The sequence below is a fragment of the Gordionus sp. m RMFG-2023 genome, chromosome 4 (assembly GCF_954871325.1).
Source record: "Gordionus sp. m RMFG-2023 chromosome 4, tfGorSpeb1-WG-v2, whole genome shotgun sequence".
NCBI lineage: Eukaryota > Metazoa > Nematomorpha > Gordioida > Chordodea > Parachordodidae > Gordionus > Gordionus sp. m RMFG-2023.
The window spans coordinates 9,909,772-9,981,860 of record NC_088778.1 but is presented as its reverse complement, the minus strand read 5'-3'; the positions used below and the strand labels follow the sequence as shown (position 1 = coordinate 9,981,860).

Genomic DNA, 72,089 nt, shown 5'->3' with positions numbered 1-72,089 from the left:
TAGGAGAGTTTTGCCTATAAATTTAATTTTTTTTATGGTAAAATATTTGTTATTTTTAGGAGAATTTTGCCTACAAATTTAATTTTTTTTGTGGTAAAATATTTGTTATTTTTAGGAATTTTTTTTGTGGTAAAATATCGGAATTATTAATTCCGCATATTTAAGTTATTTTAAAGAGAATTTTGCCTACAAATTTAATTTTTTATTTAAGATATTTAAAAAAGTTTATTCTACAAATTTTTATTTAAGATATTTGATACCAGACTGCGTGTGGTTAAAGATAATGTAATGCAAGATTGGACGATAATGACTGATCGTGGTTAGGGTATGCAAATATATTTTTCCTGTAAATCAAAAGTGGTAATAAATTTAAATCTATTTATCTTAGATATAATAGTTTAGAACAAGCCAATTATTTTCATTATCGGGTAAATCATTCGCGAAATTTTGTTGATCCTAATGACAGATCCATCCACACCCAAAATGTCGAAAGGCTGTGGTGGGACTTAAAAGCAAACTACAAAAGACATAGATCACGATAATATTCATGTTGAATATAGATATTTTAGAAAATATAAATTGTTAAATCGTTATGACATTTTTATTCATTTTATAAATCACTGTATTAATTTCAATAATATATTTCAATTTAATGAATAAAATTGGGTATTTAATACTATATTTGGTGTATAAATTTTAATACTATATTTAATTGCGTACTATATTCCGATTTAACCCTTCACTAGAAAGGTTAAAAATCATTTAAACTTCAAAGGTGGGGTATTTTATCCCTAATACAAGATTAATAAAAATTTGTAGACTTAAATAAAAAATTAAATTTGTAAGCAAAATTCTCCTAAAAATATCTTAAATTTGCGGAATTAATAATTCCTATATTTTACCACAAAAAAAATTAAATTTATAAGCAAAATTCTCCTAAAAATATCTTAAATATGCGGAATTAATAATTCCTATATTTTACCACAAAAAAATTAAATTTGCGGAATTTTACCACAAAAAAAATAAAATTTGTAGACAAAATTCTCCTAAAAATATCTTTACAAATAATATTAAATTTGTAGGCAAAAATAAAAAATTGATAAAAAAAATATCATAAAATAATATCATAAAAAAATTACATAAAAAAAATTGCATAAAAAAAATTACATAAAAAAAATTACATAAAAAAAATTACAAGAAAAAATAATATACCCCCGAGAGTGGCAATAACCGGAAGATAATATTTGGACAAATATTTTTTAAATAATGATACCAAAATTACTATTTTGAGAAATTCCCATAATTAAAAAATATCTTTATAAACCTCGCTTCCCTCTGGTGCTCCTGAGGAGCTCCTATTTAGTATTGCAAAAGAGGTCTTAGGGGAGAGGCATGGATGTTTGTTAGATTCTAATTTAGAAAATTTATTACTTTTAAATGCTAATAAAAGGTTATAAATATTTTGATTGATCTTAATATAATTAAAACTTTTTGATAAAAAAATATGATTTTGTTTCGTATACCTTCTAAAAAAATGAAAATCAAAGGAGCGGTTATGGAGTGGCACTCCATTACTTGAAGCGGGAGCTAGCTCCTTTTAAAAATGTAGTAGCGGGAGCTAGCTCCTCTTGAGAAGGTAGAAGCGGAAACGGGAGCTAGCTACTTTTAAAAAGGAGCGTTAACATCTCTGCTTATCAGTAATATGATATTTCTGTGCATTTTGAAATAAAAAATATTTAAAAAATTAACACCCTATTTGAAATAAATGTTAATTATGACACAATAAAATACTAAAATTTTTTGAAATTGCAAAAAAACGAAAATCTTAGTTAGTGTTGTTAAAAAGTGAGTTTTTACTGCTCAGACCTTGAGTCGGAGTCGTAAAAATTGGCTCAGGCTCAAGCTCACTCAGGAGTTGGATCAAGCCGACACTGGAACTTCTCGAGTCTAATTTTGAGCCAAAGTTTATATATTTATTTACTATTTAGAAAGAATAAAAATAATAATCTAGAATTTGTGGTACCATGCCAAGCTGCCTCATATATATATTTTTTTTGCTTTTAAATTTTTTTTTACATAATAATTTATTTTTTAATATAGAAATTAAAATATAAACCATTTTTTTCTCCAAGCTAATGATATTTTGATAAATAATCCTTCATTAACTCAATGTTCCCCGTTTTCATGAAATATTGTTTTAGGTGCCACTACAATCTTTCAATTGTTTAAAAAAAATTTGAGAAGATTGCTCAAAGATTTTTTTTATTTTTTATTTTCTATTTTCTATTTTCTATTTTATATTTTATATTTTTTATGATTTTATTTCTTTATTTTTTCATAGAATTTGATGTAAATATTAAATTATTTTTTTAATGAATTTTATATAAACATTTTAAAGGTGGTTTTATGAATTTTATATGAACATTTTAAAGGTGGTTTTATTAATATTAAATATTCTTTGATTTCTTTAGCATTTAAAAGATGGTTTTATTGATTATTTTTCATATCCTTTTAAGTTGACTATTGATATTTCTATCATATCAACAAAGTTAAGTTATTTTACCTTATAATTATTTCCATTTTGCCTCATGTTGGAAAATCCTCTCGCTGAGCCACTTGAGTGGACTCTAGAATCTTAGGTAGCTCACATTCTTATTTTTAACAAGTATAAATATATTTAAAAATTCTTCCACTCTAAATACTTTGTTTTGGATAATTTTATGAATAATACTTTAGTTTCTAAAGTAACTTTATATTAAGAAAATAATAAAAACACAAAAACATCTATGATTAATTTTTCTTTTAGTGCTGCTTCATCTATTTTACTTTAATATTTTTTATATACAAATTGATTAGGTAAAGAATGCATTTATATATAATAAATATCATAATATGACACTAGTGGCTGAGGCGTGGGGGGGGGGGGGGTTGATATTTTTCAGTGTTTTTTCTGATTAGGCATGGGAGAAGGGGGGGGGAGTAGTTGACATTTTTTAGTGTTTTTGCTGATGAGACTTCTGACGTGGCCAATATAGAGCAACTATCTATAGCCATTAGTTTAATTGATCTGGTGTCAGGAGATTTTAAAATGGAGGAACTGTTTGTTTAATTTATTTCATTGAATTATACTAAATCGGAGACGATAGGGAAGAAATTATATCATCACTTCAAGGCTTAGGGTTAAGTTTGAACTTGATTAGAGGCCAAGGATATGATGGACTACTTGGTTGAGTGGTCATGTTACAGGTGTGCGGTCAAAGATAATAGAGCTTTACAGCACAGCCCTCTATGTTCAATGTTGTTCACATTGTCTAAATTCAATTATATCTAAGGCGTGTGAAATAAGGGACATTAGAAACAGTTTATGTGAACATATTTTAATTTAATTAGAATTTATTAGTTTTTAATATTTTTATGTATGTTTAATATATATTATCTTTAATAATGCTAATTAATATATTTTACAAAATTTAGAAACAATATCTTTGGTTTGGAACTATTTCACACCACCCAAGGAATTGTTTATTCCAGTGGCGTAGCCAGGATTGATCCATGGGGGGAGGGGGGGAGGGGGGGGGGTTTGAAAAAAGTTTTGGGGCTTCGCCCCCAAACCCCCTTATCAAAATTTGCCAATATTTTGTGTATTATACCCAGGCCAGCATAAATATTAAAAAATATTAGAATTAAAATTTTTGCCAAATTTATAATTAATAAGCGACTGCAAGCATTATTTTGAAAATGTTATCAATGTTTAGTAAATTGTATATTAATTCAATCTATTCGATGTAAAAAAAATTTGCCTCCCCCCAAACCTTCCAATTTTATGATCAACTCAATATATCTTATTCTATGTTAAAAATAATTATTTTAATTAAATTTTGGCATATAACAATATTTTGCAGAGATTTTATTTATTATTAACTTTATTTATTTAACTATGTATTTATTTTAATAATATATAAAAAAATAAATTTCAAAATATATAAATTTTATACAGATTATTATATTAAAAATTGAATGTAAATAACTATATTTTAAATAAATAAAATTGCAATAAAATATGTAATTCTTGCTAAAAAAATACAATTTAACAATTTTATTTAGTATAAACCCTTTATTTAACTATGTGTTTATTTTATATACAAAAAATAAATTTCAAAATTAGAAATTTTATACAGATTACTATTTTAAAAATTGATTGTAAATATCTATATTTTAAAAAAATAAAATTACAAAAAAATATAAGTAATTCTTGTATGCAATTTAAAAAAATATAATTTAACAGTTATATTTAATACAAATGAGTATATTATATAAATAATTCTTATTGTAGGTGCAATACTATTAATAAATATAGTATAAAAATATCATGACTAAAAATTCATTATAATTAAGTTTTACATATAAAAATTTTATGACTAAGAAAATATTACAATTATATGATTTGAATTTATAAAGAGAGGTCTACTTTTCTCTGAGATTTGGCTAATTCATTTAGAATCAAATTTTTATCTAGAATAATCTCCTTATAAATATTTAATAGGGCTAATCCATTTAAACGGTTTTCACCGGTGCTATTTCTTAAATAGGTTTTTAACCTTTTCAAAGTTGAAAAAGACCTTTCATTAGTGCAGGTACTAATCGGTAAAGTAGCTAAAATAAAAAACAATGTTTTGATATTGGGCAGGGAATCTAAAGTGCAATTACACATGGAAAGGGCCTGCAAAGCATTTTTTGGTCTCAAAGAGTACTCTATTCTGCCAAGATTTTTATACCAAAATTCGACATCACAAAGTAACTTATCATACGACCCTAATAAATCATCAGAATAAAACTCTGAGATGTTCTTAATATCCTCTCGCGTTTCAAGTGTAATCAACAATTCAGACTCAACCGGCAAAAGAAAATAAAAGCTTTTTAAAATAAAATTGTGACTTATAAATCTTTCCTTTAATTGAAATAAAAATGTATCAATAAGTGGAATAAAAATGTTAATTTTATAAAAATCCTTAATCGTAGATGCATCAATATTTGAGCGATTGGATTGTCTAGAAACTACTCTAGGTTTAAAAATTTCAATCCCAAACATATTAGCGATCTCCTTTACTTTCTCATATATTTCGTGAAATTTTTCATCCACATTATCTCTGATATTTGTTAATATTTCAACAATATCCTTTGCCCTATTCATAACCTCCCTTAAATCCAAATCAATTTTTTGTAACATTTTGCTAAAATCATATGTATAATTAAATAAAAAATAAACACATTGAATTGAAATTAAAAATTGAGGCTTCGTAATAGCCTGTAAAAGATTTTCCGCATCTGCGGAATCTTTTTCTTTGCGTAATATGTATGATTCCAGTGCCGCAAAAATATCCTCATATAACTCGATGAAAACCTTCACCGATTGTTGTCTTTCAATGAATCTTGTGGGACAAAATCTTTTGAATTTATTTTTTGAATTTTTTGAATCAATTTCATCGAACGTTTGGATAAAAATCTCCCTCTTCTTGGGTGGGGTAAAGAAGTCACAAACCGACGATATTGTTTCTAAATTTTGAAAAATATATAAAAATTATATAAAGATATCTATAATACATAATAAAATCTAATAAATTTCAATTAAATCAAAATCTTTTTACGTAAACTGTTCCGGATATCTCTAATTTCACATGCCTCAGTTATCATCAAATTCAGGCAATGTGAACTGCAGTGAACATAAAGAGCTGTGCTATAAAGCTCTCTAATTCTTGACTGGACCCCTTTAACATGGCCACTCATCGAGGGAGCTTTATCGTACCCTTGGCCTCTCAGTAGATTTAAATTTAAATCCAGGTTTTGAAGTGATTTAATAATTTGATTAGCAATCGTTTCTGACTTAGTGTCAGGTAATTCAATAAATTGAACAAATAGTTCCTTCATTTTATAATTACCTGAGATTCCATATCAATAAACCTTATTGCTATGGATAGTTGTTCAATATTACCAATATCGGAAGTTTCATCCGCCAAAACACTAAAAAATGGTGATGCTTTGACTTTTGAAGAAACTTCCTTTAATATAAACTGATTGCATATTGATATTATTTCATTTTGAATAGTGGGACTTAGGTAAGTAGCATTTTTAGAGGAGCTTTCAAAAAGCTTTAGATAGTTGTCATTATTATTACATAAAAATTTCAATAATTCCTTGAAATTTCCTTCATTGTGAGAAGGGGATGTAAGTGTTAGGGGGCCAGGAGATATCCTATGAGCTCTTAACGCCAAGCCCTGCCTCCCTAACCAAATGATAGCATCAATAATTATAATTATTCTTGATCGATTTTTTGTAACAATATCAAAATTTTTTTTATTCAATACATTGGATATTGATATCTTTTGATTCATTGAGATTTCTTTTAAAGAATCCATTATCTCACAGGAATTAAGATGATATTTATTTTTTTGATGATAATTAAAATTTTCGAGCGCATCTTTCCATCTTGTGTACACTTGACTTACCAATGTTTTGAGTTTTTGTAACCCATTTCCAGCATATCTTGGGGAAAATATGACGCAAACTTTACAAAATGCGCCCTTTTCATCGGCTGAGTAAGCAAGCCACTTATATTTGTTAAGCCAGGATGCTTGAAAGGTTAAATTTCTTTTGCCCAAGGGCAATGGAAATTTATAACATTTGTCAGGTATCCAAATATTTTCAACAGCTAACAATTTTTCATTATCATTTTTAAAATGAAAATTTAAGTAAAGTGAAACATCTTTTTGAGAACGGTGTGGTGTTTCTATATTTTTTTTAGATTTTAAATGATATATTTCAATATGAATTTCAATGTTAAGAGCTGAGCAGCACAAGAAAAAAATCTGGATTATAAAAAATGTATCTCAGATAGATATCAAAGTTTCTTAATAAAAATTTAAAGACAGATACAAGTAGAAGGAAATTACTATAGAATATCATTACCAGTTTTAATTAATATTTTTATATTTGTAGGATGATTTACACTCATGGAAGTGAAGAAGGTAGTAATATTTAAATTATGAAAATAAGTTCCTAAATATTATAAGCTGCCCAAGATTGTATATACAAAAGATTTTAAGAAAATAATTATGTTCTTCACAAATAAATAATAAAAACTGTATTTTATAAACTATTCTAGTTTAATTGGTAATGATAAATCATCTGTATCTAAGATTCATTTTTTCATAACAAATCTGTATCTAGATTATTTTTCTGGAGGGCCTGCCCAACTCTGTTTGTATTGTAGATACAAGTTTTCAATACTGCTTAACTCTGTTTGACTTATAATGTACTACCTTTTGCAAAATAACACAAAAAAATGACTAACTTTAAAATTATAACTAAATATCGTGCATTGCAAAATTTTAATAACTCAAAATGAAAATAGTATAATTTACAAATAAAAAAAATGGAATTAAAATAAATACTATACCATCATTTGATGATTTTCCAGATGATTTTGTAGCTAACTCATCATTGGTTTTCCCATGGAGTGGTAATGGTATGTCTGGTCTTTCTAATTGCAAGATTTAAATAAAAGATATTATAAATAATACCATTACCTTCGTCATCTGAGGATACAACGAAAACCAACTCAACTGATGGCTGATTTTTACTAGCAAGAGCAACATCTATCTATATATATTTCTAATTCAAATTACACAACTTAAATTTTTATATACCTTTTTCTTTTTGTTGTTGACGAAAAAACTTACAGATATCCATATTTAAAAATTATAAAAAATTAAAATTTACAAACTATCTATATAGTTTAAAAATATATATTTAATAATTAAATTTATAAATATCTAATTTAACTATGCCAAGCCAGAAAATATTTACAAAATATCTTTATTGTTATTTAATAAATTTAACTATGCCAGAAATTATTTACATACAATATATCTTATTCTTTTATTGTTATTTAATATTTTAGTTCATATAATTTATATATATTTTTAAACGATGTGATCATTTAAAATTAAAACTCCTTTTTTTATAAATATATTTCATTGTGATATTCATATTCATATTGTATTATATATAATATATTATCTTATTTCTCTAAATTGAAACCGTTTTTTAAATATAATTATTCGCAATAAAAAAATAATAATTTTTTATTTTATAAAAAAAAAAAAAAAAAATTTAAAAAAAAACATTTTTTTTTCATGGGGGGGGTTTTGACCCCAAACCCCCCCCCCCTGTCTACGCCACTGGTTTATTCAAACGTATCATGACATTGACTGAAAATCAAAAATAGAAACTAAAAAGATTTTGTCAAACTAGATTCTATTTATTTAATTTAACCTGAACGTGATGATTAAGCGCCAAGCCCTATAATATTTTACATAAACACACTGAAAATGATAAAATATGAATGAAATGAATGATGTTGATTTATTATTGGATGAAAATAAAACAGGATAGAAAGAAATTTTAAATAATCAATTACTGTCTCAAATATTTATATTAAAAACGTTAAAATGCTAAACAAAATTGTGCGAGAGAAATTAAAAAATTGCGTTAGATTTTTGCAGGAGATTTCCAATTGCGGTAGTTTTGCGGGAGTGAGATGTCTGCGTGTAAACTAATAAATTGCGGGAGTCTCCCGCTTATAGGGGGAGACATGGCCCTGTTCATGAGTCGGTGAAACTTTTTATAGACTATATTATGTTGTATTTACAGCATGCAGCACTGGAATTTTATATATCAAACAAGGAAAGAGATCGGCATATGCTGTGAATCTTTTGCATGCTATTATTAAGCCACAATTTTTAATATCAATTCAATGTTAAAACAAACCAAATTTCACAACAAGACGACCCAAATTTATTCATTAAATAAAACAACAATCTAATATCTATCCATTAAGAAAAATATATTATAATAAATCATAATTATCCAATTCTTCATTTCCCAAAGGTCCACAGCTGACATCCAAAGGTCCACAGCTGACATCTTCTACCATTAATCCAACATCTCCAAATCTCCAACTAAGGGCTTTTTCCTAACAATGAAATCCCACGTGATCATCTCCTCCTCTACTTCCCCCAAGGAAAACTTAATTCCCCTGTCAGAAAATAACTGACATTTGATGTATTATATTAAATTTATTTCTTCTTTTTTTCAACAGTTACAACTCGCCCCCCCCCTTCACAAGCCCAGTGTCCCACTCTCTGTGGTGGTGTTGTATCGAATCACCTCTTTGAATTGTATCGAATCACCTTTTTGAATTGTATCGAGACGCCTTGAAGACGTTCAGGGAATTTGTCGAATCGTCTTCCCTTATGATGATTTATAATATAATATCGCCGATACCTTTCAATATATAATCGCGAAAACACATATTATCGATAATGACATGTACATTGGGGTATCTGCATTTATAATCTATGGAACATTAATATGGACAATGTAATATCAGCAAAACATAATAATTCATTCATTTTAAGACATTTAGGAAATATGAGCTATAATACACATTATTTGGGTATGATTCATGGTAATTAAATAATGATTTTACATATAATAATGTAATGTGAAAACATGGTCTATGTGTGAAATGCAATTTCAACACATGTAATTTTCCTTCGGTCATGTGAAAAAAAACAAAGCTACATTTCTGTTAATATTTCCTAAAATAATTAGAAAAATCCATCTTTAGGTATTAAAAATAATAGCGAAACTTTGCCGAACAAAGTTTTTAAAAAAAATTACAATACATACGTATATAAATACATTTAATATTTTATATGAAGGAACAAATATATAATATGTAGAAAATACAATATTTTCCATCTAGGAATTACTCAGTATCCTAAGAAAAATATACCATTTCTACCTAACTCTGTCATCACAATTAGCACAAATTCACAAAAATGTAGAATGTAAAGTAACAAAAATTGAGAATATAATGGGCTATATGGTATATACGTAAAGAATTTTTAATATACCTTCACAATATAAAATAATTTGAGTCTTTTCTTTAAAAAAAAATGTTCATAAATAAATAGTAAATAGTGATGTGCTATAAAATTATTACAAAGATAAAAATGTAATACGCAGCATAAATTTACAAAAAAAAATTTACACCAAAAAAACTTTCCCCAGTATGCAAACTATTCATCTCAAGGCATACCCCTCAACATGGGCTGACCTTATCTGTAAAAATATTTTCCCTTCACATCATTGCATACCATAAAAATAATATAATAATTGCAAATAAAACTCTTTATAAAAATCTATAATTTAAAAAAAATATATATATATTAAATATAAAGACTTCATAATTTAAAAAAAATATTTCCCATCATCTAATATATCATATAAATTCCTACCCAATTTATATATATATCAAATGCAGACACTAAATCAAAATAACTATCCACATCTAACATTATAGATATTATTCTGACTTCATCATACTTCAATTCCTTTAAATTATCATTCATAATTAAATATATCATATGTATAATATTACATCCTATTTCATTAAAATGGTTAATTACTTCAAAATAAACAACAATAACTTCCCCTCAATAGATCACTTAATAATATATCAACCTTGATTGAAACTAAATTACACATACAATATATTACCATTAATTAATAATAAATATCCCACACATATTCATCCCTTTAAAAACCCAAAATGCATAATTATAAAACACCTACTCTATTACAAAAGTCCATTTCTATATATATTTTTATAAATTTCAAATATTTAAATATTTAGCAATCCTTTCTGTCCTGCTGATCATGAGGTCTTTTATCTTCCTATGACGGAATACCTATAACACCATTCAATGAGTCTTAAGGCATATCAAATAATAATCAAAATTGGATGTACCATATACCATAAGATAATATACCAAATATTAGTGTCTTAAATTCCTGATCTTATTTCCATATTCTTGCCTAATACCCATTACATACTTTCTATCTTTACCTTTGTAAGCTAAATATATAAGTATAGAAACTCTTAACTCATCCCTTAATCTCACCTACTCTTGTATAGTGGTTAGTACTTATGCATTGTCAAAATTTATTATACAATATATATACAAAAATTTTGTTTTACCTTTAAAACCGAATCACTCCAAATCTTCCGATCCTGGTCAGCTGGTAACGCAACAATAAAACAAACCATATTTCATAATAAGACGACCCAAATTTATTCATTAAATAAAACAACAATCTAATATCTATCCATTAAGAAAAATAAATAAATCATAATTATCCAATTCTTCATTTCCCAAAGGTCCACAGCTGACATCTTCTACCATTAATCCAACATCTCCAAATCTCCAACTAAGGGCTTTTTACTAACAATGAAATCCCACGTGATTATCTCCTCCTCTTCTTCCCCCAAGGAAAACTTAATTCCCCTGTCAGAAAATAACTGACATTTGATGTATTATATTAAATTTATTTCTTCTTTTTTTCAACAGTTACAACAAATGTGTTTATTTTTTATTTAATTATACATGTGATTAATGCTACAAAAAATAGATTTGGATTTAGAGGTTATGAATGGAGCGTTGAAATATTAACAAATTCAGAGAATATGGATGAAAAATTTCATGAAATATATGAGAAAGTAAAGGAGATTGCCAATATGTTTGGGTTTTAAATTTTTAAACCAAAGTAGTTTCTAGACAATCCAATCGCTCAAATATTGATGCATCTGCGATTGAGGATTTTTATAAAATAAATTTTTCCCTTATTGATAAATTTTTATTTCAATTAAAGAAAAGAATATTATTCATAATTTTATTTTAAAAAGCTTTTATTTTCTTTTGCCGGTCGAGTCTAACTGTTGATTACATTTGAAACACGAGAGGATAGTAAGAAAATCTTTTACGCTGATGCAGTAATCTCACATATGATAGTTACTTTGTGATATCGAATTTTGGTAAAAAAATCTTGACAGAATAGAGTATTCTTTAAAACCAAAAAATGTTATGCAAGCTATTTCCATGTGTAATTGTTTAGATTCCCTGCCTAAAATATCAAAACATTATTAATTATTTTAGCTTCCTTACCAATTCGTATCTGCACTAATGAAAGATCTTTTTCAACTTTAAAAAGGTTAAAAACTTATTTTAGAGATACCACCGGTAAAAAACATTTAAATGTAACCCTATTAAATATTTATAAGGAGATTATTGTAGATAAAAATTTGATTCTAAATGAATTATCCAAATCTCAAAGAAAAGTAACCTCATAATCAAATATTTCCATAAAATGAATTCTTAATTATAACATTTATATAATTTTTGTATTAACTCTTAAAATTTATGCAATTAATCAGGGTTGGCAAGTCGGTCACAAGTCAAATTCAGTCATGGTCAAACACTCTAAAAAAAATCTGAAGAAAAAAATAGTAAAAATATAAGGTCCCCGAAGGTGGTGGCGACTAAAATATTTTAAGTGATATAATTAATTTCAGAAGTATAAACGACATGTTTAATAGTTATATGGTAATCAGTAATTTCCGTAAGAAATAATCAATTCCGTTTGCCAACCATGCCCAATTAAGAGACTAACAATTCCTAGTTTTACTTTTTCTTTAGAAAGAAATAGGTTGATTTGGGATATTCTTACAAAAACAGAAATCGATTGAAGATCCTGACATCAGGAAAATTGATTAAAAAAATTAAAGAAAATGATAATATTGAATATGAATCAGAACACTACTGAGAGCTAAACATTAGTTATTGAATTACAATGAATTTAAAAAATTGATAATATCGATTCATTCTACTATTATATTCAGTTATTGACTTAAAAAACATTTATTTCTTATACTAATAAAAACATATGCCCGAGCCCGACTCTCTGATATTTGTTATTAGGCTTAGAAAATATTTTGAATGAATGTATCCTACCTATTCTTGATTATTTATAAGAAACGTGATTTAACCATTTTAAAAATAATCTTTAAAAATATTTAAAAATTTAGGAATTTTGGGAACATACCCTCCATTTCAATAAATTTCTAGGAAATACTTCCTGCGTTAACAATCCTAATAATAGTGTTTTATATTCGTATATAAATTAAAATTAGGTATAATTATATGCTCATTAAGTCCTAGTTGCTTTATGTATGGATTTCATAAAATTGTAAAAAATGCTCTTCATTATAAGTTTGTGTGCGAAAAAATGAAATGGTTTTTCGAACCGATAATATAATATGCAAATTGAACCTAAATCGTTACTATTATTTAAACCGATATCTTACGATTAGTATCCCTGTCCTAAATCACTTAACCTGCGATATATCTATTACAATATATTTGATTAAATTGCTATTTTTTATCATTATATAATCATTACAATTTGTAAAAAAAATTCACAGAGTGTATTATTTATCAAATTTTAAATTTATTTTTATTTATTAACTGGCCCGGGTTTTATGACTTTTGCTGATTCTACAGACTAAGAAGAAAATTAACTCAATTTTTTGTTTTGTTTTGTAATCTAATGATGCCAGTATAATTGTTTTTAGCTTATATATAAATATAAAATATTGTCGCGAAAGAGCAAAATGCTTGTCCAACCCGGTCTCCACCGTAAAAGTGGTTTCTACAGCATTGGCTTAACAAAGGGTAATTATATATTGAATGGACAAATTTTCTTAGAATAATACAAAATTATCGATTTAATAAAATAATTATCATTTTCACGGCCACTTTGATATTTTTAGTTTTATTTTACTCCTTTAGAATAAGGATTAAGATCTTATTCTATTTTAAAAAAATTACAGAATATAAACCTTAAAAATCATTGTTATAATTAAAAATATTTAAATTTTTTTATTATTATAATCTCTAAATATAAATAATTATTAAGTAAGCTATTAAATTAGAAATAAAATTAATCGATAAGTGATTTTTTTAAGAAAAGCAAATATAATATAACCTTGATCATATTCATAAATAAATTTCACCCATAATGTCTTTAAATTTTGGAGTGAAATAATTTTCAATTAACATTTAGTAGTAGTTAGTTACTATATTATATTGTTATAAAAAAATTGAAAGGATATAATAATCGGTTAAGTAAATTTTCCAAAATATTTAAACGAAATTTTATTATTACATAATCTCTACGTTAGAATTCAAAATATAAAAATCATAATTTTTTTATTAAATAAAATTTTAAAAATTTAAGAAAAATATAAAAAACCGCGCAATATCTAGCCTTTCGCGGTGCATAGCACTTCATTATTTTTAAATTTTTAAAATTTTTTTAAATAAAAATATTAATCATAAGTAAATAAATGAAAATCTAAACGTACTAGGTTCATCCATATCATATATATCACCCGGAAAAACTTGTTGCCATTTAAAACTGTCATATATTTACAAAAATTAAGTCACCCATCTGCATATTAAAATTGATATTTAGTCGGAGTAAATTTTATAAAAAAAATTTATTGGGAAAAATGTAAGAAATTAAAAGTTACTTTTGACGTGTTAAAAGTTAAAGTTGAATTTGAAATTTTTCATGATCATATTTCTATGAAAAGTTTATAACCATTAAAGTATCTTAAAATACATTTATGGTTATAAACTCGCGATGGTTTAAATTCAAGTAACGAGTAACGCATTACTTTCTAAATAGCCAGTAACGGCGGTTCATTTGGGAAGAAATTACCTGCCCTGGTATAACACTCTCTCCCTATTAATATATATTATATTATTGATTGTAAAATTCAAATATAATATGTATAGCAAATATTCTTCCGAAGAATCATATCCAAAATCATTTGTTGGCGATTAAAGGCAAAACTTTCAAATATTTTACTTCCTCGCCAATCAGGTTTTAGTGCAAGGTGTAAGCTGCTTCTCACATCACACGCCATCTACTCCACAAATCAAACAATATTTTTTAAAAAATTAGATTTTAACAATGCATTTAACTCCCTTAAGAGAGAATATTTCATTCCTTCTTTTTGTAACACATTCCCAGAATATTCAACGTATATATCAGCTTGCTATGGTCATGTGTCTTTTTAAATTTCATGAAACGACTATAGAATTTGACAGACTTCAAAAAATTTTAGGATTTTTACCATCTCATTATGCATTCTTCCTGTATATCCCAAAAATATTGCACGCCTTCCGTTTCGCTCCTCTTTTCCAATTCTAGAATATGCTACTAGATTTTGAATTTAAAGTTAAAATCTCTCTTGAATCAATACCCAACCTCAAATTCTCGCCCATTCCTGGATGTAAGCCCCTCTTCCATGTAAATTTGGGGGTATAGGCTTTCGATCCCCGGCCTTATTGAGTATTGCAGCTTTTCTCTCATCATTCACCAAAAGTCAAACAATTACTAAATTTTTACCACAACTACAGATCCCCATCTGGAATTGGCACTAGAACTATGGAAGTCTAATGCTCCTAATGCTTTCTTTCCTTTATCCTCCAGGCAACAAGATTGGGTACCTTTAATCCAGCAAGCATTCCGTTGAATACCTTTACTCGAACGCTGCTTTTAAGGACATTTCCTTGATCTTTAACCCAGATATCCCCTCTCCAACAAATCATAGTATTGGTTCTCCTCCCCCCACCTTTAAATCAAAGTATTGATTCCCCCCCCCTTAAATTAGAGTAGTAATTCTCCATCATCATTTCAACACGGGATATGCATGGCTTGAGGCTATCCCTAGCTCCAACCTTGGTCTGCTTCTTTCCAACGAAGTACTTCGGATAGGAATAGGTCTTCGTTTAGGCTGTGATGTCGTCACACCCTCCTCTTGCAAAAAGTGTCAGCTCCCTATAGACAGTCTAGGTCATCACCCTCTTTACTATCACTGTCTTTTCTCTAAAGGCCGCCATCCATGGTCACCAAGCAATAAATTCGATTAATGCTAGAACTCTCCGTTCAGCTAATATTCCATCAACTTTGGAACCTGCAGGTCTTAATCTCGAGAACAATATCAGGCCAGAAGGAATGACTCTTATCCCATGGAGCAGAGGAATCCCGCTAGCCTGTGATTATACATGCGTTGATCGCTTTGCACCTTCCTTTTGCTCTAATTCCTTAGTTAGGGCTGGAAATTAGATAGATCAATAAATACATTACCATTCCCAAATTCTAACTCCGATTGTTTCTGACACAATCGGTACTTTTGGACCTAGAGCATTGGAATTTTTCAAGACACTCGGCCAAAAGATGGGTTTAATTTCGGGGGACCCTCGAGAAGGTTTTTACCTACGCCAATCTCAATGGAAATTTGTAGGTCGCATAGCATATCAATCCATGGTGCTATAACCTAGATGCACCTCCTCATGTTCTTTCTCTTTTTTTTATTACATTACATTATTTTATTACCTTTTTTTTAAAAAAAAAAAATAATATAGATTTTTATGTTTTTATATAGCTTTATCCTTTTATTGTAAATAGTATATTTAAATCGGAATTTTATTCAAATTATAAATATGTATATTTTAAACTTTTTAATAAAAATATATATTTAAAAAAAAAAAAATTTTAATTACATGAATGCAAACGATTATCAATGTTAATACTTTCCCTTGGGGGATTATAATTCCCAACTCTAACTCGACTTTAATAAGTGAGTATCCATATTTCAATGGTACCCCTATGTCTTTCATGAAAAATATTCCTTTTATTTAACTGAAACATTTGTATGGAAATATATGATAAAGTCTAGTCTCTTGTAAAATATCTTTTATACAATTTGGCTAATCGAAAAGATTCGCGTTCAATTTTATTTCTATATCCTGAACCAAAGTTGGATGAATTACATATCTCACTTCGAGATGATAATGATGAAATCATCTTCTAAAGCAACGATTTTTTTTCTGCTTGATATTGCCTATGGATCGTTACTTATCTTGGTGGTATCCTTTTTACCATTTTACCATAAACTTGAATTTTATATTCAATTTACCACTTCCCTTTTGGATATTATCCATAATCCTGATATTATTGGTATGAAATGACTAAGCATGTAATTAAAATTTATGCTGAACATCTCATTTGAAGAATTTATTTATCGTAGCGCCAGATAATTCCCGGGCATTTACAAATCGCTTAATATTCTCATTTTTTGTGTTTTATAAAAGAAGAATGTATGAACCTTTCTGGTAATTTATTTAGGAAACTAATATTTCATTATACCTGAAAGTTCTATCTTTGATTCTACCGAACTATATCGTTGTTGAACAAATATTTGAAGAGAAGAATTATCATTCAACCTGCCAAATATTTAATCTCTTTGCCACTGAAGCTTAGAACCCTTAGGCATTATCAATAAGGGATATCTGGAATTTTATGATAAATAAATCAAATTTGATGTATTTCGTTTAAGAGAGCTCATTTCCTGGAAAAAATAATTTCCGATATATCATTTAAGATAAGTACTTTTAATAAGGAAAAGAAAAATAAATATTGTATCATTATGTAAAATATGAAATTGCATGTTGAATATTTATTTTGTAATGATAAGTTTAATTTATTAAATTAGGTATGTTGGTATTATTCTAATTATAAGTCTTTTTTCTCTTTTCCTCATGAGCAAATATAGAGTGAAAATTTATGCCTTAGTCTTATTCTTATTCCTCAAAACCAGTGATCCTTACAGCAATGGGGGTTCAGAAGTGAATATCTTATTAAAAAGGAGGAATTAGGGTAATCTCAGTCTACTCAAATTTTTGATGCATTGAAGGGAGAGTACTAAGAAAGTTGTATATTACAAACTTTAAGCTTTTATTAAAATATTTTTAGTTTCTAATATTATTATGAAATCTTCAGAGACTTACAGAGGTATCATTTGTACAGCACGACCCGGCTAGAGTTTTTCTTAAAATTTCCAACTTTAAAAAAAAAAATTTTGGTCAGGGCATGTAAATTTTTTCTACAGCCCTGGTTTTTTAAAAAAAATTAAAATAAATTTATTCGAACGGATCATTTTTCAGCGAATATGAAATCCATATATAATAACTTTTCAAAATATATAATCTCCCAATAATTTTATTATTTCCTCTACCTCTTGTAATTAAATATAGTCTTTTATATAAGAGACAGTCATATGCGCTCTCTCCCTGTCAACAAACAAAATTGTCTGAATTTAGGAGAGAGAAAAAGAGAAAAGATACTGATCTAAAATAAATTTTCCCTTAATAAGTGTATTACATTTTAAATTTTGAGTGAATCTTTGTTGCTTCTAATTTGATTGAATATTACCTAAATAATGATTAGTTGAATAAAAAATTTGAATTATATTTTACTATAACTATTTTGTAAAATAAAAAAATGGAAGTAGGAAATATGATAAGTGAATGAATGTGATGTATTGTTCCATGATATACAATTTTGAAATATATTATATTTATTTATAATTATTATATGATAAAAGCTATCTAAATATTCGGCTTTAAAAATTCGGCCTGGGTATTTTTAAAAATTTTTTTTAAAACAGGGTCGGGCTGGGCCGGACTTCCAGGTCTCTGAAAATTTTAAAATAAAATAAAATAATTTTAAATATTTTTTTTTATTAAATTCTTGAATTCATTTGTAGAGAATTTTTTTAAATATTAAATTAGTTTTTTTTATCATGATTCATTTTTATCCACAAATATTGTAAAGGTAGGGGAGTCGGAGGTTAGGTAAACCCCGAATCTTGGCAAACCACTTAATCTCATTTTAAAATTAAATACATCAGAAGGTTAAAATTTTATCCTAACATAGTTTTTATACATCTATTGACAAAAAATCTTTTGAAATATTTAATTATTAAAAATTAGAAATAAAATTTTGATGAAATTTTCAAAAGATTTTTACATTATAGAATTTTAATTTTAATTTTCATTAAAATATATAATAATTTATATGTAAATTAAATTTTATAGAAAAGACCCTTCTATAATTTGGGAAAGTTTTATGAGTGTTTATTATATTTAGATATTATTTCAATCATAATTTGTCAATTTAGAGCTAGCGGAGCTTGCTAAACCATGCATGTCAATTATGCCTATTAATAATGAAAAAAATTTCAAAACCTTGAAAAGGCAATTTTATGGCTGTTTTATGAGTGGTATTTAGGATTTATGCTAAGAAATCATAATCACTCCTTAAGATCCTTATTTTTTTGTATCTAAAATGTTTATTAAATTAACCAAAATTAACTTTTAATTTTTATATATAATTAGCTTCAATTTATAAGTATTATGATATTTTGAACAATAAAACAATAAAATTATTTTATACGTATCATTGATAAATACGAATGCATTTCAACTTATTATGGCCTAAAAAAACCAATAGGTTAGGGAGCCCCTTGAAGTAGTTTGCCTCACCTCGCTATTGGGGCTTGTTGGACAAAATTTAAACTTTTACAAAAAATAAAATTAAAAAAATTGATAATATTCTTAAAATTATTTATAAGGCACCTTTATAGAGTATAGTTTTAGGTATCTAATCATATATTATTTTTTATATTATCTATAAAAACAAGAAGATATAGCCAATTTTGTAAAAATTGGTTCTACTAAACCCAGTCTCCCCTATTTTATTAATTTCTTGTGCTAATAAAGTTTGACAGTTCGGTTTTTTCAGTATGGCCCTAAATAATATGCCTGTCTTTACAATATAGTCTTGACCGATTTTTTCACTTTATGCTTAATTATGTCAATTCTTTTATAATTCAGAAATTAAATATAAACAATTGAATGAACTCCAGTTCCTGAACAATTTTTTCGAGCAAATATTAGTATAAAATAGTGCTGCAAACGTTACTTCAAAAAAGAAACACGTTACTCATTACATCAAAAAAAGAAACTCTTACCGTTATTTGTTACCTTTTCAAAAAAAGGAAATCCCTTTATTGGCTATTTAGAAAGAATGCATTATTGTTACTTAAAAAATTCAATATTATATACAAAATTTCCTATATATAATAAAAATAAAATATACAATAATAATAAATTATAAGATTAGATCTTTTTTAGAAATTTATTTTCCTATACATAATATACAATATATCTATGAACGAACTGTCATTATATAAAAATCTCTGTAATTCGGATTTATCAAAAGATTCATCGAATTGGTCATTCTTATAAATAAGACTATTTATTTTACAGAGTTATAAAAAGAGTTCTATCTTGTTGCATAAAATTATAAATAGGATATCTTGCTTGATTCAACATATTAATAATCTTGACTGAAACTTTAACAACGAAAATTTAAAATGAAAGAATATATTGGTTGATCTGACATAAAAACTCGTAAATTATTTATAAAATTAAAAAAATAAATAAAAATTTCAATATGTTTTTTCCATATTCTTTTGCATTATCGTTACTCAAAAAGAAGAAACGCGTCAGGATAACGAATGACGTTCCTTTTCTTCGAAAAGGTTTTGAAGTTACTTTATAGCAGTAGTATAAAAAGAAAATAAATAGATAATCAGGCAAGATAATACAATCTGTTCATGAGTATTGAGTCATGGCTTATATAATATATTATAAATTGTTAAATATAAAGTTAATTTTTGCCCTTACGGCTATTTTTTGTATTATAAATTAGTTTTTTTAAGTCCCTCGTTTGTTAATGTTTAATTACATTAAAATTAAAACATATGGCTTTTGTGTTTTCTTTTAATCTGGGGTTTTTCATACTTTTGGATTTTTCAGTAAGGTTCATTATAAATTAGATAATTAGGAATACAACTCCTCTTCAATATCGTTCTTTTTTTTCCTTTGCACCAATTTTATTTTAATTTATAATTGCTCTTTTATTCCCTATAAAAGGGACTAATTATTATGTTTATCTGGATCTTATATTTTTAGTTTGAATAAGTTTTTATTTGAAATTTATTAGTTAATAAAAGTTTTTTTAAAAAAATAATTGTCCGTTCTATTAATAAATATTTATGTTTTAATTTGGAGTTTAAGTAAGTTTTAAGTTATCCAATGACACACATTCGCTCACAAGGACTGATTGGCAGCAAATTGCGATCCGATGTATTTTTTATAACTGTCCCAATTATTCCTTTCCGAACTTATGCTCTTCCACACCTCACATTTTTATAAATAGTAAAGAGGTATTTTGGTTCTTATAAAAGCTTCCCATTTCGCTTAATAGGATTTACTATGTTTCATTATTTTTGTATGATTTAGAATCCTAAAATTTAAAATAAAGAGACAAAAGTAAGTTTATATACAATAATATAAGGATTCAGACCAATATATTAATAAAAACATTATAACAACCCTTGCTTAAGAGTTTAGATATACGTTTGCCTCGTTTTTTTGTTGTTAATTCAAATAATAATTTGTTGAAGTTCTAAATGATTAAATGTCATCCTTTCAAATCACTTAAAAAATGAATATGAGAAATATAGCATCTAAAATAATTATAAATAATAAAAGTGCCATTTAATCGTATAATGTAAAAGTTAAAGCGAAAATAAGATCAATTAATTTTAAATATATAACTTTAGATAAAACTCGCTAGTTACTAGATCAAGTTACAAAATTGAAATTTTAAAAGAAAATTAAAATTGATTTAAATGATATCTTCCAAGGTTTCTGTCATTTAAATTATAAATTTTTACCTTATATTATTTAATAAAAATCGTGTAATGTAAACAAAACTTTCTATCTAATATTTGATCATGATGTTGTAACATAAAAAAAATTTTTTTAAATTATATTTTAATTACACATTATTTCGAAGATATTGGAACAAATATAATATGAACATTTCTAATACTGGAATGAAACTATACGTCGCCACATTTTTATTGCTCTTGGCTTGCAAGGGTATTCAAAAAATAATGGGTAAAATTAGATTATACAGTAAATTTAAAAAAAATTAGATAATTTACCCATTAAATTATTATGTTAAGATGGCTAATAATACATTTAGTTAACAATCTATGAGTAATTTCTGAATTTGTTCTTTATTTTCTAGTTATAGTGAACTAATAAGGAGATATGCGAATGGGGGAATCAAGCAGGCAGCCCCGGCTTAGCCTTTATCAAAAACAATTATATTTTCGCTTTATAACTAACTATTAATTTTACTAATTTACGATGTATACATGTGAATTTCATATCATTATATACTCAAATATTAAAATGGCTTTTGCTATAAGCACAAAAATCTCGGTTAACCTAAATCCGAAATACGTTTTTTAATAGATGAAGCAAATTTTCCGTAATGTTTAAAAGTAGTTTTATTCTTATATTCTACAGCAGAAATTAATATTTAAGAAAGAATCTTTAATTATTTTAATATAAAATTTTAAAAAATGGAATTTTAAGAATTAGGAAAACCAAATCCATAGTCATTCAGGACCCCAGACTGTGGCCTCTATTCTTATAAATATAGTTCAATTTTTTAATAATAAATTTCTGCTTAAAAATAGCTAATACGCATCCCGCAAAACCTACCCCAGGTCTTCACGTTAAATTAAAATTTAATTTCAAGATATTAAATTACAATAAATATTGTCACTTTATCCTTTGGAAGAGATATTTAGTCTGAGTAACTTTTACAAAAATTTTTTTTAGCAAAAATGTAAAAAAATTAAGGGTGTGTTATTTGCATTTAAAATTTTTCCTTAGAATATTTCTGCGAAACAATTTTAGAACCATTGAAGCATCTTATTAAAATATATTTGTGGTTTAAATTTTAAATATCAAAGTTTATTTGTTTAAAATTATCTGAGAGTAAATTATTTGCCCCTGGATATGGCTATCCCCAATCTCCTCAAGTCTCCCTAAGAATTTGTTAATTGAATTAAATTATAAAATTATATCCTTTTTTCAATGCTATTAACAGCTCAAGATTGTGCAGTGACATATAATGGTCTAACATTTGACAAGTCCTATAACTTTGGCAAGGAATTTTCCATCGCCTTTTCCAGTAATTTTTAAAAATTTTGTTTATTATTTAAATATAATGTTTATTTCATATTAAATCATAATTGGATTCACTCAATACATATTTCAAAATATTTATCGATAAATCATAACTATATTAAATTAATAAAGTTAAGAATAAATTAGAGAGAACATATATTATTTTATAATTTACAAATGGATTCGTGTTACAATATTTTAAAATAATATTTAAGAGGAAGGCCAGTACCAGCGGCGACACTAGTTCTTCCTATCTCATAGAGCCAATTAAACCATTTATATGGGGGCCATTTTGCACTGTGTTAAGCTGGCCTTAGGTCTGGGTTATTTTTAATATCTAATATTTTATACATTGAGATATGCGAATTCTGAAATAGTATTCAAATCTCATTTCTACTTATGCATTATATGTTAGCGCGAATGCATTTTTTCAGTCAATATGTTATTTTTATTAAACTTTTAATCATATTTTTGAGGTACTTTTTAAATAAAAATAAAACTTCAATGGAATTATATTCTAGCATGTGTAAAACCTACTCGATGTTTTTTAGAAAATTTATCCAAGAATTTTTGAACTTAATTTATATTAGTTTTTCCATATATTTTTCCGTAAATCATAAATTCCACAAAAGTTAACGGCAAAATAGTCTGAAATTTATAGAGCTCAAAAAATGATTTAGATTTGAAAAAATAACACATTGACGGAGAAAATATTTTAATGTTAATATATTTTTTGGTGTAAAGTAAAAGTAAATAAAATACGAGACGTCTTGTAAGCTATGCCAAAACAATATTATTATATGCAGTGTAGAAGGAAACGTTCCGAAAAGAAAGAAACTTTAAGTAAATTTATGGAACGAAACCGGATGGGTTATTCCTCAATGTCTCCGAAGCATTCCCAAAAATCTATTATTATATAGAAATGGATAAATGTTTTATTTCACTTTTATACTTATTTTCTTAATAATTATTTATAATTTTTTTGATATTATATCATAAAATAGCAATATAATAAATACACAAAGTAACAAATTAGAAAATGAGAAGGGAAACAAAAGAAACAAAAAAAAGCGAATATGGACCATGTTGAATATATGCACAATTTTGGAATAAAATTATTAAAAAATAAGTTATTTAATTTTGTCTTATGAATTATCTTTTTAGGAATTATATTTAATCCTTTTTTTCTATAAAATTTATTTTTATAAAAAATTTTATTTTTGATATAAAAAATCGTTCAAATGTCACTTTATGAAACCAAAATTACCTGAAAACAAAAGTTTATTTATTTTATTCATAATGGTTAAAATAAATATTAACGATTAGAATGCGTAGATTCAAATATATTAAATTAGATGTTTTCTTGGAACGTTCCATTTTTTGCCGGACCAGGAACTCAAAAATACTGTTGTCTTGGGTTCCTGATTAAGTTATAACAAAATAATTATTAGATAACAAATTTATACTTTGTAAATATTAGGGAAGACCTGGGATGCCCGAGGTTTTTGCGAGCCTTAAGATTTTCTTCTAAATTACTCTACTCTAATGTTTCATTTTTTAACCAAATATGTGTAATTATATTATGCATATACGGTTGATATTTTTTTAATATCGGATCACATATAAAATATTTATAATACAATGTTTGCTTTATATCCTCAAAAGTAACTTTTTTAAATGCTGCAATTTAAAATAAAAAATAATAATAAAGTTTTTAATTATTTAATAACTATTTAAAATAAAAAGATTAAACCCTATTCCATATAAAATTATTCTTTATTTGAACAAAAAATATGTTTAAACTACTATAAAATTAAATTTTAAAGATATTAAGGGTCTGAGGCTACTCTTCAGAGGTTCATATGAGCTTTTGAGGGTTAATTTTAAAATATATTTGCTTATTGAAATTTGAATATGATAAGAAATCATATTAGAAAGAAGAAACAATAAATGATAAAATCAATTAATATATTTAATAAAAATCTGTCCTTGCTAGCTGTTATTGAGAAACAAACTTAAGTTATGCAACAGTAAAAATATATAAATCAATATGAATGAAACAACAAGATTTTAATTTATCTACATCAGACAAATATTCAAGAGAGAGCAAGAAAATATATTATACAATTGTCTAATAAATGAATCAAAAATGTTCATGGGTTTTTTGTCCCAATTAAATACTCTTTTTGGCACATTGATCCTTGCAATATTAATCCATTCTTTATTGTCAATAAAATAATTTTTCATTATATTTAAAAGAAACTATTTAAATTAATTCTTTTTTAAATCAAATTTATTATTATTATATTTTATATCTAAAAACATAGTATATATATATAAAAAGTTAATTGAACATATTAAACAATCAACTTAAATAGTTAATATATATTTTAAAAATAAATAATATTCAAATAAGACTAATCAACATTCCCCCTCTTCTTCAAAGAACAAAGCTTCTTCTTAGCAGTCATCGAGAGCTTGTTGTCCTAGAAGTTTTTCCTGTTTCGATTGTACTCGGTTTCATCTTGGTTAGCGCATAAGTCTCAAATGTTCTCGTAGGCTTGATTCTATCACGTAGGTTTGATAAAATCGTTTATTAGAGTTGCGTGAGTTTGTACGTTTATTGTAGGCTTGAATCAATCGCGTAGGTTTGATAAAATCGTTGAACGTTATCGTTGGCTTGATATCCTTATCGTATGTTGTTCACATTTCTCAAAATTGTTATTATCATGTTTCATAATTAATCCAGTCGAATATTGGAATTTGGAATAAATCGGAATATGTAATTTGGAATAGTTGATCAAATCAAATATATGAATAATATGCACGAATAAAATTTTGAATTTCGGAACAATAAAATATGTAATAAGGAATGATAATTTATGGAATAAGGAATAAAATAAGGAATGATAAATCATAATGATTATTACATTGTGTTAAGTTAATCATAGCGTTTTATACTTTTAGCGTTTTATGCGTTTTATATTTTTAGCGTTTTACATTTTTTAGCGTTTCAATATTTAATTAGTAGCGTTTTAATATTTAATTTATTTTTATTTATTTTCAATCTCCGAGGTTAAAATATGCAAATATTATGCACATTTCCCTCTCTTAAAAAAAATTTAAATTTCACACAATATTTTTCTAAAATAATGATGTTTAATTTTTACATAACCTTTTGTCTTCAAAAGCTTTATTTCAAAAACATTTTTATCATATTAAGTATTACTTATAAGAATCAATCCCTTTTAATTCATATGTTTTAATTACATTTTAATATATTTAAAATTAAAGTTTTATCTTCTTGTTTAGGATTTTTAATGGTTTATATTTAATTATATCTAAGAATTCATCTTTAGGATTAGTTAATTTACAACAATTGGTCATCATTCAAGAAATCAAAAAATAATATTTCACTAAGAATTTAAGTAAATAATTTTTTAAAGGCTTTTAGTGTGTTCAAATATATCCATTATGATTTTACATTTTAGTGATTTTAAAAATTTATAACATGCCTTTATCCTGGCATAAAATTTTAATTTTTAATAACTTTTCTTCTTACGTGGATTAAAATAATAAGTAATCATCATTGGTCTCACAAAATAGAATTCATAACCTATCGTTCAACTTCCATATCAGTTCTTCCTAGGTTGTCACATTAGGTTAGGTGCTGGTTATCATATTCCAGTCCAACATCCAGAGCCGGGACACCATGAAGAAAGAAGCTTTTTGCATGAAAGAACGTGCTAACATCTCCATAGATTAGGCATTGGTCATATCAATAGATTAGGCAGTCACAATAAATAAGGTAGTCATAATAGGTAGTCATCTCCATAGGTTAAGCAGTCTCCATAGGTTAGATAGTCATCACAATAGATTAGGTAGTCACAATAGATAAGGTAGTCATAATAGGTAGTCATCTCCATAGGTTAAGCAGTCTCCCTAGGTTAAGCAGTCTCCATAGGTTAGATAGTCATCACAATAGATTAGGTAGTCACAATAGATAAGGTAGTCATAATAGGTAGTCATCTCCATAGGTTAAGCAGTCTCCATAGGTTAGATAGTCATCACAATAGATTAGGTAGTCACAATAGATAAGGTAGTCATAATAGGTAGTCATCTCCATAGGTTAAGCAGTCTCCATAGGTTAGATAGTCATCACAATAGGTAGTAAATAGGTAGTCATATAAATAGAGTCATCTCAATGGATTAAACAATCGTCACAATAGGTAGTCACCACAAAGGTAGTCATATAAATATAGTCATCTCAATGGATAAAGCAATCGTCACAATAGGTAGTCATATAAATATAGTCATCTCAATGGATAAAGCAATCGTCACAATAGGTAGTCAAATCAATAAATAAGGTAGTCATCAATTTCAAATTTAATTTAATTTATACTTTTTTATTTTAATTTTAGGCAAATTTTATATATTTTCTTCTTTTTTTTATTAACAAAAACGTAACGGGGCGCCATAAAAGAAACAAGAAGTTAACAAGTTATATTTATTCTAAATAAATTTTTTTTTTCTACTTTTTTTTTACCTTTTATAATTTTGTAAATTTGGATAAAATTTTGACTATCGAAAAGAAAAGTCAAAAAAAATTTTATATGTCCTTTTATCATCTCGACGAATTTTATAAGTAATTCCATTACCTTTTATTTTTACAAAAGAATTTAAGGTAAGGATATTTTAAACTTTTATTATTTTACTTTGTTTTATTTTTTTTTTTAAAGAGAAAGAAAAACGAAAAAACGTACCACCGTAACCGGGGCACCATAAAATAAACTATTTAATTTAATTCTTTTTTAAATCAAATTTATTATTATTATATTTTATATCTAAAAACATAGTATATATATATATAAAAAGTTAATTGAACATATTAAACAATCAACTTAAATAGTTAATATATATTTTAAAAATAAATAATATTCAAATAAGACTAATCAACAATATTCATGTCTTATTTTTATCAATAAAGTAGTTGAAATTAGAGATCTGCAAAGTTAGGCCCGGTCCGTACACGGCCCGAACGGGCATCGGGCCGGGCTCGGGCCTAATTCTATTTAAAATAATCGGGTAGGGCCGGGCCGCGCCTAATATTTTTAAAGAAATTTCGGGCCGGGTCGGGTCGGACCTTGGAAATTTTATTAAATATATCTAAATTTATCAATTTTATATTGAATTTTTTATGTAAAATAAAAATATTTGATTTTATTTATTGAAACTAAACGACATATAACATATGTCTTTTATTTTGAGTAATTATAAAAATTAATTTCTATATTTAAATAAATTCGAGTCGGTATATTTTTTTAAAGTAAATTTCGGGTTCAAGCCGGGCCGGCAAAACTTTTTAAAATCGGGCCGGGTACGGGCCGGGCCTAACTTTGCAGATCTCTAATATATATATATCATTTTAATATTTAAAAATAATAAATAATAGCTGACATGGGGAAGCTCATCCTTCCCCGGGTCTCCCAAATTTCTTTTCTGGAAAAATTAATAGTTAAAAAAGTATAATTTTTTAAAATATTATTTATGTATAATTAGAAAATGAGATATTATTTATTCAATATTATCAAATAGTTTTAAGACGTTTGCCTGTTAGGGCTCACATGCTCCCCGGTCTCCCTTACTTATTTATTAAAATATCAGAGGCTCCACGTCAATTCAGCGCGGAAAATTCAGCGCGGCGTCAATTCGGCGCAACGACAATTCGGTGTATTAGTATAAAAAAAGGATGCTCAAATAGAATGAATGTTAGTCCCGTTAATTATTTCTTTATATTTTTTTTGCAAAAATCTCAATTTTATTTACTAAATGTGTAATATCAATAAAAAATATAATAAAATCAAAAAAAATTAACAATCAATATTTATACCGATTTCTTTGATGGACCAAATTACCATAAGGTATTTTGATTAGTAGCCAATATGTAGGAGAATTTGCGCATAGAGGAATGAAAGAAATAAAGAAAAAGAAAGGTTTGTACCTCTATCTCTAATCTTACATATTATTTTGGTTAAAATCTTAATCGACCGTTTTTAAAAATATGCCCAAATTGGCCCGACGAATTAATGCACAATTTTTTTATTTATTTATATTATAGTTATTGAAAATATAAATATACTAATTGAAAATAAAATTAAAAATTTCCAATGTCATTAAATATGAGAAATTTGACATTCCAATTGTCATGGATAAAAAAATATTGGTGGCTTATCATAAATTAATCAAAAAAAGAAACTAAAAAGATTTTGTCCAACTAGATTCATCAAAGACAAGAGTCGGTAAAACTCTATTGAACTATATGATGTTGTATTTGCAGCACTGGAATTTTATTTATCAACAAGAAAAAAGATTAAGCAGATGCTGTGAATCTTTTGCAGCCTATTATTAAGCCACAATTTTTAATATCTATTCATTGTGTTTATTTTTTATTTAATTATACATATGATTAAAAAAAATCTACAAAAAATTGATATGGATTTAAGGGAGGTTATGAATAGAGCAAAGGATATTGTTGAAATATTAACAAATATTAGAGAGAATGTGGATAAAAATTTCATGAAATATGAGAAAGTAAAGAAGATTGCTAATATGTTTGGGATTGAATTTTAAACCTAGAATAGTTTCTAGACAATCCAATTGCTAAAATATTGATGCATCTACGATTGAGGATTTTTACAAAATAAACATTTTTATTCATCTTTTATTTAAATTAAAGGAAAGATTTATTAGTCATATTTTATTTTAAAAAGTTTTTTTTTCTTTTGCCGGTTGAGTCTAAACTGTTGATTACTCTTGAAACACGAGAGGATATTAGGAAAATCATAATACAGTAGGCTCATATGATAAGTTACTTTGTGATGTCTGATTTTCGTAAATCTTTACAGAATAGAGTATTCTTTGAGACCAAAAAATGCTCTGCAGACTCTTTCCATGTGTAATTGCACTTTAGGTACCCAATATTAAAACATTATTAATTATTTTAGCTACAGTACCAATTAGTGCCTGAAATAATGAAAGGTCTTTTTCAACTTTAAAAAGGTTAAAAACCTATTTAAGAAATACTACCGGTGTAAAATCTTTGGATTAGCCCTATTAAATATTTATAAAGAGATTATTCTATATAAAAATTTGATTCTGATGAATTAGCAAAATCTCAGAGAAAAGTCTTTTTATAAATACAAATCAAAATGTTAAACGACCGATTTGGGTCTATTTTTAAAAACTTAGCCAAAATAATATGTGTTAAATTGTCCACCAAAGAAATCGGTATAAATATTGGTTGTTAATTTTTTTTGATATTATTAAATTTCTTAGTAAATATGAGATTTTTGTAAAAAAATATAAAGAAATAATAAATAGGACTAACATTTAAAATGATTTCTATTAATCCCTTTTTTTAATACTAATAAATTTATAATAAATTGCAGCTGTATTCGATACGCGCTAAATAGACGCTTCGCCGAATTGTCGCCGCCTCGAATTTTCTGCTCCGAATTTTCAGCGCCGAATTGACATGATACCATGTTAAATATTTGCTATTGCAGATTTAAAAATAATTTTGAGTAAATTATTACAAAAGTAATAAAAAAATGTCGATTTTATAATATGAAAAATATTTAAAAATGGTAAAAAAAAATATATATGAATTATTTGACAGACAAAATAATCTCTATGCCTATTGGTCAATAAATTATTTGACAGACAAATTAAGTTTTGTGCTCCTATTGGTCATTTTCGCATATTAAATATATTTTATATAAAAAATAACAGACAATATATATAATACTAAAAAACTAATTAATTTATATATATTTTAAATAAATTTTGGGCTGAAACAATTTTTATAAAATTTTTTTACTTTTTTCAACGTTCAATAGAGCCAGTGAATTTAATCAGTCATGTTTCCATTTTTAATTCAATATATATTTTAACATGCTTTAATGCCAAAAACGATCCTTTTCATGAGCACGAATTAAATCATATAGTTGGCTCAATTTAAAGTATATGCGATAAAATATATTGTTGGATATCAATTTTAGCATGATTTAAATCCGGTTGGTGTGTTTGATTCTAAGTTAAATTATTAACTTTTAAGATTGTATATTCTTTTAAAATATTAATTTTTAATATTTAAATAATATTTAATTTAATTTTTAATATTTAAATAATATTTAATTTAATTTTTCTCTATAAAATTTTTTAGAATTTCTTAAAATCTCTATATTCAATTTTTTCTTAAATTGCTTATTATGATATTATCAATATACTTTAAAGCTTCTAGTATTACAACAATATCAAAAATATTTAATTTTATACTTAGATCCCTATTTTATGTGTAGACAAACTATAAACCAGAATATGGCATGGCTGAGTCAAAAAAAATTTCCCAGATTCAAATTTCTTAAAAATTATAGTATAAAATATATTAACTATTTTAAATAGCTACACTTTTAAGATTCAGAGGATGTTTAATTTATTCAGATTAGTAATATTATTGAATTTTTTGGAAGTTGACTCAACTATCTCTGGTCTCCTCTAGTCTAAAAACATGAATGTTCTTTTCCCGTTTCAAAATATTTTTGAATCTCTGATTCCAGGTAGGAGGGGTTTCAACCTATATCCCACCTTTTGTCTATGCCACTAACAAATGGCATTTATAAAATTGTTATTTAGAGTGTTTATTTGTATTTTATCAATCACTTTCCCCAAATCATAATTTAAAAAGATGTAAAAAATTCTCTTTGGTGTTTTTAATGATCTAACACATAAAATACAATAAATTGCTCATATCAGTAAACATCGTGAGTGTCATCAGCCATGACAGCAAAACTAATTTCTTTCATTATTTGTGAAATTATGTAATTCAAAATTATTTTTCCAGCTGCTGAGAAGATATGATTTTGAGAGAGTAATGTTGATTTTTGCATTCAAATCTCTTCTCTCATTCTAGGTGTCAATATTTAATTGCTTAAATCCAAATAAATATAATTTTAAAAACTTACTATATTTTAAATGTGCTTTATAGATCAGCATTTTGTGGTTTATGGTTATTATTAAGTAGTTGAAATAAAAATTCCCCATTTTGGATTAGGCTTTTAAATTTCGTAAAATTTGTTGATGAATTCTGATATTTCATGGGAATGATAATCCATAAAAGCATCGTCTTTTTAATTTAACCACGCCCTAAGATTATATTTAAAAAAATTTGCAAACTAGGCCGGGCCTGACAATCTTAAAATTGATGTACCTAGTCTGAATAAAAATTTCGGGTCGGGCCAGACAAGAACTAAATTCCCACAGGGCTGGGTCATGCCTAATGAGAATTTTGCCATTTGCAGACCGTAATATATATAAAATTTCAACAATTGAAAAAAGTCTTTTTTCTTTTATCTTTAGACTAGAATGACACCTTCCTCGTTGCTTAAATGATATAGATTTATTGCCTACATATTGAAAATATCCTCAATGTTATCCCTTAATAATTTTTGTAACCATGATGTTTCTCATATATATAGTAGCATCACTAAATGGAGATGGACTCTAACCCCCGGAAAAATTTGAAAACCCTAATTTTTTAAATAGATATTTAAAATAAAAAAAACTAATTTTGGAAATATCATCTAAAAAGGCAATTTTGAAAATATTTCCTAAAAAAGATGACTTTGATAATGTTTCCTAAAAAGTAATTTCTACAAAAAAATCCGTTTTTTTAAAGTTGAGCCCCTTGACTTTGGGAGGTTAATGTGACGCCACTGTATATCTTGTGATCATTAAAGGAGTTATGAACTTCATAGAAAATATTAATCAATTTTCATTAATTTATCATATTGGCTCTTTATCTTTTATTCACAATTTATTTCACATGTGATTGTTATATTAGAAAAATATAAGAATAAAATATTTTCATAACTCGAAGAAAATAAAATTTTCGAATATATTTTACAATTCATACCTCTACCAAAATTAATAATATAACATTTTAACTTTTTGAGTCACTTAAATTTTATCAAACAATAATAAAAATAAATTTTTTTTTCAATTTTATATTATAGAAATATTTCAAATCTATTAGAAACAACTTTCTTTTAAAATTGGTTAAGTTGCAAAAATAACATTTTGATAAAATTTAAAAAAATACAATAATTAAAACAAGTTAAACAATTTAATATTACAATATATGGAAATACTTTAAAAGAAATTACATTATTACCATATTTTACCATATATACAAAAACAATTCCTGGCACATTGAATATTCTAATTAAAGACAATTAGTGTATTATATCAATCTTTTTACTAACAATATTATCCTCCTGAAAAAATACCTCAACCCCCCTCCACCCATCCCCTTTCCCAAGCATAATATATGATAACACGAATATTTTTACGACTAACAATAAATATTACAAAAAATTTTATCATTCATCTTTATAAAATTTGTGTATTTAGGATTTTTGATCAAAGGAATTGGATGATTACGCATTATTTATCAAAATATTACTTTAAAAATAATTTATACACACAACAATAGCAGTAGGAAATATTAAAACAAAACATATGATACAGATCTTTAATTTATGTAAATTCACCGTAAATTCAAATAGTGGTAATTAATTATATTCACATATATGGTAGTCAAAGTTTTAGGCCAGGCTTGAGTTAAAATTTTCCTAAATTTTTACACCTTGCCAGGAATTTAAATTATGATTAAAAAATTAATTTTTTCTATTTAGAAGTTGCTAAATAATTAATGTATCTATGCCATAGGGTAGGGGGATTTATGTAAATTACTCATGCTCATTTGTGACATTGAACTACTAGAATATTTTCGATTCTGATCTTCAATCAATATAAATTCATAAAATTATTAATGGAAATAAATTGGGAATGAATTGCTTAAATCTTTATTACATAGTATACTCATCAGTAAATTTTCTTTGCGAAATATTCATAGGCTTACAGAAAATATTTATATTTATATTTATATTTAAGGAATATAAATAGCAGGACCTAACTTGAACGGGCTAAAATATCTTGGTCAAGATTCCTAATCAGATATAGCCAGATTTTTTGTCTTACTAAATTACAAAAGGCTTAGAAACTTGGTTGATTTTTTAATTTGGCGTTTAATTCGATTCTTTTTTTGTGGCTGGCGAATTAATCGAAGAATTAATAAGTAAGACTGTAAATATTAATGCAAACTAGCTAGAACTTTTACATTTCCCATTTTGGCATGATGATAATTTTTACAATTTTTTCTTTATTTTACTATTATTTTCTCCTTTAAACCATCTACCAAACAGAATAAATCAAGTTTCCGAATAGGCATTCCAAAAGCTTGGCTCATTTCAGGCTTGAAGCTTGGTGTCATAATCATTTAATTGATTTGTAAACCTTATGATTATGATCATTAATATTAAAATTTATAAATTTGTGATTTATGATAGGAAATATGAATTGGATCAATATTGAAGTAAAGATAGATAGATTTGTAATTTATAAATATAAATGATAATCAATACATTCATAATTTAAACCAAACAAAGTGTAAATATGATAGAATTTGTCCCACATAGTCCTGTTTTTTATACTTAAAAAATTGCAAATCCTCCTAAAAAAGAGCGGGATTTACTATTTATCATATTTTTTCCGAAAGAGAAGTTCTTTACAATAAAAACCACAACAGGAACTCAAAACAAAGTAAAGTTATTGCCCCAACATAGGCAAATATTTATCTACCCTTGAACCAACAGGTACGACTGGCAACAAACTTCCCAATTAAATAACTCTTATATTCTGGAACATGAGTTCATCTCTTATCTGTGGCTCTAAAGGCGGTGAAGTATTCTCAAATTCTAATAACGATTTCTCCATTAGAAAAACCAAAAATAACAAGACCTCAAGTGATCTTTCCTCTGCATTTTTATTGCTACCCCATCCTAAGGCCACCATGATAAAACATTATTTAAATTAAAGGGACCGAACTCAAACAAAAAGTTCTAATACATTAAATCTAAATGAAAAAAATCAACATTCTTAGAAAAATATAGCTATTAAACATTAAACATCTAAAGTATTTAAAGTCAATATGGTTTGGTAATAATCGTAGCATACTCTTAAAAGACTGATAAAAGAAGGACTGGTCATTTGGAAAGTCTCATATCATTTATTAGAATGAGGCTATTGGTGAAGTATTATTTTACTTTTCTAAGACAGCGCCGTGCCAGACATTTGGCGGCCCTCGGCAAAAATAATATGGTGGCCTCTTAAAAAACACAATTTACCTACGCTTTTTGATAATTTTTTGCAACTAAGCATATAGCAATTCCGTACCTTATATGCAAAGGAGGATATATCAGTAAATCTAACGATGTGTCGATATCATTTTCTATTGAAAATAAAGAGAAATTAACAAGTCTCCTGTGCCATACAATATCTTATGTAAGTTCCAATTAATTTGAGCGAGAAGATGCATGCCACGGTAGTTGGAATGGTTAAAGTAATTAATACAATGGATATATTTGGAAAAGCTTCATTTAACCTATTAGGGTGGGTCCAAAGTCAAGATTTTATTTTAAAAAAAATATTTAATATTGCAAATTTACCAAATCAGTTTGAAATCATAATGTATAGGCGAGAACAATTTAAAAATAAATTTTTTTTGACTTTGGACGCACCCTTGGAGTTTTTATGAGATGTTTGCTTAATATGTTTACTAAAAATTTTAATTCAATAGTGATCTTACATATTAATATCGCATTCCAATATATCTTAATCTGTGAATAAAACATTTAAATGAGAATATTTTTCCTTTAGCTTTCTTTTAGGCTTATCAATACTAGTATAATAAATAAGAATCCAAAAATCTTTAAAGAGCTTTAACTGCTGGAAACGTTTCCCCAACGAATTTCTCGCTTGATCTAGTAATGTATTGTAAAATTTAATCTCCTATTCTTTTTGACGATCATGTATAGGCATGTCATTTCTTTTGTAAGAAATTTTTTATTGATCTTTTCATCTACAGATTATGTTATTGAAGGATCTATAAACATTTCCAATTCCTACGCAAGCTCTTTCGCTGAGTCAAGGAGATTCTGAAAGCCGTTTCCTTAAAACGGTCTAAATTAAGAGTATTTTCTATAAGTGTAATGACTCTTTCCACCAAAATAGAAATTAGTAACCAATGAAATAACTTCTAGGCAGCATTTGGGGTCATAGGTTTTTCAGGTACGTCTATTAGTGCATTGAAAATATCACCAACCAGATTTCTAATAGTTTTTACAATCTATATCTCACACTCCCGTCGCGTTTCAGGTTATGGATTTAACATACATATGAACCTTAAAATTTGCCATATTTGAGTCGAAACAAAAAAGAGAATATATATTAGTTGGAAAACGATAAAAAATGATTTTGTTACTAATGATGATCGTGTTATGTCACCATATAGCAGATTTAAGTTGTGGCAATCACAAAGCATAAAACGCTCTCCGATTTATTTGTAATTATCAAACTTGAACCCTTTATAACGCCCTCTCATATTTGATCCATTATCGTAACCTTATCCAAGACAATTTTTTTTTATCTTTAATAGTAATTTTTTAGATATTGATAAAAATGCTACTACCAATTGATTTTAGAAAACCAACAAAATTTTAACGGGTTGCTGCTTATCTTATAAATGGTTATGCTTCTGGTGGCTTATGTCTAGTGTGCAGTCTAAATTACGAAAAATATATTGCGTTTTTAATAAACAACAATTTTTTATTCTTCTACGATCTTATCTCTTATCAAGTTAATTTCATTTTGAATTCAATTTCCAAAATTATTATGAACTTTACTATACTTAATTCGACGAATGTGGTCGAATAATATTATGTTAAATTTCTATAAAAAAAATAAATTAAGTTTTTTTTTACTAAAATATAATATTATTTTTTTGCTATAATTAGACCAAGCCTTATTAAATTCATACATGGATTTTTTACAAAAAAAAAGAATAATGCTTTAATATATGTCGTATATACAAAAAATTTCTTATTAAGAACTAAAAGTAATTGAGTAAAATTACAAAATTTGGCGGCCATTAAAGTTGTCTTATTTTGGTGGCCCAAGGCGACTGCTCCGCTCGCCCTCCCCCACCGTATGCACGGCCCAGCTAATAGAACTCTTTATTATGAAGTTCCCACTCATCATCCAGTCGAAGCTACTGATATTTGTATTTTACAAAATATTAATAACAATTGATTCATTAAGTATCTTCAGACCTATATAACGGATCCTAAAAATTGTGTTATATTAAAAATTAAACGAGGTGAAAATTTATTCGAGTTGATAAAGATAAGGCTGAAAATTTTATAACAAAATTTATTCTGACTCCAGAAAAATCCTTAAGGGTTAGTAAAACCCATAAAAATCATCATGAAGTTCTTTAAAAAAACATTTTTATGAAATAATTGAGATATTAAATCATGAAATATTAATCACAAAGTTAATATTTTCAAAATCGCATGAATAAAAGAAATATTATATATTTTGAATTAAAAAATTCTCTAAATGCTATTTTTCAATCATTAGGATATTTACAGTTTTTTATGAGGCCGCTCTACACTCAAGAGAGTTTATCTAGCACCTGAGATTGATGGAATATAAACAAAAAAAATTAGTTATAATGATTTATGAAAAAAATTACCCAAAATTTAAATTCATTTGTGTTTTTTATTTTTATTTGTATGTTTAAATTTAGAAATAATAATCGTCTTATATATTATTGTATTATTTTGTATATTGATCGCATATAAAATTTTCCCCAAAAAATAGCAAAAGTTTTCTATGAGTTACTGAATTTGTCCATTTCAAAACAATATTATACTCCACCTAATATACAGTTCACCCCCTAACTCAAAATTCCTGGCTATGGGTCTGGTCTACATGATAGAAAACTCGTTAAAGACAACCCCCTTTCTTACCTCTTCCTAAATTTTACGCTCTTCGGCCATGATATTCCTTTAGCCATGATACTATAGCTAATCAATGATGTTAAGAAAATCTTTCTGATTATTAATTATGAATATTATTCCAATTAATTGAGACACTATTTACCCTCCATTCAACAAAATATTAACAAAATTATTTCAGGCATCATAATTTAGAATGGTAATTAGAGATCTACAAATCCGGTTCGAACCAAGTACGGGCAGAGATTATTTTTAAGAAACAATTTATGTTCGGGCTGGATAGGGCCTAATATTTTTTAAAAAATTTGGGCCGGGCCGGGTAAGGTTTAAAATTTTGATATGATATAATTGTGAAATAAATTAATATCTTTTATCCTTAGAAGTAAAAGTGCCTATATTTTTCATTTCTAAAATTTTATTTTTGCATAAAATAAAAAATTTTTTATATTTAAATAAATTCGGGCAAGGCCGTGAGAGATAAATATTTTTTATTTTGGGCCAGGCTTTTCGAGATAAATAAATCGTTCGGGATCGGGACGAGCTGAGCCAATTTTCTCAAAAATTTTTAGGCCGGGCTTGAATCACTAGCAGGAATAACAAATAAACAATTATAATCGTTAGTGTTAATCAATTCGTTGTAATTAATCTCAATCTAAAAATTAGTATAGAGGGCAGGCGCATACACAGGAATTCGCTGTAGGGGGGTGGAGGGTAATTAATATTATTGGAGTTATTTAAGAATATCTTAAGTTTCATTAATTTATTAATTAGTGACTATAAAATAGAGATTTCTAATATACAAATATTAAATGTATATTACAAATATTAAATCATTCTTTGAACGCGATTTTTAGATTTAAAAAATCTGGCTTATGAATCATTATAAAATAATTTTCTCTAAAAAGAACTTTGTAAAAAAAAATTAAACATTTTAAATTTAAATTATATTTAAATAAAATTTAAATTTTGAAAATATACGCATAGTATTATTGCATATATATGAATTTACAAGTATTCATAAAAAAAAATATGGTTTAAAAATGGGTAAAAAATTATAATAAGATGCATATCAAAAATTTATAAACTGAAATTTAATCTTCTATGGAGAGCTCATTTTTCAAAGATTTCATTACTGCTTGGCGTTAACTTTTTATATATATTAAGAAGGGCACCCATTCAATCTATTTTTAGAGGTAATAGATTTCGTTCCCAATTATGTTATTCTTGTTAAAGAAGAAAATGTTTTCTATTGGTTGGAATAATAATGGGTAGAATTGTTAAAATATATAATCATTCTTATATATTAAGAAAATGGTATACAATGTGTTCTAAATTATCCAATATATCTAGCATTTTTTAGATATTATCATAACTTGAATTCAACCAGTATTGTATCATAGGTTTAACATCGTCACAATTCTGCCAAATATTTAATTTTTCTTTATCAAGATTTGAAATATATTCGAAAGGATTCTGCGGGATAATAATAATTACAGATTTGTAAGTGCTGCCTGATTATCAAGAACCTTTCATTTGAAAAATATTTAAGCAGGCATCTAAATTTTTTGTCAGGGTGCCCCCCCCCCCGAGTATACACTCCTGTCTGAGTGTGTATCATTTTTTCTTATTATAAAAATAATATTAGATTTATTTTACCATACTATTGTGTTTATTATAATGGAATGTAATGAATTTATTATGTAATCTAATAAAGATTTTAGAAAAAGGTTATAAAGGAGGGTTAATTTCCCTTTTGAATGCTCAGGGGAATAACTTTCAGAGGGGTTACAGCTTTATTGGCTAAGAGGGGTTTGAAGGCCGGCTAAAATAATAACAAACCTATTCTGGCTAGGCCATTTTTATTACTTAATTGTATTTAGGTAAAAGCGTTAAAATTTTCACATTAATATGTGCGTATATGTGTTGGAAAATAAGTATACAGGGCGAGCTGAAATGGGTTAGAAGGTCATTAAAAGTTTGACGGATCAGATTAAAGGAGGTGAATAATATTATTGAATAATGTTAAACTAAAAAATTATCGATTATTAAACCTCGAATATGTATAATACTTTTGCAAAAATCATATCCAAGCTTTCTCAAGAAAGAATATGTTAATCATTCATAATGTTAACTGTTTGAGTTGTTATAAGTTTAATTACACTCAATTTAAATTGATATTCACTAGTTGTTTAAACAATAAGTAAAATATTTATACAATTTTAAATTAATTTATTAGTGAATAAATTAATAGTAAGGTATTATTATTCATGTTGCATCAAATTTATCAGCAATTTTTTAAAATAAATGTTACTATTCGAATTTAGGAATGCCCTTCTTACTTCTAACAGTTACAGGAAGGATGTGCATGATAAAGTTAGGCGTTATTACATCAAAAGCTGCCATAACAAGTAAGTCATTTCAATTTATTATTACATTATTTATCGAAAATAAATACATGGTTAAATTTTACGATTATTTTTTAAAAATATTTCAAATTATTTCTATATTCGAGCAATAAAAGTATATCAATATAGCCTAAATATTAATATCATATTTGTATACAAATTATATAGTATTGTATAGCGATCTTAATAGAACTCTTTTTGAATTTATGATATATGATAACCAAAAAAACCTCTTTTAGACAATTAATTATCTTTTCCTCTCTTAATGATCAATTTATGGATATTAAACCGTTTCTTTGCTTAATATTTATATATAAATCTTATAAAAAGGGGGTCTAACAATTTTAATAAAAAATATAAAACATAGGGATTGAAATCGGAGAACCAATCAAAAAACAGTTTAAATTCCTAATGCCTAAAATTTTTATTTAAAAACTATAATCTACTAATATATTCAAATAATATTAAAAGGATAAATTTAAAGAATTAATTATGTTTAATAAATGTGTTCCTAAAAAAGAACCATAATTATATCTATAATTTAATTTAAATTTTTTAATTAATGTAAATAAATTCTTTGACTTCATTGGTAAAATGTCTAATTTAGCTGGCTTAATTTTTTTTTCTAACTTGAATTTTATTGGCGAATTCTAAAATTTTTAGAAATTTAAAAATCTTATTCAACAGTACTTTGCATTAGGTTATTTTTATCTTCTAAAAATTCCCACATTTTTTTGAAAATATACGCCCGCCCATTTGTTTAAAAATTCTGTTTACCGGTATGCCCGCTTAAAGTGTTAAAAAAATTCTTTTATTGGTTAGGTGGGCTCTTTAATTATTTTATTTATATATTTATACTTAAACTTGTAAAATAATATGCAATAAGGTATTAGATATTTTTGGTAAAGTAACTTTTTTAAATTATATTTTAAATAAATGCTTATATCTAACAACCTTTATTTTTATTTTTGAAGAAAAGTAAAATTCATTTTTTTCAAGAATATAAAATTCTCTATAAAAAAATAGTAGGAAGGAATAAAAAAAATACATCAGGCTAACATAATAATGATATCATTAAAAGCTTATGGGTTATAGATAATAGAAATAATTTTTGTTGGCAGAATTCGCCTTATAAAAAATTTGCACCTGGGAACAACCCACCTCTTGAGAACTAGTAACCTCAAGTGTTATTTTAAAGGACCGGTATAGGATTGTATAGCATCATAAATATAACTGGTCCAACCATAAAAAATTATTATTTATATTTTCCATTCTTCCTTTCTCCCTGATTGAATATCACATGAAAAATGAATAAAGAAAGAAGAAACGTTTTTAAAAAATTAGGAAGTAGAACCAAATAGCGAAAGTAGCCAAACTATTATTTGCTACACCGGCTTCTTTAACAAGTAATGAGAGACATTTGTCTGCTCCCCTAACACATTTTAAATGAAAGAAAACAAATCTATATAATAATTATTTTTATTATTCTCAAATCATAATTAGATATTCGTTTAAATAATTTATTAACCATGTCATATTTTGTAATAGATTAAACTTTTATCAGGGGCTCGGGTCTAACAAATTAATATTGACTCTTTCGATAATCCAAATTGTTGACAAATAAGTTTTGTGTTTTTTTAAAATTTATTTCTGTTTTCTTTTAAATAAGAATATTTTTTATGACCTAAATTTTTAATTAAAATTTAACCAGGTTATATAAAAAAAGTAACACGACACTTTTGAAGGTAAAATAAATTGTTATGATATTTATAGATATAAAATATTTCAGATAGATTAAAAAAAAATACTTCCTGGATCGGTCACGCCTTTTGAATAAACTAATAACTTAAAGCCAATTATTGCTAGTTAGAAAAGAATTTTTCGACAAACTATAAATGTGCAAACATAGACTCTACACTTTTTCCAACGGGGTGGCATTATATAGTTTAATTATTCATAAATAAAAATTTTATTTGAAAGAAATTTGAGGTTAAGTTTTATTTTTTATTTCAATTGCGAAAAGGGATCCGGTGTCACGTGTGATTATGATCTACGAGATTTCTAAATCTCGCACCATCAAATCACACGGAGGGATTATGAAATTTTGATATAAATGACCCCCAATGTTTTTGAAACGATAAATTTAATATAAAAATTTTCATGACATGGATTTAAAATATTAATATTAAAATATAGAAACATGAAAGGCATAAAACTTAACTTTTTAGTAATTATAATCTATGTTTTAGAATAATATCTTTAGAATGCTTTGCAAGAGATATTTTGTTTCATATCAAGAGCTCATAATGGAGATATTAAATCAATCATTAAGCAATAAAGTTAAGGATATGATATAATTTCTATATATATATAAATTTAATTAAATAAAATAAAATTCATATCAAAAGATAGAATGAAAAATCCACAATATATTTTAAATTTTTTTGTAAATTTTGGAATTTATAATTCCTACCAAATTATTACTTCCAATTTTGATTAATATAACTGCTTAATTATTTTTATTTGCTATAAATTTCACAAATTTAGAAAATTTTATTAATTTCTTTAAAAAATTAATAAATTTTTGTAAATTCAAAAAAAAAATTTATTTTTACATTAAAAATAGCTTATTTCACATTTTTCGGTAAAGTTAATAAATTTGATTAATTATATATTTAATATTTAGGTCCTATCCTTAATAAAATCAACTTTTTATCACAACTTCAAAATATGAGACTCGTTTTCTCATGCTGTAGCTTTTCTATTCTTATAATTTGGTAGATAAAAATTAGTCATATAGACTGGTCGCATCTTAAAAAATGCGATACCAAAATTATATGAATTAGAAATTGAAAACGATATATGTAATTAATTTCTTACCCCTTAAATAGTGTTAAACGGTTTGTGTATATTTTATCCCGCAAAATATTGCCTAGGTCGCGAAATTTTGTTAATAGATGTTCAAACCTTTGTGATCTATGAGAAAAGTATTAAAACTTGTTTAATATTTTTCTGTATAAAATATTGAGTTAGCCATTTCTCAAAATCGGCTTAAAACGAGCCATTTAGTTGAGTGATTTTAGAAATAATACTAAGTGTAATTGAGCATTACAATTGAAAATATAAAATATTAAATGCCGATCCTATACTAATTATACCATCTCGCTTTTTGTGAAAATTGTATTAATAAATGAAATGTGTTTACAATGTTGTTATTCGTAAATTTTTTCACGAATTGTTTTAAAATAGAAAAAGAAATTTCTGAGATTATTTTATAGAATTAGAATTAAGTAGGGAAATTTATCAATTTGAAAGAAATAAGGGCAAATTTTTGCCTAGATATCCATATAAAAGCATTAAAACAAAAATTCCACCTAATCATATTTTTTATGGGGAAGGGTAGTACAACCCCCCCCCCCCCCCCACCCTTCGTCTACACTCTATATTGCATATATAGACTAGGAAAACATATGAAAACATATGAAAATACACTAAAATTCTTGATTTAAAAATAATATGCAAGAACTACTTTTTACAATTTTATAATAATTAAAAATGATGTTATGAAATATATATTTTTCTCCATTATTAAAATAACAAAGTTCTCAATGATAGTGTTGGGATGAAGACATTATCTTTAACAAACGGAGTCGTCCCAACGACGAACCCAGTGACACTAACGACGGTTACCAATGGATTTAAAATTAAAAACACTGTACAATACTTTATAGTTTTCAGTTTCAATGCGGTTCAATTAGTTCGTACAGTCAACGTAAATAACCTAATTTTTAATTTATATCTTCAAAGAAAATAAGCTAGTATTAGAAGATTATGTCCAAAATCCTTGAAAATATTCTAAAAGTTTTAAAACTTTTAGAAGTTCTAAAATTTTAATAAAATCATATAAATTTTTTTTTAAATTTTCTAGTAATATATTTTGGACATATTTTTATGTTTATATAGCTTATTTCTTCTTTTTCGATAAAGTTTCAAAAGTTTACGAATCAAATTTTTTATATATTTTGAATATAGCCTAAATTTTTTTTTATTAACATCTCCAAGAATGGAAAATAAACGTATTTTTAGAGTGAACCTTAAAGAAGGTTAGAATAAATACGTTTGAGATGTTCTGAATATATAAAAAATAGAAAGCCATTCAAAGAGGTGGGAGAAGGGGGGGGGAGTCCTATGGAAAATTTACTATTATTTGAAGCTAATAAAAAAAATCCCTCTTTAATAAAATTTATGGTCAAAGCCACCCAAAATTCCTTATACCCTTTGATAATCCCATGTTTAGCTTGGATTGAGAGACATAAAGGTATAAAAATAAGATTATATAGAATTTGATAAAAGTCTTATAGTATATATCTATATATAACAAGGCTTAGAGAGAGGTCAAGAGGAGCCTGATAAAATAGAAAGATGAAGTACAATTTAAAAGCACGAAGGAAGGCAAAACTATTATATATCGATAACCAAGGTAAAGTTGATAGATATAATAAATTAAAAATGATAAATTTTGGAATGTGACAATGTCAAGGAAATGTTGAAACTAAAATTAGCATGAGGTAAGCACTACAAAAAGCTATTCATTGAGAATTCGGAATAAATTATATCAAAAATGATTGCTTCACATATTGTTATTTAAAGTGAAATACAAAATCAATTTAGCACGTCGTTTAATAGCAAATTTGAATTTTACTAATGCTGCCTTATGAAATAGAGGGAATGTTGACCAATAAGAGTTCTAACTAAAAAGGTAAATTTTTAGAAAGATGAGGCTATGGGGTCAAATACCATAGTTTACTAAAGGTTTAAAATTCGGATCAATATAAAAGCTTTGGTAAGATTGTTGAAGAAAATATTCAATTCTGGCAGGATAAGGAAGAAAATTAGTGTTGTTTAACGGCTCGATTTGAGCTGATTTTTTAAAAAGGGTTAACTCAATATTTTAGCCAAAAAATAGAGCCTCGAGATTTTGTTAGTAGATGTTCAAACCTTTGTGCCATATATGAACAAAATTTTTAGGCATGCATAATATTTCTGTATAAATTATAGTTCCAGGTTTTAAAAAATTGACTCAAATCCGTTTAACAACACTAAAAAAATGAAGGATAGATATCTTCCCTCTATCTAAAAAATAATAAATAAATTGAGAATTGTTCTAATTTGCTCGGATGTTATGATCAAGGCCTTATAATAATGGCAAGATAAAAAAAAACAATATAAAAACATTAAGGTTTCTGACCAGCAACGAGAATCAATTTGGTTTAATGCCAGGCAAATTATGTTGATTCCCACAAAATCTTGACCAAAATAACGCGTACTTCTGTATGAACAAAATTTTACGTTAGAATATTCCCAAAGTGACTATTTAAAAGTTAAAACTAATCAAAACCCATACTTCATAATAGGTAAACATTATAATTCACAAAGCACATTTTGCAAGCATTAGAATAGGCAGTAGCTAACTAAAATATAAATGATTCAAATATAACATAGATATAGACTATGTATATTCACTTAATGTATCTCCAAGATTTCACTGAGCCATAGTAACCCGCCCCCCCCACCACCTTTACCCTATTTAAGACTGATTATACGAAACAGATATTCATCTATTTATTTTTATGTAGCTATCATACTTTGTAAATTTTATAAATATTCTAAAATAAATTTTTCTCTAACTTGATTATTCTTCAATTTATAAAATATTGACATACCAATTCCTTTTTGGTGAACATTTATGACGTTGGCTTAAATATAATATATAAAATCTATATTTACCATGATATTTACTGATATCCGAGGGAGACCCTGCGAACCTTATGTGACAACTTTTTTAAAGAGAATTGCTTGTCAATTCATTCATTCATTAATATAATTTTATTTTTTTCTCTTTAAAAGATAACTGCAACTGGAGGAAAAGTATTTTCCATTTCTCTAATGTTTACTTGAAATCACAACATACGCAAAACAAAAATGCCTTAGCCAAAAAAATGAAGAATTCAATAAATTTATCATTTCTTTTAATCAAAAATTGATTATTTGTATATTAAATTTAAAATTATAAATATTGATTATTATTTTTGTATTATTTATAAAGATTACTTTAAAAATATTCTCTTTTCATTTATTTTAAATTTTACAAGCTTGAAATATTTGTGCACTACGATATTTGTATTAGGTAATATATATTATATTCTTAGCTATATAAAATTTAACATTTTTAATCTAAGTGAATAATGTGGTTCCGGAAATCATTAACACTCTATGTATAGGCAGATGGGGTAAAATGGCTAACTTCTGTAACTTTTCATCTTTTGGGCCAATTGTTTCAAAATTTGTTTAAAGAAACATTTCTATGTATATTGTCTATCAAATGTCCATTTAAAAGTATCAAAAACAATTTTTTACCAACTTTTTTAGTTGGTTAATAAGCAAAAGTAATCTTTTAAATTTTATATAATTAATAGGATATATAGCTCAATATCTAAAAGACCAAATAAAATCCGGGGAAAGAGGGGGGTGGGGAAATTAGCTTTAGAATAATTGCCATAACCATATATGCTAATTTATTACTAGTGGGAAAATATGGAAATGGGTAAAATGGCAAATTTGTGAAGCAAAAATTTCCCAGGGGAATCACTCGATAAAATATTTTAAGTGTTTTCTGTCTGTGACATACCATTAAACCCTCATATTAATCAAAAATACTTAAATAGAAATTTTCGATGGCGTGACCGATTGAAAACTCGAAAATTTGGGATGAATAACTCAAAATATTTTTCGTAACCCTCCTATGTATATTTTATATTTAAAAATAGTTGGTAGATTTTATATAATAAATTCGGATAAATAAAACAAGAAATAAAATCCTGAAAAGTAATATTATTAAATCTTAATTAAATTTATGAGCGAATGCTCAACTTATAAGTTTGACTCCACCAGAGATAGAAATTATCAGAATAATTTTAGTTTATCGTCACCTTTTAGCTAGATAAAGCTTCCTTGATTAAAACACAAAACGACCACACCAATAAAGCATGATCTAAAAATTTCCTATTTTATTTGGACAGGAAAATTTTCATTCCTTATTTTTATTGGATACCCCACGGATGTTATATTGGTCACTTGATAAACAAAAAGCAAAATGGTTTAAAAATGTGTTACAATTTTGTAGCCATCACAAAAGCTTTGGCATAATATTTAACTTATATATGCATAAAATCTACTATCTTTTAATATTGTCTTATTAGAATTTGTTTAAAATTAATCTTGAGAACATATTTTCGATATTTCATGGGATTTCGGAGCTTCTACCCATATTTCGTTAGGTCTATTCAATAACTTCGATTGACTAAATAGTTTTAATAATTAATAATACAATAAAAGATTCATTGTTGATTTTATAACAAATAGAAGTTAAGAATCCAAACAAAAAGATTAGAGAAAAATTATTAATTTAAAAAAATATATAATAGAGGAAAAATAGAAAAAAATCCTTCATTTTATCAAAAATAACTTGTCATAACCGGCTACGTAATATTCCGAGGGTTGATCAATTCCGTTCTCTTGTAAGAAGGCGTTCAAAACTTCGAAATTATTATGATTATAATACCATGACCATAAGGATCCCACATAGTAATACACGTAAAATGTTTTAGACTCTAATTTTGCAATTTTAACCTTTTAAATCATTTTTATTTATACTTTTTTTTTATTTGTAAAAAAAATAATAAAAATCATTTTGAAATAAATGCACTGTAATATTTCCCTACTGGCGCTTGAATCAATTTAAAGGAAAAAATAATTTCTATATAATTTCCTATCAACTTTTCAGAAAAAATCCCTCCCCCCCCCCCATTCTCTACAATTCTACTCATGCCTTCCTCAAACGTATTAGACTTATGATTGTATTAACTCGGGCAACAATAACTAGCGAAAAGACTATGAATACTATGAATCCAAGGCTAAAAATGATGTTGATCTGGAGAATTTTATGAATATTTTACAAAGTTTATGTATATTCTACTAGTTTAAAAGTAGAGTGATTTATAGTTCAGATAAATAAATATTTAAAAAATAATAATATGATTCCTAGGGAAAAATTAATTAACTTCGTGGTTAGAAGGAGTAGGCGCATGTTTAGGCAAATAGAGTAACACTCTGTATGATTTTTTCGCAAACCAATTATTATACGGTAATCTTTCCCGGACTAAAACCGGAAGGCTCATGGGGATTGTTAAATCTTAAATAAAATTTGATTAAGTATCAATAAAAACGAAAAAGATTCACAACTATTTTGTTTATTTACCAGCCATGGAGAAATGCAGGGATGCGAAAGCAAAATTTTTGCCCGGGTTCGGTTCGGGGTCGGTTCAGGGAAATATTTTTGCACCCGGGTTTGGTTCCGGGTTCAGCTCGGGTTTAAGAATTTTTGAATTGACAAAAAAAAATTCTATATTTAAATCATATACTAATAAATAAAAAGCATTTTGACCGCTGAAAAGTAATTGAGGATCAAAATTAAATCTAAATGGACATACTTTATTATGATTTCAATTTGCTCTATTATATTAAAATTCTGTGTCTGTGATATAATTCTAAAATAAAAATATTTATTTTTCGATACTATATTAGTATTTATATAATTGTTAAATAATATTTAATAAAATATCTTTGTTAATAAAATTGCTATTGCTAATATAAAAAAATACCCATTTCTAAAAAGTGTTCAAAGTATAAATACCTTCCTTTTTTAAATTGTAAGTATTCACTTATATTTCTTTTAACATCTTTATATAATTTATATTCCAATTAGAGATCTGAAAAATAGGCCCGGACCGTATCCAGCCCGGTCCGAACGGGCTTCGGTCCAGGCCAAGCTTAAAAAATATGTCCGATGCAGATCACTAATTCCAATGCTTACTTTTGATGTTTGTATTCGAATATATTTTCTTGGAAATATGCCCTTCCCTGAGTGTCTTACATCAACATCTGATAAAAAAAATTTTATCAGAAAATGGCCTGGCTTTACTAAAATGTCTCGCATCAAACCCTAATTAAAATTCAATGGAAAATGTCTGCTTATATAAAAAAAAATACATAGGAAATAAACAAATGTAATTTGATGAATGTGATCAAGTATTTATGAAAATTTTTTCAAATTTAAAAAAAAAGGTATAAGTATTGTATATCAATATTGGTTCATTTCTCTATATTTATTCTCATTTATACTTCTCATAATCTTAAAGTTATATATTTAATTAATTTAGATAAAAAAAATATTTTGAAAGCTTTACAATGTTGGTTAAACTTGGAGCAAATTTTAGTAAATTATTAATAATTATTTATAAGAATATGTTATTATAAATTGAAATAAAAGCTGCAAATATAATCAAAGGTGTAAAGTTATATCTGAATAATAAAAATACGAGTGTTTCAAAATCCATCTAAAATAATAAAGGTAGTCACTAACATTAGTGATCATCGGGCCTAATTTTTCAAGCCCGGCCCGGGCTGAAATTTTTTTAAAAAAAATTTACCGACCCAGCCCGGCACGAATTTATTTAAATATAGAAATTAATCTTCATAATCACTCAAAATAAAAGGCATATGTTATATGTAGTTTAGTTTCAATAAATAAAATTAAATATTTTTATTTTACATAAAAAATTCAATAAAAAATTGTAAAAAATTAGTTGTTTTTAGTCCGGTGTTCTAATGTGATAAGGTTGTATACTAGAGTTAACTCCTTAATATTGAGGCAAATAAATTTGATACAATTTTTGCCCTTTATATATTTTAAAATTTTCTAAAGGGCACGCTAAATATTTCCTCCAGCGGCACGGTGTACCCTCCCCACTACACCACTGAAGGAAATTGAGTATGAGTATTGTTTACGAAATAAATAAATTTAGAGTTGGTTTTCAAACTAAAATGCCAATACCTGCATAAAAAGGTGGTGAGTCCAGGGGGCTTCCATTTATAATTTAATTTATGAGTATTTATAATAAAATTATTTATCAGTTTTTATATAGAAAAGCGTTTGTAAAACTTTCTTCATTATTCCCGGAGATGTATCGGTAGTTTTTGTTGAATGCGGTAGTGATAGCAGTAATTTTGCTGAGAGCCTCTGCTTCGCTATAAGCCCAGGTACTAGATTCGTACCTCCTAACTTCGAATTCTTTTACTTTACATATCAAAGTGAATGATGGACAATCATAATCGTTACAATAAGGAGATTTTCGTCTAAAAAAAATTCTTGTAAATGATTTCTGTATATTATATTTTGTTTAATTTAGAATCAAATGTTTTAGTTTAAAAAAATACTTTCTTAAATGAAAGGGAAAATTTTAACACTATATAATGACTGTTTTTATGCAAATTTATTTATAATTTCTCTCTATATCATTATTCGCAAGGCCATAACTTTTTGGGTCGGGGAGATGGGCGCACATAGAGAGGATTTTGTAAGAATCCCCTTATAAAATTAATAAGCATTAATTTAAAGATAGCTAGCCTCTCTACCTGATATTTATGTTAATTTTAAAAAATACTCAATATTTATTTTAAATTTTCAAGTTAAAAAAAACAGGGCACATTCGACATACAGGGTACATTATTTTCTTTATATTTGCGAATATAATCATAATATTAGTTTTGGATGATTTTGATAAGTTAAATTTATTTTTATCATAATTTAATTCAACCCTTTTATTTGTATAAGTTTGCGAAATAATATTCTGATCGACATAAATGATCCTAAGTTACTGACAAATATACCCATATCGCACTATTTTCATTAATCTTGATCAAAATCATGGATGATAGAATAGAAAGGCTTTAATTTGATATATTATTTTTATAGTACTTAACATTAATTTAAAAACCTAGACAAAAAAAAATAGTAATATAAATTTACTTATTTTTAGATTATAGAAAACCATATTTTTTTGTATAAAATTATATTATGTTGACATAGGAGAAAATTTTGTCAAATAGGGGTATCAAGTATATTATTATAATTGTCAATTGTCTAAACAAAGTTTATTTTTGGGAGTTTATTATTTTTAATATATATAAATTGTTCTACGTGCCCATTTCCCTACTTATAAACATAATTTTTAATTTAAAAAGAAATAATACATCAATTTGCCATATATTTATCTAGATTTACTATAAATATTTAATATGCTGAATATCTCATAATTAATATCTAAAATAAATATGATACCACACTATTATATATTGTCTGAAAGGTTCGTTAAGAAGTAATTTTGGCCTAATATAGCTTTTTAAAAATTAGACCCGCCCCTGTAAAGTTTCTGATTGCGGTCCTGATTATACTATATCAAAGATCTAACAATATTCATAATATATTTCATAATTTAAAAAATTTTAAATTATTATCTAAAGAAGTGTAATTTTGAACTAAAAGGTAATACCACTCTATAATTATTCCTTAATATACTTATGCTAGCGTTTAAATTCAAAATGGAAGCGATTTAAGTTCTAATCTTATTTTTAAAACTTTTTGATCAAAAGTCTTAACTTACATTTTCCTCTTTAAAAAACGTGAGTTTTATTCTTTATGCCTATACACTAGAGCGCTGCATAAAACTATCTGAGTCCTCTACCAAATTCGGTCTACCTTAATTATTATGCACTCTTATTTATGTTACAACAACGGATTCTTATATAAAATTAACAAAGTATAAATAATTATTATTTTATAAAATATTTTTTACTCTAGTCCATTTGAATTTCCTACAGAGACGGGATCAAAGATTCCACCAGCATTCATAATACAGAGAAGCCAAAAATAGATGTTTAAATTCAAATATTTCATTGACAAATATATTTTTGTAGTTTGTTAGTTTGAGAAAATATTTTGTCTTAAAAATTAAAAATATCGATTATTGAGTAAATTATTGTTAATTAGGGATGCCACCTTAAAACATGCGGAAAATAAATAAAATTTTTATAGTTGTATTTTAAAGCAGGGTTTCGAACCGAACCGAACCGCCAAACCGGAATGAACCGTTATAATTTTCTGAACCGTAACCGTAACCGAACCGTTATAAAGAAACTATAAAAAGAGCGAACCGTTATAAATATTTTAAACCGGTTCAAAACGGTTTTAAAAAATAATTAAATTTAAACATTATTAACCTAAATTTGAAATTTGAATTTTCCTTGGGGAAATTTTTAAACTCTTTATTTCTTTTCAAATTGAATTTTTTTTACATGTCAATTAATACCACCAGGTTTATTGTTTTTTCTTTTCACTTTAATAAAATACTCAATACTCAATTTAATAGAGATTAGGCGAATTACCAGTTAATTAGATAAGAATCTTAAAATCAAACAAGACTATTCTTTAAATTGAGAGAGAGAGAATTATTTATTTATTTATTTATTTATTTACATTTACACTTTAGTGGATAATTTCTTGAAATAATAACTACTTACTGATTAATCTTCTAAATCTTATAGTACCAAATAAAATTTAAACAGATGAAATTCAATTGGATAATTATAAAATGATAAAGTATCCATTAAAGTTTTAATTTAATTACAGTTGTTTTTGGAATTTTAAACAGCTTTTCTATTTCTTTTCTTCTTATTTTATATCTTATCTTTTTGCTTCTTTCTTTTCTCTATTAAATCAAATTATTTATTAAAATGGTATTAGTAAGCTCCATTCACTTATTTAGTTTCATCTGTGTACAAGGTTTGTTGTTAGTATCTTTGAGGAAAAAATCGGCATAATTATATGAAGGGTAGGCCTGCATATAATTCACGTTTTTGGGGGAGATCTTGTCAGATAAGATAAATATAAAAAATTATACTGATTCTATTAAGAAATTTATTTATTCTATTTTTATAATAAAAGATTCTGATCTATTCATCATCATATAGCATATTAGTATCTATTAAATGGTTCGGGAAAAGTCAAATCCTGTGCGATCATATTTTAAATTAGATATTGTAAAAAATCAATCTACTTGTAAACTAGAAAACTGTGGTAAAGTTTTAACTGGGGACCATGCAGCAAATCTTGAACGACATATAGAAAGATTCCACGATAAGGAATTCAAATTATTAAAAAAAAAAGAAGATAATTTGACTATTAAAAAAACAATAACAAAAAATGCAAATAATCATAATACAATTCAAAATGCTTTTACCAAAACTAATACAATACAAATTAATATTAATAAAGACACTTTAATCCGCTCCTGCACTGAGTTAATCACAGTTCATGGGAGACCAATAAAATCAATTGATGACAAAGCATTTAGAAATATTATAGATCCGATAATTTAACCATCAATTCTGAAAATATACGCAATAATATTTAAAAAATGGATGGCATTTGATTTTTCGCAAAATTTAAAAAAAGAAATATACCAAAAACTTATATCGTTAAAATTAGATATTGCAACTCGATATGATAGGTCCATACTGGGGATCAATATTCAATTTATAGATAATGGAGAAATAAAATTAAGAACGTTATGCATGAAAGAGATAAAAGAAAGACATACATCAGAATATCTAAAAAAAATTATTCTAGATGTTCTAAACGAACATGAAATAAGAATTGATCAAATTTATACGATAACCACAGACAATGCAGCTAACATGATTAAATTAATCAAGCTGTTAATACATCATGATGAAGAAGATGATGAAGATGATATCCTTAATGATTATTTAGATAATGATAATTTAAATAACAATGATGATATAATTGTTAATGAAAATGAAGAACCTTTTTTTAATATTGAAAGTATTAATCTTGTACCTCATACGAGATCCATGTTAATGGGCATTAGATGTGCCTCCCACACATTTCAATTAGCAATTAATGATTGCATAAAAAATTCAAATGAAATTGTTATTATTATTAATAAAGCAAGAAACATTTGCAAAAAAATAAGAAATCAGACTACAATGTCTATTTTGTCCAAATTAAATTTAAAAAAGCCACTAATAGATTGTTGCACAAGATGGAATTCAATCTATTTAATGTTGGAAAGATTATTAGAGTTAAAAAACTTTTGCCAAGAAATATCGGCCCAAAGTAATGATCGTGAAAAATGTTTGTCAGAGAATGAATGGAAAATAATTAGTGATATATTAAAAGCTTTATATCCATCTTATATTTTGACAGAATATATACAAAGTGAACAAATGACCATGAGCGATTTTTATGCAGCATGGATCAAATGTATCATGCAAACTAGCAAAATAGACACTTCATTTGCCAAACTTTTAGTTTGTACAATCAAAGCACGAGAGATTAATTTGAAAAATGAAGTTTTTTGCTCAGCTATATATCTCGACCCAAGATATAATGTATTTTGATCATTTGAAGAAAAAGATATCGCCAAAAAACATCTTTATAAAACTTGGAACTTAATCCAAAATTTAAATAATCAGAAATATTGAAAATCTAGATACTATTCCTACGTGTTCACATTCGAAAGATAACTTAGATGATGATTTTGAAGATTTATTAATGTCGCATGAAAGCCTTAATAAGAATAGTTCTCAGGGCATAGAAAATTATAATAAATGTGTAGAAATAGAGTATATAATTCGGTCATTTGATAATATAGAGAGATTAGAAAAAGATGCAAATCTTTTGAATTATTGGGAAAATGTAAAGAATAGTATGCCAGAACTTTATAAGTTAGCTATGGTTGTGCTAGCAGTTCCAGCTACGCAGGTATCCGTAGAAAGAGCATTTTCTAGCCTTAAGTTTATACTCTCTGCGCAAAGAACTAAATTAAATCCTGAAATATTAGAAAATATTTTAGTTATCCGTTCCAATTCTCTTTTTAAAAATAAATAATATAAATTTATTATATTTATGTGTTATTTTATTCCTCATTGTATTTGCGCATGTTTGTGTTTATATTATTTATGAAATAAAAAGAATTGATTTGTCTAATTTATATTTACTAAGTTTAATAAAAATATATCTATTAGATTATCATTCATGGTTAAATTAAATAAGAAATTATAAAAGATTTTTCTCTAAAATTAATATATACATGGTTAATGATTAATTTTTTTTTAAATTAAATTTATAAAAACCGGAACAAACCGAAAAGAACCGTTATAAATTATAAACCGAACCGATATGATTATTTTTTTAAAAAACCGAAATGGAACAAAACCTTTATAAAATTTTAAACTAAAATCGGAACGAACCGAACCGTTATACTAAACGGTTCGAAACCCTGTTTTAAAGATTATTTGCCAAGTTAAACTATAAATAATAATTAATCGAAATAGTTAATAATGAAAAACAGTCAAATTGACAGCTTTTGGGGTATCTCTTTGACCAAAAGAAGAGAAAAAAATTAATTGGGTTTTAATAAAAAATTTAAAATAGCTATAAAAAATTTACTATATTTTTTATCATCCGGAAAACATTTTTGGTTTATTTTTAAAATATAAAATTTGCAAGCCGGGTTTTCCGAGTAAAAATCAAATTTAAAAAATATAAAATATTAAACATAAAAAATAATATTTGTTTGAATTCATGGTACGCTCTAATAGTTAATTTGCCAAATTAAATATTTTTATTCGAATCCATCATAGATATGAAAAATTTGAATAATTTGTAGTTACTCATGATTTTTCTACAAAACCAACCTCACTACAAAGCCAACCTTAGCATGGTCAATCCGTGTGATGTAGTGACTATCTCACTTTTAAAATGACGGAAAACCGATTTTAGTGTGTTTGGAGTTAGACTTGGATGGATATTAAATGATAATTATTTTTTGGAATAGATTTTATAAACTTTATTTTATTCCTATTCATTATCTATATATAAAATTTAAACTAATCAATAATGATCTATTTATTCTTTTGCAGCATCATGATTTAATATTATACTAAAGATATAGTTTCTATATTATTGATTTTAAATAATATTAATAATTTTTAAAAAAATTTAAAAATGAATATAAGAAATGTGAATAATCATCTAATATTAATATAAGATTTTATTTTGAAATAATACTTGTGTTTATAAGATTTAAATCTTGCAAAATATATATAGCAAAAACCTAGTGTTGTTAAAAAACCCCATTTGGGTTGACTTTTAAAAACGAACCGATTAAGATTATAACGAAAATAATATTATGTAAGCCTGGTGATTTTGCTCATAGATGGCAGAAAGATTTGGACTTCTACTTGCCAAATCTTGAGGCTTATACAATATTATTTTGGCTAAAATCTTACACGGACCGTTTTTAAAAATTGACCCAAATGGGGCTTTTTAACAACACTACAAAAACCTTCATGGGCTGGGCCTGGGTTTTGAATTTTTTTTTGGGGCTAGTGCCGATCTTGGGTCTAAAAAAATTTTCATTTAAATTTAGCTTATTTAAAATAGTTTGTAACATAAGAAAAATATTTTTCTTTCATCTAATAATGATAAATTTGAGTATTGCAAACAAAATGATTGCCTACATACACTAATATATTGTTTATATTTATTGAACAATAAATTAAATTTATTCTGGGGCCGGTTTTGAGGCCGGGCTTGAGAATTTCATTTACTATTAAATATAAACCAGTTTCTTTTAGAGGGATTTTCTTAATAATAAATGTGTCTATAAAAATAGACTCTCACAAGAGCAAAAGACTATTATTTCCTCTCCATCTGATAATCTTGTAATTTATATTTTTTCCAATTTTAGGAAATCAAAGTCATTATCACAATCAAAAAAATTATATTCCAAGTAAAGGTCTGCATTGGGCGGGTTTTAGCCCACCCATGCCTACTTCGGACGGGCGTGTTCGGGTTTTCTGAAATATTTTTGGCATTGGGCAGGTTAAGGTGGGTAAAAAAAATTTAAGTAATGGCTGGGTATATTTTAAATATTTTTCAGGCGAAATGAGCAGAACAGACTTCAATTTATTAAAAATATGTTGTACAGGAAAATAAATATATAAAGAGCCAAACCAGCATTAAAATAATTTTTAAACATTAGGCAGGCGGGCGGACGTGTTAAACAAAATATATAGATAAATGGGAGTATGGGCGGGTATATTTTTTAAAAAAATTATAAGTGGGCAGACGGGTAGGTTAAAAAAATTCCAAACAACCAGTGGGTGGGCTTTTGGCTAAAAACTCGCCAATTGCAGATCTATAATTCCAAGTACCAGAAAAAAAGAAAATATTTGATCTTGGATTTATTTTAAAAAAATTAATTATGAATTTTGAAAGAATTCGAAAATTAACGAATAATGAATATTTACTAAAATTATTTTGAAAAATTTACAAATATGAATTATTTAAACATATTATTCATAACTTTAAAAAAATTAATATCGTGTGATTCATTTTAGGGGGTTTATTTTCCATTAGCTTATTAACAGTTTGGAACCCACACACAACATCTATTTCAAATTTGTAGGAATTGGAACCAAATTTTTAATTCCGAACGAGAGCCATTTTTAACCTAGTCCCAAACTCAGTTTATAACATAATTGAGATCAGTATAAGAATGTTTGTAATTTTTATATGAAAGAATTAAATTTAAATTATTCACATTTTAAAAAAAATTGCAATATTTTTTACGAATTTCGCAGCGTCAGTAGTACTTTTTAACTATGAGGCCGTGCAGCCTACCTTTTTTCATTATATTCATTATTAAAACACCATAAGCAAATAATTGATTACTCAACTTTTTTATTAAATAACCCGTCATTCATTTGATCCGATAACTTTAAATAATATAAATAGGCGTCAAAAAATTATTCAAATTTTCATCAAATATTCTTGAAGGAGCGGGGTAAAAACGAAGCCATCAACAATTTTGCCCATATCTGTCAGCGTATTGTTTTGAACATTTCCGTCATTTAGCTTATCGCTTGAATCAAGTTTAATTTCTACTATATTCTTTGCGGACCAATAAAAGAAAGATTTAAAAAACATATATATATTTCTCTTTAACTAGTCAAATTCATTAAATATTTTTAAAAAACTATAATAGGATATTTAAATTCTAATTATAAATATCAAATAATAGCAAATCTGGCCCAAAACTGGCAGTTGTGGTTTAAAAATCCGGATCCGTAGGCATAATTTTAAAAACCGGACCAGGCTAAATTTCTTAAAAATTAAATTTAAATTATATCTAGCTTAAAAGATTAGTAGAGAACTATTAAATGTTCATATGCTTCTCTCCAAATTAATTAAAATGCCTAAAATAACAAACCCGAGCAGAACTATAAATAATCAAAATTTTAAAATCCAAATCGGATCACAAAATTTGATGGCTGCAGGTTTCGACTAAAGTGTATATCAATTTCTTATTAACTTTGGGTAATCGAGCCTATGTGGCTGATCCATCCTATATATCAAAATGGCGGTAAAAAAGCAAGTGATTAGCGACTGTGCCAATTATTATTTTACAAAAAAAACATTTCTTTTTTTAAGTAAAAATAAAATAATAAATAGCACAGACTTGTCACTTGTCAGTTATGAAAAAAAATATACATAGTAATTATTCTTTAATCGTGGCTGGATATTTGAAGATAGTATGGTTCATAAATGCAGATTTTAAAAATTATAATTATATATTATTATAAGAAAAAATATAAGGTAATTTTCATTTATTAAGAATATCAAAGGATCCAAAACAAAAGCATTTTGACCTTCCTGTTTAGGTCAAAAAAACAATTTTTATATAAACAATGAAATTTTTTTAAAAGAAAAGTTATTCAATAGATGAATTGTATCCCATAATAAAAAAAATAACTCCACAAAGGGTGAATAAAATTATTTTCTATGTGCAGTCCATCCGGATTTCTATCGGACTACGATGGAATTCGGAAAAATAGTAATTGTATTCATATATCGTATCCTACATAATTATATAAGGGCAACTTTTTTTGTTCATATTAATTTTGGCAAACTTTCTCTAAAAATGGATGACAGGATTTCTTATTAATTTAAAGTTTGGTAAAAGAAATGTATACTAATACAACTTTTTTGCCGATCGATATTAGTGATCTGCATCGGGCCTAATTTTTTAAAAAAAAATTGTCCTGCCCGGAGCGATCCCAAAGAAAATTATTTTATTTGTTTCGAAAAAACCAACCCTAAATAAAAATAAAGATGATTATTTGCCCGCCCGGCTCGGCTCGAATTTACATAAATATAGAAAAATTTAATATTTTCTTGATTGAAAAAAATATAGCTCTTTGTTTCTTGCAAGAATATTAAATTATATCCATTTATTTCACAAAATTTAATGATATCCTATAAATTTAAGCCCGATCCAGCCAGGCAAATTTTTTAAAAAGGCCCGTCCCAGCCTGAACCAAAATTATTATTCGTTAATGCCAAGCTCGGGCCTTTGCAGATCTCTAATCGATATTAATATGAAATTAAGTTTAAAAAAAATATTACAAGATCTTTAGTCTCTATTTCCAAAACAATATTTTTTACTAATTAATTTAAGCCTTAAAATGCCTTTCAAATAAACCTTTTAGTCTTATATTATTTTATTTATTATATATTTATCAGACCTGCAGAGATAACATTTGCATGCCCAGTCCGGATCTGTAAAAAATAATTTTGGTCCATATTTTAAAAATATTTCGGCCCGCCTTCTGCCAACCATGATTTTTAAATAAAATTTCTCGGCCCTGCCCGGGTATATAAGAATATTTAGATAAAATGGTTTTGAAATGATATAGGAAATATGAGGAATGAATGAATGTGATATATTATTCCATTATACAACAATTTTTAAATATATTTTAATTTATATATTTATTTTATTTCCTCTCGGCGCGCCGCCAAAAACCCATAAAAAATTTAAAAAGATCGCCGCAGTCAATTTAAACTTCGGCGCACCTGTCTAGTTATAATATATATAAACTTTTATAAAAATATGAAAGAGTTGGGTTTAATTTAAAAAAATTTTTATTTTCCATGGAATTCGCCATATATATTTTGATTTTCAGATTGGGTTGGGACAAATATATAGAATTAGTTTTGTTTGGATTGGATAATGATTTTCTTCCTAAGGGTCAAATCGAATATCAATAAAATCATGTGCTTAATATTTATTTTTTTTAGCTTTCACTTTTTCTGGTGGTAAGCTCCTTCAATATCTCTCTTCACTTTATGTTATTCATGCTATTTTATCTAATTTATATTTCTTCATATTGGCTCTAGTTTTGGCCATCTAGTTTTGGCCTTCCTCTTTTAGCCCATCACTTCCAAACTCTTAACCTTATTTCTTATATAGTTTATAGGCCTTCTCATTGTGTGCCCATACCACCGTCTGTTCACCATTATCTTAGTCTTAATAGGCACTACCTTTAAACTTCCTAGTATTCTTGTTCCTCCCACCTTATCCTTTCTTGTTACCCCAGCAATCATTCTCAGAAATCTCATCTCCCTAGTTTGTAGACATCACTCGTCTGATTCTTTGGTTGGCCATGTTTCCGAACTATATAGAATAGTTATTTGTACTATCGAACTGTAAATTTTTCCCTTCAATATGTGGGATTCTTTTGTCAAGAGCACTCCAGATAAAGATCTCCACTTTAACCACCCTTGATTAATTTTACTCTTTATCTCTTTCTCAGTGCCTTTGCTTGTATAGTGGAGCCCAGATATTTGCAGCTTTCAATTGCTGATATCTGCTATTCATTTATATCAATGTTCTCTGTTTCATTTCCTCCTATCACCATATACTCCGTCTTTTCTCTGTTTAATTTTAGTCCGTGCCTTTATAGGATATTTATCCAACTCACTAATCTTTCTTTCATTTCATCCTTGAATTCGGCAAGTATCACAATATCATCTGCAAATACCATATTCCACGGGATTGTTTGCAATATAGACTATGATAACATCTATTATTGTTATGAAGAGAAGTGGGCTAAGAGTTGACCCTTAATGAACTCCCACGGCTATTGTGAAGCCTGCTGAAGTACCAGTTTTGCTACGAACTATTGTTGTGTGGCCCATATACATATCCTGTATTATTCTATATTTTTCGGGAACCTTTTTGTGGCGTATCGCTCATCAGATAAGTTTTCTTGGGATTCTGACCTTTAGATCGAGAAAGACTATGTGTAGCTTTTTGTCCTTTTCACTCATATGCCTAATTCCGTGGATTGCATCAGTCGTTGATCATCCAGGCATAAAGAGAAACGAGTCTCTCCTATTTCGACTATGTCTCTTAACCTTTTTTCTATTATTTTTCGTAAAGCTTAAGACAGTGTGACATTCATTTTATGCCCCTGTAATTTTGACAATTGTGTGGAACCCCTTTATTTTTGAAGATAGGAACTAGATAGCTCTGCCTCCATTTTTGAGGAATCTCTTCGTTTCCCTATTTTATTGAATAGATTTGTGAGGAATTGTATTCCTTCATCTCCTAGTCCTTTAAGGGTATTGGAATGTCATTAGGACTCCTAGATTTGTTGTTTTTCATATGTTTGAGACATTGAGTTTATGATGTATGTAAGGTACCAGGTTCAATCCTGATAAGGAACTTTAAAAATTTTCCGATTTTTCTTCGAGACGTGTAAAAAGATATAAGATGAATTTCTGAGCTTAGAAATGTCACCCCGGTCACCGGCAGGCTTGGACAGCCGGGTGCTAGGATATTTGTCCAATAAACCAAATGAAAGATACACACAAAAATATAAATATGAAAGGTAGGGCGTTCCCTCCATGCGACGCGCAGGGTGAAGACCTCCATCCTGTGAAAATTAAAATAAAGGTTAAAGCAAAGAAAACAAGGTTAGCAAACTTGAATAGTGGTACACTTAAAGGTAAGACGAGAGAATTGGCATCCATCATCCTCAGTCAAGATCTAACTTTCTCAGTGGTAGAAGTTAACAGGATCTCTGATAGACTAATGAAAATATAACTCTGCATTGGTCAATTAATACTACACATCCTTTCAGTATGTGCTCCAAACGGGTTGCAAAGAAGAGGAGAAAGATGACTTTAGAGCTATCCTTAATGAAGCTGTAATAGAAATCCCTAAGGATGGCTTAGTCATAAGTGGAGACTTAAATGCGCATGTGGGAAAAGCAAGAGACAGCTACAAAAGGCATCATTGGGATTTGGATCTGGAGAAAGAAATGATAAAAAAGAGCATGCACTGAAATTTGCGCAAGCCATCGACCTTTCATTAATCAACACCTACTATAATAAAAAGGACAGTCATTTAATAACATGTGAAAGTGGTACAAGGAAAATCCAGATAGATTGCATGCTAATCCCTCGCAGAAGATTAAAAGTTGTAGTAGACTGCAAAGTCATCTCAGGAGAAGATATTGCTGCACAAAATAGGTTATTAATCATGGATTTACACCTCACAAATAAATTCACTTAAAACAAGATAAAACTAGAACCATGCATCAAATGGGGTAGATAAAAATCAATGACATATCAAATGCCTTTGCAATCAATGCAAATATTGAAACAATTCCTCACACGTTAATGAAAAAATATGGACAGACCATTCATCTAGATTAATAGACACTGCCAAATCTACACTAGGCTTGACAGGGGAGGTAACAAATCACATAAAGAACTATGGTTGTGGAATAAAGAGGTACAAGCCAGGAAATAAAGCCCTATATAAAATATGGTACAAATCCAAAAACCCAGATGACAAGACAAAATAGAAAAAGTTCAAGATAATAGCTACAAAGGCGGTGGCTAAGGTCAAAGCAATGGCATAAGATGGCAAGTACGAAGAACTACATAATAAAGAGGGGCAAAATAATGCATACAGAATAACCAAACAGCGAGAAAAGAATTCTAGGGATATAAACAGAGCTCCGAAGGGAAATTGATAATGAAGGAAAAAGAAATAATAAATAGATAGAAAGAATATTTTCAGGAGCTTCTCAACTTTCTAGATGAACACTCCCCATGTCAAAAACTTATAATAACCAGTAAAGGAACAAGAAATAATCACATGCATCAAACATATGAAAAACAACAAAGCTAGGGGTTTTGATGATATTCCAATAGAAAGCCTTAAAGCACGGAATATATATCCTTAAAAATTTGTAGAATAAAATAATAGAAAAGAGATTCCTCAAACATGGAGGCAGAACTATCTTATCTTTAAAAATAAAGAGGATCCACACAATTGTCAAAATTACAGGGGCATAAAATTAATGTCACACTGTCTTAAACTTTACGAAAAAATAATAGAAAAAGGTTAGGAGATATAGTCGAAATAGAAGAGACTCAGTTTGGCTTTATGCCTGAAAGATCAACGACTGATGCAATTCACGCAATTAGGCAAATAAGTGAAAAATATAGATAAAAGAACAAAAAGCTACACAAGATCTTTCTCGTTCTAAAAAAAAGGCCTTCAATAAAATCCCAAGAAAACTTTTCTGTGGGGTTATGCCACAAAAAGGTTCCGAAAATATATATGAATAATACAGGATATGCTTATGGGCCATACAACAATTATCCGTAGCACAACTGGTACTTCAGCAGGCTTTGCAATAGCCGAGGGAGTTTGTCCACTTCTCTTCATAACAGTAATAGATGTATTATCACAATCTATACCGCAAACAGTCCCAAGGAATGTGATATTTGCAGATGATATTGTTATACTTGCCAAATCCAAAGATGGAATGAAAGAAAGATTAGTGAGTTGGATAAATATTCTAGAAAAGCACGGACTAAAAATAAAAAGAGAAAAGAAGAGTATATGGTGATAGGAGATGAAACAGAGAGCATTGATATAAATGAATGACAGATATCGGCAATTAAAAGCTGCAAATATTTGAGTTCCACTATACAACAAACGGAAAAATAGAGAAAGAGATAAAGAGTTATAATTAATCAAGGGTGGTTAAAGTGGAGATCTTTATCTAGAGTGCGCTTTGACAAAAGAATCCCATACACATTGAAGAGAAATATTTACAGTTCCATAGTACAACTAACTATTTTATATAGTACGGAAACATGGCCAACCAAAGAATCAGACGAGAGAAGTCTACAAACTATGGAGATGAGAATGCTGAGGATGATTGCTGGGTTATCAAGAAAGGATAAGGTATGAAGTCCAAGAATACTAGGAAGTTTTAAGGTAGTGCATATTAAGACTAATATAATGGTGAACAGACGGTGGTATGGGCACACAATGAGAAGGCCTATAAACTTAATAAGAAATAGAAGTGATGGGCAAATATAAAAGAGGAAGGCCAAAACTTCAATGGGGCCATAAAGTTAGACAATATGAAGAAATATGAATTAGATAAAAGAGATAGCATGAATAACATAAAGTGGAGAGAGATAATGAAGGAGCTTACCACCAGAAAAGGTGAAAGCTAAAAAGAAATTTTTTTTATTTCTTCTATTTATTTTATATATATAATATGTAAACGAACACGTTCAATACGAAGTTCGTTTTTTTGAAAAAAATGATGAACGACGCTTCTCTTATTTTTGACGAACTTTCAACGTTTGAACCTGAACGTGTTCATTCTTTGGGTTTGTATTTTACGTTCGTTCAATTTTAAAAAATCTTCTTTTTATTCATTTGAAAATAAAAAATATCAATTTAATAATAACCCAAAAGAAAAAGGGTTATTTTTAATTAGTTTTCTTTATCATCACATATGATTTTTTTCTTAACTAGTCACTATTTATATTCTATAATATATTAAAAACATCTCAGGTGTTTTTTCATTTCAGGATAAGGTAAAGGTTAACTTTTTATTATTTATTTAAGCTTAAAATTTTCTAAAAACATATGTTTATTGAATCAATATAAATTTATATTGAAAATTTTGGCTGGACCAGTGTTTTAGTTATTTAATTTATTAATAGAAGTAATTATAGATGGCGATATGCTAAAATTCTAAATTATTTTTTTTAAATATATAATTTTTAAAAAATACTTTACTTAATTTTGATATACAATATCATTATTTAGTCATTGATTTCCATTTTGTTGAGGTTTTAAAACGTCTTATGAATTTATGAGCTTAAAAAACAAATAGTTTCAATAAAATTTTAATTTAAAAAAAATAATTCTAATCACTTATATCCTAAACCATAACTTTTTCATATAAAAGAGCAGAAAATTATTCCACCAAAAGATAAACTCGTTACCTCCCAAAGTTTGATATTTGGAACATTCAAAATATTACATAATGAATTGAATTAGAAAAATAAATTTTTTTAGAAGTTGTTTTATAGAATTTTACTCTAAATAAACCTAATCGAAAAGTTTAAATCGAGAGATAAATTTTCAAACTTGTGGTAAAGTTGAAAAATAAAAATGGATATAGCAAATATTTTTTTACTCTTCATTTAAGAGGTTTTATGGTACAAATAATTCATCTATTGAAAGCTTTTTTTCTAAATCTACAAAAAAAAATTTTTTAAATCGTCAATAAATTTTCTTACTTGCAAAATGGTATTAGAGGAACCGTATCGCTCCATCTCAAACAAATAATCGGAAGATTCTTGGGCATTGTGAATATTGATAGTTGATTGCGTTTCGCGTTTGTTGAAATCATGATATAAGTTTTTATCGTCGTTGTGATTATGTAAGACGCTGTCAGAATCAGATTTATCGCCGGTGGCAAAAAATATTCTCCCGTTTTCCGTTATTTTTAACTTCCCAATTGGTTGGAGAGATGGAGTTTTTTGTTGAGATGTGAAATCCTTTCTGTCAGGTGTAATATTTGTATCATTATTATTAATGTTCTCAAGGGTAAAGGGGAGAATGCTGGGGAAATTGAAGATGTACAAGTTTTGTTGGTCTTCTTGTTGATAATCCATGTTTTTATCTTCGAAATCATAGGAGTATTCACTTTTTACTTCTAAAATTTAGTTGTTTTTTATAAATAAACTTTTTAAAAAAGAAAATTAAAAGAGGAATAGGGTAGTCTACCTAAATCAATGATACTATAACATTTGTAAATACGATAAAACAATCCGAAATCAACCTTACACGTTTATATTACCTTATTCCTATAAATATAAAATCCTGTAACGATGACTAGTTCAACAAGCCTAACAAACCTGATTGCGGAAAAAGATTTTCCCGGTCTATCAATTCCCATAATGAGCTTTCTAAATGTGATTTTGAATCGAGGGCTAAAAATAATTAAGTAATATATTAATTTTTTTAAATTAAATATAGTTATATCCAACTTTAGCTTAATGGTTTAATTTTTAGTTTCTAAAAGTTCGTTCTAGTTACAATTCTGTAAAAAAAATTGGTGACCTCAAGAAACCTATTTCAAATATTTTTATTATTTAAATAAATGCAAAACCTTCTTCCGGTTCTCGAAAAATATTTTTCTTCCAGCGAGGCTTAGCGTCAGATTTTAAGCCTTTTTCGTGTTTTAATGGTAAAGAAAGGGGTTTGTAAGAAGGGGAAATATGACTAATATCGTAGCTATTTTCGCTGATTAAAGAAGTAACCTTAACGGAAGAGCTGTCTCTGTCCTAATGTTAGGTTTTCATATTTTTACAAAATTTAAAATTTTTTATTAAAATTAGTATTAAAATTTAATAATACCAAGTTGAGTACACAAAGACAAAACTAATGATTAGTAAAAAACAGTTTGTACTATCATATTAAATTTAAAGAACAAATTATATGCACAGTTTTTAAATCGAAATGCACAATTTTTTATATATAATTTACAGCTTTTTAATTATTTTCAATTTTTAAATGATGTTCAGTTTTATAATTATATTCTAAGTTTAATAATTATATTCGCAGTTTAATAATTATGTTCGCAGTTTAATAATTATATTCGCAGTCTAATAATATTCATAATTTTTATATTATTTTCACAGTTTTTTGAATAAATGCTTAATTTTATAATTAAATTCACATAATTATATTCAAAGATTTTAAATTATTTCCAGTTTTTTAAATAAATGCTTAGTTTTATAATTATTTTCATAGATTTTTAATTCAAATCCGCAGTTTTACTAATTTAATAGACAGCAAATTATTACATTGGTAAAATCTAACCGATCGCGAAGTAGTTAACAATTTTCTGTTAGCTTTAACCGAACTAAGCGGTTCTAGCTAATTGATAGCACAATTGTAGCGGTTAGCTTAGGGCTAAGCAACAAAGATAAGGGTTAGTGTATATTATGAGGAGAAATACTTAATATATTTGACAACAAACCCACTATATAAAATCTAACAAAAATTGAAAAATTATTTGAAATTGTGAAAACATGAATTGATAGCAAATTGATTTAAAAACTGAAATCAAATATTATAAAACTGTGAAACTAATTATTTAAACTGTGAATTTAGATTATTCCTACTGTGCAAATAATATCCTCAAATTTATGCACTTATAACAAAAAGAATTGCAAAAAATATTAAAATTCTAATATAAGTAAAGTAAATCTTATTAATATTTGATTATCAAGGGCACCCATCCATATATTTTTTCGTGGAAGGATGGAAAATATATTTTTAATTTCTTATGGCTGTGCCGATCTACATATTTTTCACCGATCCGATCCGATCCGATATTTTCGAATATTACTTCAAAACCGATCCGATGATCCGATATTTATACTGATTTTTCATCAACCTCCTTTGAACCAAATGTAATTAAGAAATCAATATATTTCTACAATTAAACTATAATTAAAAAAATATATATTTAATAATATATCCATTTTATGTTGGTATGAATTATAAAATTGTAATATTTAATATATGAAATTATAATATATTAGATTTTTTTAAATAAATATAAGAGCCTCTAGATTTTCTGGGAATAAGTTTCTACGATATGGACTCTATATCTCCTGCCGTACTGAAAACAGACTCGGATGATTCCGCAGATAAGGCATTTTGCAAAATTATCTTTGTCTTTTGTAAAATATTTTCATAATTCAGATACCATATTTAAAAAAATTCTTTTATTTAAAGTATAAATAAAAAATGGCGTTATTTAAAAAGATTTAAAATAAATAAAACTTTGGGTGTTACTTTCTATTTTTATAGAAAAAAACTTTTAAAATACTATAAATCTATTTTAAAAAAGAAATAAAATTTTAAAAAATTATTTAGGAAATATTATAATAATGTAAAATAAATATATATAACATAAAACAAAATAGCAAAAAAAAGTAAAGTAAAAAGATCGAATTGGATCGGTTTTGTGTAGGTATCGGCCCGATCCGATATTTTCGGAAAACGCTAAATATAGGTACCGATCCGATCCAATATATAATATCGGCTCAGCCCTATTATTTATTAATTTTAAAAAAAGCACGCAGTCCTAATAACAATTACCAAAACTATATAAAGGTAAAAATAAATGTTACATTAAAGTTTGGAGGGCATTAGTATAGTAAATAAATATTCGGGCTTATAAACTTTAATTCATGATATTGTTAATATTTGAAGAAGCAATAGACACCACGACAAATATATTTAACCTAGATGATAAAAATTCGTAGTCTAGTTTTGAATTTGATCAATGTGATAATGATATAGTGTTAAAAAACATAACTTTAAATCCAAGTATATCTACATATTGGCATAACATTTCAATGATGCAAGAATGGGCGAATGGGACTAACAAAAGTAAAATTATCATTATATTTCTTTTCAAACAAAATATGGGCAATAATTGGGTCATAGATTTTCAATAACGGATATTTAGGTTAGGCATGGGCCATGAAATGAAACGTGACCCTTCGTGTCAAGATGGGTCACGGCGTGAGTGTGAATAAATTTAAAAATAAAGGGCGTGACGGGCCTTACCAAAATTTTTCCCGGGTGTGAACATAAATTTACCGTAAATCACGGAAATTTTAATTTTTAAAATTGTATTTTTATAAATTTGCAAATTTATATTTATAATATATATTTTCTAATTTAATTTAGTTCTTTCAAAAAGAATAATTTTTGAAAACAAAAAATCTTCCGCATCTTATAAACAATTTTCTTTTATGTTTAGGTGTTTTATCGTGAGACTTTTTGATAAATTTTGCTTAAACATTTTACAGAAAAGATATTTTTTTGTAAAGATCTTCGATCTTTAAATGCAACAGAAAGTGAAGGATTTTACAAGCTAAGCAAAGAGTTAATAAATGATGGTGTTACATATTGACAGCAAAATATAAAAGATATACTTGTGAGCCGAAAACTCTATGAACTCCAAAGATATATAATGATATTAAAACTAAGATTAAAAGCATGATCAATAATAATTATTTGTCCATAACCACTGATTTTTGGAAGGAATAAAAATCGAAGTTTTTTAACCATTACAGTATATATTATCATTATGGATTTTGAATTAAAAACATTTGTTTTGGCCATAAAGGAAATGAAAACAGGCGTCAATATTAAAATGCAGGCAATTAAATTTTAGAAGAATCCACAGAAGTAGAAAATTATTTAAATAAAGGTATTGTTGTGACTGATAACGGAACAAATCTTATAAGTTCATTCAAAGATGACGAAATGCTAGATGTATATGCCATATACTAAATAATATTATGCATTATATTTGACAATTGTTTAACTGAAATAGCCTTTATAAATAGTGTAAAAAAAAGAGTACAATATTTCAAACAATCTACAACTAATAGCAAGCTATGTCACACCCTTAAACAAGATGTAGTATATATCATGATGCAGAGTTTCTTAAAATCATATTCTAAAATACAGGTGTACTTATTTAGCAAGCAAGAATTATATAAATTAGCCACAATTGATATCAACATCATATGAAAGTTATATAAATTTTAGTCAATATTTAAAGAATGCTCGGATAATCTGAGCGTAAATTCTCGTCCCAAAATAAATGAAGTTTTTCTATGAAGACAAAATTAAGTAAAATTTTGTTAACCTTATGAACGTGATACAATAATAATCAAAATTTTAAAAACAGAACAAGATTTCTTTTAAAATAAAGATTTACTATGCAGCCACTATATAAGGTCCGAATTTCAAAAGTCTTAAGTTTTTAATAGAAGAAGAAAAGGATGATATATATATAAAACAATCTTTAAAATTCTAAATAAAATTATCAATTATAAATTTCCTAATTTATCCTAAACTCATAAAAAACCGTATACTCTAAATGGTCAATGCCAAATATCATTTATAAATTTCCTAATACATCCTACACCCATAAAAGACCGTATATTCTAAATGAAAAATTTAGAGAATTTCTAGATGATTCTGATGAAGTATCAACATCTACTGATGAAAGCGGTGAGAATGAACTTAATAAATTCTTCGCGTATAAGACGAATAACAAGGCAATATTTTGAAGTTTTGGAACTAGGAATATTCATTTCCTTTTTTGAGAAAATTATCGAGTAAATTTTGTCAACCCTCGCAAGTTCGGCTCTAGTGAAAGGTTATTTTCCGTCTCCAATCTCTTGTTAGAGGAAAGGCGTACACAATTGAAATAAAAAAAGTAGGACATTCTTTTTTTCAAAATTTAGATTTATAGATTGTATTTATTTTTTGTTATTAATATGGAATATGAAATTAGAGAAATGAATAGAATAAATTTAAAAAAGTGTAAAATTATAGCAATAGTTATGAAAAATTTAAAAACACCGTGAATTTTCAGGCGTGAATCAAATTATTGCTTTTCGTGAGCGGGCGGGTCGGGTCAAAAATTTTTTAGTGGTAAGCGTGAATGGGCGTGAATTTTTTTATTGCCAAAATGATCGGGTGGGCCGTGAATAAAAAATTTGGCCCGCGCCCACTTCTAATTCAGGTATTATTAGCATTCTTTACATATTTAATTTATTTTATATTTTTATAAATAACAGCCATACCGTTATATTCTATGTTTCAAAAGTTAAATATTGGGAATTATCAAAAAAAAAATGCTTAACTCCCGTTCAATTTTTATGTCATTATGTGATAGAATTATTGCCTTATAAAAATATGGAACAATAAGTAGAATGCAAACGTAATGTTTTCTGAAGAAATAAGAATACTTATAATTTTCTTCTCTATCTTAAACTGTAGCTAAATATTTATTTGGGGAAAAAAAGAAAATCAGAACTTACCGCACTTTCATTTCTAGCCAGATATGGTCCTGGTTTCAAGCACTCATAATGAGCACGTTTTTTAGTTGCTGGGCTGACTCTAAATTGAAGAAGATCCTCACTATGCTCTTCAAACTTAAACAAAATATTTTTTATACAAGATAATTGTAATTTAATGTTAATCCAATCATACTTATATCTAATAAATTTTTTTGGCAAAAGTTGTTTCATAAACTATTAACTTTCGTATTTATACAAATGATTAAATTTTTTCGTGGCGCTGCCGCCGATATAAAATGTGGCGTCGAGGCTATCGCCGATAATTTTAAAATAAAATGTAGCCGCCTAAAAAAATCAATTCAGAATTTCAGGGTCAATTGATATCATTTAGAGGCTTTGACGTTGCGGCTCTCAAAATCGACTTTCCGATTTTAACTTTACAAATGTATGGCATCCATTCATTTTTTAATTAAATAAAGTAATAAAATTCTTCATAGGGAGGGTTGTATTTTCTTTAAATGTCATTAAAAAGTGCTAGTTTAAACCAGGGATAACCGAAACGAATATCGTTTCGGTTCAGGTTTGGATAAAAATTACGGTTCAAGGTTCAGGTTCGGTTCTAAAAAAATAAAAATACCGGTTCGGTTCGAACCTCTAAAAACTGTTTGAACGCTTTTGTGCAAACCTACATTTGAATTATGTATAGGGG

At 26.7% G+C, this 72,089-nt stretch overlaps 2 protein-coding genes across 3 annotated transcripts in view; both read right to left on the bottom strand.

The window, feature by feature from the left end:
* Positions 1–47,553: 47,553 nt before the first annotated feature.
* On the bottom strand, positions 47,554–52,164 carry LOC135929004 (heme-binding protein 2-like). Its single transcript, XM_065465492.1, has 5 exons — positions 52,068–52,164; positions 50,375–50,568; positions 48,435–48,565; positions 47,840–48,003; positions 47,554–47,674 (listed from the first exon to the last, which is right to left on the bottom strand). Exons 1-5 carry the CDS (start codon positions 52,121–52,123, stop codon positions 47,587–47,589), a joined length of 633 nt encoding a protein of 210 aa, XP_065321564.1. The 5' UTR covers positions 52,124–52,164; the 3' UTR covers positions 47,554–47,586.
* A 5,895-nt stretch (positions 52,165–58,059) lies between these two features.
* The window catches only part of LOC135928389 (uncharacterized), a 21,119-nt gene continuing 7,089 nt past the window's right edge, over positions 58,060–72,089 (bottom strand). The window contains exons 5-8 of one of the 2 annotated variants that reach the window (XM_065464842.1): positions 66,649–66,823; positions 66,395–66,469; positions 65,774–66,192; positions 58,060–58,252 (exon numbers count right to left, since the gene is read on the bottom strand). In XM_065464842.1, the coding sequence (XP_065320914.1) occupies positions 58,112–58,252; positions 65,774–66,192; positions 66,395–66,469; positions 66,649–66,823 (810 nt within the window). In that variant the 3' untranslated portion in view covers positions 58,060–58,111. Of the gene's footprint in view, positions 58,253–65,299; positions 65,349–65,773; positions 66,193–66,394; positions 66,470–66,648; positions 66,824–72,089 lie in introns of those variants that run through there. The other variant, XM_065464843.1, reaches the window with a different exon arrangement.

Bases quoted from the DNA above. Each gene is read 5' to 3' on its own strand.
- LOC135929004 (XM_065465492.1), bottom strand. From the start codon at position 52,123: ATGAATGCTGGTGGAATCTTTGATCCCGTCTCTGTAGGAAATTCAAAT. The intron at 50,569-52,067 runs GTAAAAAATATT...AATTTTTTTTAG, and splicing joins GGAAATTCAAATGGACTAGA to ACGAAAATCTCCTTATTGTA. The intron at 47,675-47,839 runs GTTATTTTTGAT...AAAACTATTTAG, and splicing joins TACGTAGCCGGTTATGACAA to TCAATCGAAGTTATTGAATA.